Here is a 72,089-nt window from a genome sequence, read left to right as displayed (position 1 = left end):
AGTAAATCTTCTCTGCACCCTTTCAATCAATTGATATCCTTCCTGTCATTCAGCCGCCAAATGTGACCTCATCAATGCTTTAAACAACTTCAACATAACATCCCAACGCCGGTACTCAATAAGGCTAAGATATCAAAAGCTTTCTCAGCTTTTTCCTCTTCAACCCTCCCACCTGCATCCATGTGTGGCAGTGCTATGGTGGCACTACAACTCCCAGGAGGTAGTGAACTGGCCATGTGATATCAGTGCATGATGATGTCAGCGCAGGTCGAGCGTGTGATTCAGGCTTTTAAAAGGTTGTGCAGTTGATGAAGGGGAAACCTGTTTGATTCACTCTAAAAACACCTCGTGTGGTTATTTTGTCGTGTTCACTGCGATTCCAGTACCACACACATATGACCTCTTAACCCTTCCTCCATCCTATCCTCCCCTCCCCCCACCTTTTTTATTTATTTATTTTAACAATTTTTAATTTAGATGTACAGCACAGTAACAGGCCATTTTGGCCCACGAGTCCAAGCTGCCCAATTTACACCCCTGTTATGTCTCGAATAGGGAGAGGCAACCGAATCCCAGATAAAACTCACGTAGACAGGGGAGAATGTACAAACTCCTTACAGACAGCGTGGGAATTGAACCCCAGTCCTGATCACTGCTGCTGTAAAGGAGTTGCGCTAACCACTAAGCCAACCGCGCCACCCTTCAGGAGCTGGCCAACTTTATGATCCTACATTGACAAAGGGCTCAGGCCCGAAACATTGTTTACCCATCCCAAATGACTGGTATAATTCGCTAACATGGGTTTCTACTGTGAAGTAGATAAACTTATATTTAATGATATGGTGTCAACCTATGTGAACATACTCCACAACAATTTAAGTCTTTCCTCCTTCACACCATAACCCTTACTCTTTCTTACATCCATGTGCCTGTCTAAGAATTTTGAATGTCCCTCTTGGACCAGCCTCCACCATTACCCCTGACAATGCATTCCAGACACCCACCACTCTGTGTGCAAAAAAACGTGCACCTGGCATCTCCCCTGAACTTTCCTCCTCTCACCTTAAATGGATCTGTCTGATGTTGCCACAGGATAAAGGTAGTGGCCCCTCATTATCTTAAACTTCTCTCATCTTTCTCTATTCTGGATGGAAAAGTCTGACAAAATTTTTATAAATTACATTGCACAACTGTGACTAGAATGTTTCTTTGTTGAAATTGCTTTGTTCAAGAACGTTAAGCATTGGTCAGTAAAATTCAACTTCATGGTAAATCTACGCTGTGCTTGAAAACAAAGGTTAGGAAATGAGGCACAATATTCTCAGAGACGTAATTAGATTAAGAAACACAAAGGCAACTGACCACAGGATATTGGCAAACTGCTATTGGAAACTTCTTTAACCACTGAATGAACATAACGTATCTTTTTCAGAAGCTTCACTAAAGCAACAAACGAGGTAGAAAGCAATTTTCTAAGATGCTGTGGTTAGATACAGTATCGTGACTGCTCAAAGTTAACGTAAATGGTGTGAGATGACATGGAACCATTATATTTTGAGAATATATACAGTGCAAAATAATAATTTCTACTTTTGGTCTGCCTGTCTTCTTAAAAGAGGGTAACACCATGAAAATCTGTGCTAACCAACTATCCAGAGGGTTCATGGATAATTTGGACCGCTCACTGCTGCAGTCAGAGGTTTCCACTTGCTTCAAAAGGGCATCAGTCATTCTGATCCCTAATGAAGAACTGCTTTGGGAGGTTGTTCATGGCCACAATTAACTCAAACCTAATAAAAGCTCTGGATCTACCACAATTCGCCTACCATTGCAATTGCTCCACAGCAGATACAATCTCACGGGCTCTTCACACAACCCTGCACCACCCAGACAACAGCAACATGAACATCAGGCTGTTTATTACAGCTCGGCCTTCAACACAATCATCCCCTCAGTACTGGGCAGCAAGCTCCAAAACATAGGCCACTCCACCTCCCTCTGCAACCAGATCCTTGACTTCCTCATTGGGAGACCACAGTCAGGATGAATGAGAAACAATGCCTCCTCCTCACTGACCATCAGCATGGGTGCCCCTCAAGGATGTGTGCTTAGCCCACTGCTTCACTTACTCCATACCCATGACTGTGACCAGGCACAATTCCAATGTTATCTACAAAGTTGCCAATGATACCACGGTCTTCAGTGGAATCACAGACAGCAATGAGGAAGTATACTGGAGATAGATCAGCTGGATGTGAAGTTGTAGTGCACTACCAGTAACCACAGAGACTAGGCTGAGAGAATGATAGGCTTTAATGTACAGAAGAACCTTGCTGGTCCAGATCCAGGTATAGGAATGGAGGGAAGGGAGAGGTGGCTCGACCTTCATGGTCCAGGACCATGGGGGAGGAATCATAGGGTACGAGTCATCAGTGGGTGGGTCAGCTCCATATATACAGAAGCCAATCATAACTATATACAATAGAGGAAACATATCACCACAGAGGTGTTACACAAGAACCTTGCACTCAACATTATCAAAACCAAGGAACTGATTGTGGACTTTTGGAGGGGGAAATCAGGAGAACACAAACCAGTCCTCATCGAGGGATCAGCAACGGAAAGAATTAAAACTTCAAATTCCGGGGACACGGCCACACAGAGGATCTGAGCAGACATGTTTTGAAAGAGCTCTCCATAAAAAGTATAAAAAAGACAATTTGAATGCTCAAAAATCAGAATTTCATTGTCAAAAATAGATAAAACTAGTGCTGAACAACCAAGCCCACCAAAAACAAAGACCAAGAGCTCAGCCACGCACGTCGAATGAAAGTCCGATGAGGAGCGACTCAGGAGGGGCCTTGGGACTTGCTGAACCCAGCAGAGATGGGGGAGGGGGGGGCGCAAAATATAACCAACATCCTGAACAAGAAGGAAACTTTGTGAACTCTTTTTAAGACCATTGAATCAGCGAGAGAGACACATTGGAATTGATATCAGAAATTAATGAAATCGTGGAAGATTTAACGGAACAAATGACTCATATAGAGGCTGAGTTGAACCAAACAAAAGCTAGACTAAAGACTCTTGAAAAAAAGCAAAAACGGATAGAAAAGAATTGATGGACAAGATCGATCATATGGAAAATATCAGCAGACGCAACAATGTAAGAATCATTGGACTGAGGGAAAGACCTGATGAGTTTCTTTGAAATGTGGATCCCACAAATGCCAGGGTAAAAGAAGCTAAACTCAAAGCTGCAAATTGAAAGGGGTCACCAGACCTGTGGACCTAGAAGTACCGACGAACATCATCCGTGACCGGTCCTGGTAAGATTTTTATGTTACTGGGAGTGGGATGCGATCTTGGGAGCAGCAAAATGAATATTCAAAAAACAACAATGGCCCATTAGTGATGGACAATGAAAAAGTGATGCTCTTCCAGGCCTTTGGTCCTGGTTTGGTCAAACAAAGAAAGGAATTTGATGAGGTAAAGAGATAACTGTGATCCAAAACTTTAAAACATTCAATGATTTACCCAGCAATGCTAAGGGTCAATGTCCCAGAATAAAGAAGAGAAAGAATTTTTACAAAAGTCATGAAGAGATTTTAGCTGCCAGATAAGAATATTGAAAAGATCATTTTGGAACGGGACTAACTGAAGGATGCATGTCTTTTCTATTTTGTGGTACTGAGCCGTATTGTTTTTACTGCTAAAAGAAAAAAATATAATTGAAATATACACGGAGAGCTCTGGAAAGAAAGAAAGGTGGTGAGGAAAGAGGCAGGGTGTGGATCCAGATCTAAGGGGGAAAATGGTGCCGGGAGAGGAGCGGTTTTAAAAGATGGCAGATTCTGCAGGCTTTTTTTGCGGTATTCTGCACTCTATTGTTTACATCAGCATCAGAGCTAAGGATGTGCGTGTGCTCCTTAAAGGGAAAATCTGTATGTTTCTTAAAAGGAAAATGTTTCTTAAAATGAAAATGTTACAGTATTATTTTAAAAATTGGAAAGATTTTATTGGTATACAATCTTCTTTTTTCTTCTTTTCTTTGGCTTGGCTTCGCGGACGAAGATTTATGGAGGGGGTAAAAAAGTCCACGTCAGCTGCAGGCTCGTTTGTGGCTGACCAGTCCGATGCGGGACAGGCAGACACGATTGCAGCGGTTGCAAGGGAAAATTGGTTGGTTGGGGTTGGGTGTTGGGTTTTTCCTCCTTTGCCTTTTGTCAGTGAGGTGGGCTCTGCGGTCTTCTTCAAAGGAGGCTGCTGCCCGCCAAACTGTGAGGCGCCAAGATGCACGGTTTGAGGCGTTATCAGCCCACTGGCGGTGGTCAATGTGGCAGGCACCAAGAGATTTCTTTAGGCAGTCCTTGTACCTTTTCTTTGGTGCACCTCTGTCACGGTGGCCAGTGGAGAGCTCGCCATATAATACGATCTTGGGAAGGCGATGGTCCTCCATTCTGGAGACGTGACCCATCCAGCGCAGCTGGATCTTCAGCAGCGTGGACTCGATGCTGTCGACCTCTGCCATCTCGAGTACCTCGACGTTAGGGGTGTGAGCGCTCCAATGGATGTTGAGGATGGAGCGGAGACAACGCTGGTGGAAGCGTTCTAGGAGCCGTAGGTGGTGCCGGTAGAGGACCCATGATTCGGAGCCGAACAGGAGTGTGGGTATGACAACGGCTCTGTATACGCTTATCTTTGTGAGGTTTTTCAGTTGGTTGTTTTTCCAGACTCTTTTGTGTAGTCTTCCAAAGGCGCTATTTGCCTTGGCGAGTCTGTTGTCTATCTCATTGTCGATCCTTGCATCTGATGAAATGGTGCAGCCGAGATAGGTAAACTGGTTGACCGTTTTGAGTTTTGTGTGCCCGATGGAGATGTGGGGGGGCTGGTAGTCATGGTGGGGAGCTGGCTGATGGAGGACCTCAGTTTTCTTCAGGCTGACTTCCAGGCCAAACATTTTGGCAGTTTCCGCAAAGCAGGACGTCAAGCGCTGAAGAGCTGGCTCTGAATGGGCAACTAAAGCGGCATCATCCTCCTCAGCGACAAGATCTCCATCCTCAACCGATGGTCAGAACACTTCCAATCTCTTTTCAGTACCAACCGCTCAGTCCAAGATTCCGCCCTGCTCCAGCTCCCTCAACAGCCCCTAAGGCTAGAGCTGGATGAGGTTCCCACCCTGGATGAGACATATAAGGCAATCGAACAACTGAAAAGTGGCAAAGCAGCAGGTATGGATGGAATCCCCCCAGAAGTCTGGAAGGCTGGCGGCAAAACTCTGCATGCCAAACTGCATGAGTTTTTCAAGCTTTGTTGGGACCAAGGTAAACTGCCTCTTGGTATACAATATTTGTTTGAAAAATGGTATGGATAAAACACTAAAGTTTATTAGTCCTAATATTAATGGGTGAAGAGAAAAAGGGTTTTGGCATATCTAAAGAAATGATAATCTTTTTGCAGAAAACGCATCTTACCAAATTAGAACATGATAAATTAAAAAGAGGATGGATGGGACAAATAATATTGTCTTCTTTTGGTTCAAAGGCAAGAGGGGGTAGTGTTTCTAATTAATAAAAATGCACCAGCATTAATAGAAGATACATTGGTTGACCAGGCCGGAAGCACATTGTAAAATTTGTGGAGAAGCATGGACATTAATGAATATTTATGCCCCAAATTATAATGATGAGGACTTTATGAAGGATATCTTCTTAAAAACACCAGAGGGAATACTAAATACATTGGCTGGAAAAGATTTTAATTTTTTGCTTGGACCCAATACTAGATAAATGTGCAAGAACTGTAATGAGGGCAAAAGCAGCAAAACCACAATTTCCTCTATGAAGGATGTCCTTTGGCAGTCTTCTACCCTTTATGAGATGGACATGGCATTGTGGGAAGTCCAGTGCAGGAAAGGACCTCAGCATTTGGGACTTTGTCTCTCTAGGTGATGCTGAGGATGCAGCAAAGGCTGTACAGGTGAAAACTGTTGAGTTCTCTTTCCATCTTGGAGTAGGTGGTCCAAGTCTCGCTACCATGCAGGAGGGTGCTGATAATCCATGCATTGTACACAGCTGTCTTGGTCTTTGTAGTGAGTTTCTGATTCTCAAAGACCCACGAGGAGAGTCAAGTAAGGATTGATGCTGCTCTGCTGATACACCTATTGATTTCAGCATCGAGGGTGAGAGGGTGGTTGACCTCAAGTATGTGAACTCTTGGACCCTTCTAGATGTAGTTGGAAATGACTGGTGTTTCCACCACATCCCGGGCAAGGACATTTGTTTTCTTTAGGCTGATGGTAAGTCGGAAGCCCTTGCAGGCCTTAGAGAAGCGGTCGGTCTAAGAGAGTTTGCAGTTGCTGCTTGATGTGCAACATCATCGGCAAAGAACATATCACAGAGTAAGATCTCTCACACCTTTATACTTGCTGTCAGTCACATAGGATGGAGCAGCTGTTTATTAGTCCTGCTGTGCAAGGAGATGCCTTCTGTCGACATCCCAAATGCATGCTTCAGCGCCAGAAAGAAGAAGAACACGTCCTTGTTTGACTCCTCTACGAATAGTGAAGGGTTTTGACGAGCTGCCGTCATACTGAACAATAGCCCTCATGTCGTCATGACTTGACGTAGAGGGGGTCCTGTCAGAGTACATAAATGACATCACATACAACCCTGAGATGATTTTTCTGCAGGCAAGGCAGAATTGGTCGTGCAAAATAAAAACTACCCAGCTTAGACATGCAAACAAAGAACTGAAAACAGATAATGAATGGAAACAAACTGTGCAATACAGAGAAAATAAAAGGATCAATAAAATGCACAAGTAAGAGTCCTTAAATGAGTTCCTGATTGAGTTCTTTGAAGAGTTTGAGGAGATTTGTGTCATCAAAGACTCTTGAAAATTTCTACAGGTGCCCCTTGGAGAGCATTCTGGCCAGTTTCTTCACTGTCTGGTATGGGGATGCAATGCACAGGACAGGAAAAGACGACAGAGAATTGTAAATACGGCCAGTGCCAGCATGGGCATCAGTCTTCACTCCATTAAGGACATCTACGAATGGCAATGTCTCAAAATAGTATCCTCAATGACCCCCACCACCAAGGCCATGCCTTCTTCACTCTGCTACCATCAGGAAGGAGGTACAAGAGCCTGCAGATGAACACCCAGCAGCACATAAACAGCTTCTTCTTCTCTGCCATCAGATTTCTGAATGGACAATGAACCACAGACACTAATTCATGTTCTCTTCTTTTGCATGAATTAATTTAGTTTTAGAATGTAATTTATAGGGAATTTGCACCTGGAATGCTGCATCGAAACAATGAATTTCGTGACACACTTTCATGACAATAAACTTTGATTTCTGTTTCTGAAACATCAGTCGTCCGGTTGGAAGATGCCCAGCTGGAATGTGGGGTATTTTTCCTCCAATTTGCGGGTGGTCTCATCCTGGCATCGCATGAGACCATGGACATACGTGTCAACAGTTTTCACCTTCTCTCCATCCTCTCATCCATGTACAATTGACACATTTTATCTGGTGGCCTGTGCTCCTGTCCTTTCTCCCCAGCCATTTTAATCAGGGGCCTGCCTACTTTTTGCTCAGACTTGAAACATTGGTTAGAAATCTTTTCCTCCTCTGGACACTGTTGAGTTTCTCCAGCACACTCCCATCATGATACCAGCAGATGTTTTTGTGTTTCACTTCTTGAAGAGCGGAGTCACCTTTAATCTGTGTCCATTGCAATGTCCCAAGCAGCAACATTCTAATCCCTTGACAAACCAGTGAATGTGGCTTGGTCATAAAACAAAAATCTAATGATGAAACAGGAACCTTGCACGAGCTCAGTAAAAGTTGACTTCATTTTTTTAATGGCATGGGAGAATGTGGACAATTGTCATCCATTGCTCTTTTGTGATATTCATTCCCAAGCAACTTGTGGAGTTCTGCTGGGATCTGCTCCATGACCCCTGCTCATTGTCCTTTTTATAGTTAACGGATGAAGAAGTGGTGGGTTGGTTCAGTAAATTTGCAGATGATACAAAAGTTGGAGATGTGGAGGATAGTGTAGAAGGTTGTTGTCAGTTCCAACAGGATAAAGACATGTTGCAGAGTTGGGCAGTTCAGGTGCAATCCATGTTTTTTGTACAGTTCATACCTTCCTCAGAATAAACCCCAATGATCAACTTCTACTTCAGCTTTGGAGTTTAACTTTTGTCTGTCACAATGCTAACAACATGTTGCCATGAGCACTGCCTGGCACCCCCAACAATATGAGAAAGAGAAACAAAGGAGAGTTCCTTCACAGTCCCTGGATTTGCTTCCAGTGCTCTCGCAGTCTCTGCAGTCACACAGACTCCAGTTCACACCACAGTAACCCAGATCCAAACCTCTGATATGATCAGAAAGCCTTCAGCGTCTGAGGCCCTTTGGAAGTCGTTCTTGCCCTCAGCATCCTCCCGATACCTGGTTCCCATAAGCCAGTGTCCCGCAGCTCTCAGCCTGAGTGAGTCCATCAACCACAAGTCGCCAACCTCCCGCAGCCAGTGTGGGTGCTTCAGCCATCAAACCCATCACTGGCCCGCCGCTGCGGTCACCATCTTGTAGAGTTTTCTCCCAAGGGTAGGCATGGTTAGCATAGCAGTTAGTGCAACGTTGTTACAGTGCCAGCAATCAGGGCTAGGGTTTGAATTCCACGCTGTCTGTAAGGAGTTTGCACATTCTCTCTGTGTCTGCATGGGTTTTGCCCAGGGGGCCTGGTTTCCTACTACCATTCAAAAACATACTGGGGTGTAGGTTAGTTGGGCAGCACGGATTGTGGGCCAAAATGACCAGTTACCGGGCTGTCTGTAAGAAAGAAATGTTTCTCCTTCTCAATAGGGGGTATTCCCCTCATTTCATGTGATCTCCACCAGTCCTCTGTAACTTGGGAGTCTGCAATCCCTCGTGCTCCGCTGCCTAATACAGGAACCACCATATTAGGCACAGACCCGGTGGTTGCATGATTTAAAAAAACCACTGTCAGCTCCTGTAACCAGCTGTTTAATGCCTGTAGGGTGCAGTCAGAGTTAAGACCAGGCTGTGGGATGCTGTGGAAAAGCACCATGTCCTAGTGCTGCCATTTGTCCTTCAGCTCTCCTCCCCCTTTCTGTCCTCACTCCTATGTAGGTGCAGAAAGTGCAGCCTATCTCCTCTCTTCCTGTTGGGCTCTGCAAGGGATTGTCACACTGGACTGCCAGCAGAAAATAAAAACGATTCACCTGCTCTTCTTTCAAATCTAGTGTACCACACTCGGTGCTTACAATGCAGGATCCCATGAACCAGCCCAGAAAATTCAGATGGGCTGTTCAACTTCTTGCCATTTTTATTCACCATTCCACCCCCTGCTCCAACCTCACCCTTTCTCCATTCTTCTGTAACCTTGGAAGCATTTGGATGGACCGAAGGGCCAGTTTCTGTGCTGCAGTGTTCTGTGGTTCATTTGTCGACATCAGAAAAGTGAGGAATGTGTTTGTTTAACATAGCTAACAAATGGGTTGACCTCTGCATTCTATGATTGAAAGCCTCTAGACCTGCCCATTTTTAATAACTATCCAGCATTTATAATGAGTTTAAATGTCCTGGTGGCCATTACCAACTGCTATTTTAAAAATATTCTATTAAAATGTGAATCAAGAATGAATGGCAATGGGATATGAATACATCATTTTCAGATGAGGACTGGCACACCACTCTTAATGAATCTTCATTTTGTGCACGACCTTCTCTGTTACAATTTAAGGTGGTGCATAGAAAACACACGTCTGAAATTAAATTATCTCGTTTTTAATCTGATATTGATCCACTATGTGATAAATGTAAAATCTTTGAAGCTTCACTGATTCATATGTTTTGAAAATGCCCCATATTAAATACATTTTTGGAACAAATTTTCCAAACTTTCTCAATGATTCTTCAGATCAAATTAGAACAGTAACCCTTAATTGCTTGGTTTGGTTCAGGGTCAGCACCAAAGGACAAGTTTCTGTGTCAACCCCCGCTATACAGTTGTGTCCATCTTTGGCCATCAGACCTGCCCCACTCTTTCCTGCGTCAGTAACATCTATTGGAAAAGGGATAGGATGGCAATCAGATCATTTAGGGCTGAACTCTCCCCTGCAGTCCGGAAGGCAAAGCAGGCGTATACACAGAAGATCCACGGGCAGCTGTGCGACACTGGCAGACCAAACATCTTCTACGCACGGTTTGATTAGAAGAACAGGACAACACAAAAGAAAGCTCCGTGTCCCCCTGCATAGCTGCGGCCAAAGTGTGGAGAACCCTATCCTAGGTGAACCCACATAAGGTGGTGGGATCAGACAACATACCTGGTTGGGTACTGAAGGAATGAGTGAAACACGAAAATCACAGACACTGTGATTGTAGTAAAAACAACAGTGCTTGAGAACTCACCTGGTCTTTTCAGCATCCATAAAAAGCAAAGATACATTGCCAATGCTTTGGGCCTGAGCCCTTCTTCAAGGAATAAGCAGTGTTACAAGATCAAACCAGCAACCACAAAGAAGGCATATCACACAGGGGTAAAGATGAACAATTACTTTAACAAAAAAATCACCTTCAAACTTCAATTCAAAAATTCCCCCCTTTTATAACAATGCCCACTGGTGCCTTTGCAAATCTCTATTAGAGTGTAAAACTAATAAATTCCCCAGCCTAAATATAACATATGTAATTAAAGTCTAAGTTATATTTCCAACCAGCCCACAGAATAAACAGACACAAAACAAACACAAAACACATAAGACTCACAAAACTTCGATATCAACCTAAGCAAAGATCATAAACAAAATTCAGTTTATTTGGTAAACTGAAGCCAAATGATCTTTGAGAGAGAGAGAGAGAGAGAGAGAGAGAGAGAGAGAGAGAGAGAGAGAGAGAGAGAGAGAGTGAGAGAGAGAGAGAGAGAGAGAGAGAGAGAGAGAGAGAGCACAAAATTTGAAGATGTCTTCTTGTGTTTCTTGCAGAGAGAGGAACCATTGGCTTGGTCTGGATCTTTCTGGCTCCCTTCAGAATGTTCATCCCTTTTAAAATGACCAACATTCTAAACTGTCCTCCAGATCATGACTCATGCTCTGGGCCTCCTTCCACTCCACAGCACCACCCAGTGGTGGTTTATCATCCAAGTCCAGAAATGTTTAGATCATTTTCTGCACATGCTCAGTCCATCTCCCACTCTCTCAGCAGTCCACCTTCACCTTGGCTCTCTAAGCACATGAATTCTTCTAAACTCTGCCCAGAAGCAGCCAATCTCATAAGTACATTCACAAAATAAATGATTCATCAGTCAAGAAAGGCATATACTGTCCCAATCTTTCTTAAAGCAAGCTGACCGGGATTGCACACTCTCTTGTCACATCTAATAGGTGATGTAGCTTCAATTGTTACATAAACAGGGACCCTAGTACAGAGGGCAGCAGTGGAAGCTCACAATCCTTCTAGCATGTCTCTTGATGTCTGCTCTGAACTGGAACCAAAGTGAGGTCTTTCAATGTCTTCATCCTTTTCCTCTCAGAGAGTGACAGAGAAAGACCAAGTGGATACAGATCCTTCAGCCCAACTTGCCTCACCTGCTCAAAATATCCTGCCCTCACTGGTTCCACCTATCTGTGTTTGGCCCAAATCCCCCTCAACCCATCCTATCCATGGATCCGTCCAACATTGTCTGAAATATTCCAACACTGTTTGCCTCAACCATCTCCTCCAGCAGCCTATTCCATACATCCGCCACTCTCAGGTTTCTGTTAGAATTCTTCACCCTCATCTTAAACCTACATCATCCAGTTACTGATTGCCCTACTCTTGGCAAACGATTCCGTGTTAACTTGATCCATTCCTCTTATAATTTTGTCGACTTCGATGAGGTCATGCCCATGCCTGCTCAACCTCTCCCTGATCCCATAGAACCATCAAAATGTAGACCACAGGAAAACAGGACCTTCACCCCTTCTCATCTATGCTGAAATATTATTCTGCCCAGTCCCACTTTCCTGCACCCAGTTCATGGCCCTCCATACCTCTCCAATCCATGTGCCTGCCCAAATTTTTCCACATTCACCATACACACACACCCCTCACCTTATTTATCCTTTCCCTGTAACTCAGTTCCTGAAGTCCCAGCAACATCCTATTAATCCTCTCTGCACTCTTTCTGTCTTATTGATATATTTCCTGTAGTTAGGTGACCAAAACTGTACATAATATTCCAAATTTGGGCTCACTAATGTCTTGCAACTTTAACATATCATCCCAATTCCTATACTCAAAATTATAATTTATAAAGGCCAATGTTCCAAAAGCTCTCTTTGCAACCCACAATCTGTATCTGTACTCCCACATCCCTCTGTCCTATTGCACCCCTCAGTGCCTGACCATTCACCATGTATGTCCTTCCAAAATGCAACACCTCACTCATGTCTGCCTTAAATTTCATCTGCCATTTTGCAGCCCATTTCCTCAACTGATACAGAGCCAACTGCAAGCTTTAACTAATGATAAAAGATGGGCTTAAAGGAAGTAGTGGTCATTAAAAAAAGTTGGGTACCATTCACGTAGCGGTTAGCGAATGGAAACTACATTGCCAGCGGCCCGGGTTTGAATCAGCTTCTGTCTGGAAGGAGTTTGACCATTCTCCCTGTGTGCATGTGGGTTTCCTCTGGGTGCTCCAGTTTCCGCCCATGTTCCAAAGGCTGCAGAGGTGTATTTGAGTGGCATGGTCTTGTGGGCCAGAAAGGCCTGTTACCAGGCTTGGTCTCTAAAACATGATGGCTTGATAAAAATTAGACATAAATATGAGAATAAAATGATTCATATCAATTGAGATAATTCCCATAAATTATTATTTAGACTTGATATAAAAAAAATAACCATTTTAGAATGAATTAGTGTTAATGTCATGTTTGGAGCGTATTAAGTGATCAGATCATGCAAATTTGTGGTTTCCTTTCAAACAGTGTTTCCTGTTCCTGCTGTTTAATTCAGTCATTTTGTGTCAGAGGAATCCTGAGACAGTTTCCCCACAAAACATTATGATAAAAACAGCTGTTGTCTGCTTGCTGATTTTGTCTGGTAAGTCTGCCATTCTTATTCTGGGACTATTGTTTGCAAATTTTATTTGTTTAAGATAGATTTAGACATTTCGGCCCATGATTCCATGCCATCCCATTACACCCATTTACCCTATGATGCCCAGTACGGGTCAAACAGTGGGAGGAAACCGGAGCTCCTGGGGAAAACCCATGCAGAAATGAGGAGAAACGTACAAACTCCTTACAGACAGTGTCAGATTTGAATTCTGGTCCCGGTCACTGGCGCTGCAATAGTGTTGCATTAACTGCTATGCCAACTGTGTTGCACCCCATCTATTTCTTTAGACACACAGCATGGGAACAGCCATTTTGACTGTAGAATTATCTCATACAAAGTAGAGAAATGGTGCAGTAAAAATAGGGCAAAACAATATGAATACAAGAAAATATCACGGGGGCCAAAACTAATGCAGTTGCAGAAACAGTTGGTTTGCAGAGTGAAGAGCTTTGTAGGTATATAAGGGTTAGAGGAAAATATAATAATGTTCCAGTCCCATACGAAATGAAGTACAATGGGTAAAATAAACTTGTTTGTAGTGCGACCAAACCGACAAGAAATTTAATGTAACCTTAAACAAGCCTTTTAAAGGCAGAGCTATTTAAAAACATTAAAATAATATTTAAATGCTGTTTCAAAAATGTTGCTGGTGTTTGAGATCACTTGCCAGAAATCACATATTGGAAAACCTCTTTTGAACCATTATAAAATACTGGCTGTCCCTGGCTGGAACATTGTGTCCGACGCTGAGCTGTGAGCAACAGGACAATTGTGATTACTGGAGAAAGGTTCATTGGAGATGAGAGACTTCAGTCATGTTCAAATCTGACTGTACATATATATCCCAATGAAAGAGCATTTATCCAGAATTTTCTGCATCTACATACACACGCAATATACAGTACATAAAAATCACACAGGTACACAAAGATATCATTTAAAATAGATATATAAATAATATGGGATAATTTACTCGGTTACAGAATACTGTTCATCAATCTTACAGCAGGCTGTGGAAAGAAGCCATTTCCCAGCCTGGCAGTCCGTATTTTGATGCACCTGTAACTCCTTTTTGATGGGAATGGGTCAACGATTCTGTGTGCTGAATGGAAAGTGTCCTCTCTAATTCTCTGCAAGGCCGGCCAAGGTCCTACAGCATTTCTGTGCTTTTACTGCATTCACAGCATCTACAGATGTTCATGTTTCACCTAATAGAGGTCTCCAAGATTATGAGAGGTATAGATCGGGTGGATAGCCAGCATCTCCTTTTTCCTGGGGTGACAATAGTGAATAGCAGAGGACATCTGTTTATGATGGGGGGAGAAAACTTCAGGAGTAGGTTTTTTGCTCAAAGAGTGGTGGGTGCCAGGAATGCGTTGCCACGATTGAAGGTGGACCCTGGTACATTTAAATGGCTCTTAGACAACCACATGCATGTAATAAAAATGGAGGGTTACAGGTGTGAGGGAGGGAAGGTTTAGATTGTTGAATAGGTTTAAAAATGTAGGTCATCCCAACATCGAGGGCTGAATGGCCTGTACAGTGGTGTCATGTTAAATGTTCTGTACCAGGACAAAGGTATTAAAATGAAAAAGCTTTAGAAATTGAGTGTACGTAGTGTGAGAGATTATTTAGAAGTGCTTGGAAGGAATTGCTAGAGCAGCTTGCACACACACATTTTAAAACACAGAATTTTCGCAGGACTTTTGCAAGTGCTTTTTGCAGGAGGCAACAAATTATCGACAGCAGCTTGCCTGGGAGAGCATGTGATCTTTGCAGTCAGAGGAGAAGAGTTTTGCTCTCAGAGAGGGAGGGTGTGAAACAGAGAGGAGAGACACAGAAATCAGTTCCAGAGGGACAAGCTGGCAAACTTTGGAGGGCTGCCTAGCCAAAGGAGAAGATAGGCGGTCTGAAAGGTGACCTGAAAGAAAAAGGATCATCTGGAGAACCCTGAAGGGGGCAAATGTCATCAGCAAGACTGATTGAGAAGGAATCAGTTGCAAATGTCCCAGAAAAGGAATCTCTCTCTGAAAACCAGCAAGAACCCTCCTGAGTGGTAACCATTTGCCTGTTAAGCACCAAAGCCTGGTGAACTTTGTTAATGCTAACTTCTGTGCACAGTACAAGAATTGTCTGCAACCAGTGAGATTGGACTGTGATCCAAAGAACTTTTCTAATCTTAAATATACATTACACACACCTGCACTTAGGGGGGATTAAATGGGTTAGGTAGGTTAAGTAAATAGGTTAAGTAATAAGTAAAAGTTTAATTCTGTTTTCTTGTTCAATTATAATTAAAAACTACTTTCGTTTTAATAATCCTGTGTTATGGTGCATATCTATTGCTGTGGTTTTTGGGGTCCTTTGGACTTTGTAACAGTAGCAGCTTGAATTTTGAGGCAGCAAGTCTCCACCAGTGCCCGGACAATCGACCACATCTGAATTAACTTGCGTGCTGCAACAGGAGGCTCACAACCTCCTTCCTGGGACCACAAGCACTGGTCTCACCTATGTCAAAAACCCGATGATGAAATCACACCAAGATTGAACCAATAATGCCAGCAGATCTCATGATGGCTCAAAGCTTGAAGGACATCCTAATCTAACCATCGAGATGAACTCAGCAATCTCTGATTTTGCAATATGCTAGTGTTCTATTAATTAATCAATTAATTGGAACTTGTTTTTTGTGTCATAGATGTTTAAGCATAAGTTCGCTGCAGTTAATGGAGTCTGGTGAAAATGCCATTTGGACAATATCTACTCACCTGCCACTAGAATTCATTTTATAGACTGAGCCTTCTCCTGCTCCAATATTGTATGGTCTAATAGGGTGGGGTTTGCATCATTATTACAGCGCCATTGACCCAGGTTCAAATTCTATTAGGAGTTTGCATGTTCCCTCTGTGATCTGCGTAGATTTCCTCTGGGTGCTTCTGTTTTCTCCCATGTTCCAAAGGCATCTGGGGTTGGTAGGTTACTTGGTCAAATGGGTGTATTTGGCCAGTGCGGACTTGTGGGCAGGAAGGCGCTGTGACTCTGCTGTATCTCTAAATTAATAAAAAATACATTAATACAAGCTTCTGTCATTACATTAGAGTGTATTTTGCTGCTAACGAGATAAATTCCAAGGCATAATAAACTACTGTATGTCATTGGAGATTTCTTCTGCTTTCAACAGAAATAAAAATTGAGAGGAGTGTTACAAGCCCAGAGGACCCCAAAACCCAGCAGCAATAGATATTCACCAAGACAAACAGTTACTTAAGCAAAAGTTGCTTTTAATTATCTTTAAACATGAAAACAGGATCACACTTTAACTTATTACTATTAACTTAACTAACCTAACCTAACTTAACGCCCTTCTAATTCTTAGCGCATGTGTATGTATTGTGTGTGTAATTTCAGAAAAGTTTTTTGAATCACAGTCCAATCGCATTTCTCATTCCTTCAAGTTCACTGGTTGCAGGCAATTCTTATACTGTAAACTGAATTTAACATTTATAAAGTTCACAAGGCTTTGGTGCTTGATAGTTAAATGGTTACCATTCAGGAAGTTTCTTGTCAATTTTCAGAGAGATTTGTTGTTCGCTGGACACCCACAACTGATTCATTTTTAATCAGTCACTTCAGTGTCTTGCTGAAGAAACTTGCTCCCTTCAGGGTTCTCCAGATGATAACCTCTTTCTTTCAGATCACCACAGAGTTCTTTTTTGTTTCCCTTATTTCAAGTGAAACATTAGGCAGCCAGTCCTCTCCTCTTGCATGAACCACAAGTGCTTTGACTAAGCATTCACAATCCGTCTTCCAAATGGGTTAGGGTTAAGGTTAGGCCCCAATTTATCTCCCAAAAACATATCTACATACAATACAAACACAACAGAATCTGTCACAGGTGTATTTGTGGTTGAGTTGATGTTATTTGGTTTACAATATTCCTCAAACATTATTACAACCTTTTCCATATATATTAAATGTGTAATGGGCCGAATGACCGCATGGTTAAATGTTCTGAATCACCGCCCCAGTCATCCAACTCAAAATGGCATGGTTCTCCATCACTCCTGGAGAGAAGCCCATGGTTAATGACACGTGTTGCTCAGGAGACTTCCCCGCTTCCGGGTGGCACACCACCGGCCAGGAAGTGATGCCATGATGTGCTGACATCACTTCTGGAAGCCGGCACACACGTCACCAGAAGTGAGTGTTTCCCTGCGTACAGTGGGAGGAATTCAAACACTAAAGTCAGTTACTGTTCACCCTCGCACCATGTGGACATTGCTGGATTCCATAGCGTGGCTGTAGCAGATGCTGCAGAGGTGACCCCTACAGGAACCCACCTCGAATGCGACAGAATGCAGGATGCAACTACCACTACAGTCACAACGGCTGTGACCAATGAGATGGGCATGCATTTTCCTCCCTTCTGGACAAACCAGCCCAGGGACTGGCAGCAAATGGCCAAGTCAGAGTTCTATATCAGGGGCATTGTCTCAGAGGACACCATGTTCTAGCACATCGTCAGCACCCTGGACACCACCACCGCAACCAAAGTAAACCCCTTCGTGGAGAACCCTCCCATGGGGCATAAGTATGAACAATTTGCTGTTTCCTCCTTGATTCTCTGGAGTTAAGACAGCACGAGGTTGGTGGCATCCTAAATATGCAGGGCCTTGGCGATAGGAACCCCTCCGAGCTCATGGACGAAATGGTTGCACTAGCAGACAGACACGTGAACTGTTTTCTTTTCGAGGCCCTGTTGCTCTCCAAGCTGCTGGTACACGTTTCCTCGGCAGTTTCCAAAGTGGATTTCAGTGCCTGCACCTGGTAGCCAAGGAAGAAGATAGACTTTTCCATACCCCTCAACAAAACTCCATCCATGTGCAGCCCGTCTACGTCGCCATCTCAGCAATTCTGCCAGGCTCCCCAGCAGTAGCCGCAGCCTAACCATAGTGCAATGAGTGCCCAGACAACACCTGGCGGTGCACCCTCCTGTACTCCTAACCCACCGCCAAATCAAACACGGCAGCAGGAAATGGGCAGCCTGGCTGCTCATAGAGGCCTTGGCGGTTGGTGCTCATAAAGTCCTATTCTACCTCAGGGACCAGCAGACATAGAGGGACTTCCTAGTTGACACAGGCTCAGAGATAAACCTCGTCCCACCATCTTAATTCGAGAGCAAACACAACCCCAAGGGCCTCCCACTACAAGCAGTCAATGGCTCCTCCATCCTGACTTATGGTACCTGCCTGGTCACAATCCACGTCGCGGACATGGTTTTCCAGTTGAAGTGCACAATCACAGCCATAGAACAGGTTTTATTCAGAGTGGACTTACTCCAGACACGTGAACTTTTGATGGACATGACTGGATGCTGTTTGGTGGATGCTACCACTTACCATTCCCACCCCTCACCCTGTGGCAACGTCCTTGTCTACTTTTAGGAATCCACACTTTGGACCGAAATGAGTATGCCCACCTCTACTGGCCAAGTACCTGGCCCTACAAGCAACCAATTTCAACGATGCCAGACCACCACATGGCATGGAGCACCACATTGAGACTGCTGCTCCAGTGTACACACGGGCCCAGCGGCTCCAACAAGACAAACTCCAGCAAGCCAAGATTGAGTTTACTGTCACGGAGGAGTTGGGGATCATCCACCATTCAAACAGCCCCTGAGCCTCCCTATTCCACATGGTGCCGAAGATCTCTGGCTTGTGCGGTGATTACAGGTGACTAAACGATACCTCAGTCCCAGACAGGTACCCTATCCCACATGTCCAGGGCTTCACCATGAGGCTCCAAGGCTGCCGAATTTTCCAAGGTGGACCACATTAAGGGGTACCACCAGATCCTGGTGCATCCCAGCAACGTCTTGGAATCAGCCTTTTTGAGATCCTTCAGATGCTGTTCAGACCGAAGAGCATAGCCCTGATATTTCAGTAACTGATGGGCGTGGTCAGTAGGGACCGACTTCATCTTCATCTACCTGGACGACATCCTCTTCACCAGCCCCGATGCCAGCACCCACAGGATGCACCAGTCTCGCCTTTTCGACAGGGTGCAGCAGTTCAGACACGGTGAACCCAGCCAAGTGCCAGTTCAGCTGAGAGACAATTGATTTCCTAGGACATCTTATCGCCCGAGAGGGAGCCACATCACTGCCGGACAAAGTAGAGGCCCTCCAGAGCTTTCCCCAAGTCGAGCATTACCAAAGGCCTGCAGGAGTTTCTGCGATTGAACTTCTACCATCACTTCTGCCAGAAATGACCACTCTCATGCAGTCGCTGTTGGACCTCGGCAAGCTCAGCGACAAGACAGTCCAGTGGACTCCAGACCATGAAAGTGGTACTAGTGCGGGCCACATTCCTCGTCCATCCAGACTTGACCTCCTGCCCCTTGCCATACAGCAGACGCGTTGGACAGTGCAGTGGGCGCGGTGTTGGAGCAATGAGCCGACGAGCACTAGTGCACCCCCCCGGCCTTCTTCAGTTAATATTTCTGGACACCAGAGCTCAAATACAGTGCATTCAATCGCGAGCTGTTGGCCCTGTACATGTAAGAGGGAAGGGTCTTCATCGCCTATACAGACCACAAACCACTTACCTATGCACTCAGCAAGCTCTCAGACCCATGGTCAGTGAGACAACAGCATCTCCTCTCCTAAGTTTCAGAGTACACCATGGACATCTGCCACATCACAGGCAAGTCCAACGTGGTGGCCGACGCATTATCCAGACCCACAATTGCTCCCACCTTGGGGGTCTCGGCGTTGCTCAGCTGGCCAAGGACCAGACAGAGGACACAGATGTCCAGGCCCACCGGACAGCCATCATAAGCCTGAAGTTAGCAATTTCTGCCCCTCACCAAGGGGCCTGTATCTACTGTGCAACATAGCCACAGGTTTTCTCAGAACCATCCTACAATGGCAGGTTTTCCACCAGATCCAGGTCCTGTCCCACCCCTCCATAAGGTCCATAATCCGCCTGTTGTCCGACAAGTTTGTGTGGCATGGCCTCCACCACAACATGCACCTATGGGCTAATACCTGTTTGCAGAGCAAACACGCCAAGGTGCACAGACACACCAAGGCCCCACTCCAGACTTTCAAGCTGGCACAGTGCGAATTTCAGCATGTGGACATCGTCGGCCCACTCCCCATGAGGCAAGGTATTTGTTCACAATAATCGGTCGTTTTACTCTTTGGCCGGGAGCCATACCCCTACCCACGTGTGACACAGAGACATGCGCCAGAGCCTTTCTATCTGCTTGGGTCACACGTTTTGGAGTCCCACCCACTTCACCTCAGACCGAGATGTCCTGTTCACTTCCTCCCTCTGGGCTGACCTAACCAAGTTCTGCAGCAGCCAGTTGCACCACACCACGGCCTAGCACCCTCAGACAAATGGCTTGGTCGAGCTTTTCCACCACCACCTGAAGGTACTCTTAGACATGCGTACAGCACTGAAGGAAGATCTACCAGCCTCATCCACCACACAGCTCTCCACCCTACTTCATCCCTGCGGACTTGCAGTCCACCAACTACATCTTTGTGTGGAAAGAACAGCATGGAACCCCCCTAGAGTGTCCCTACAAAGGCGCATTCAAGGTGTTGCTGTGGATGGTGTTGTTTTTACACTGGACATTGGTGGGCGACAGGACAGGTTCACGATCAACCACCTCAAGGCAGCGCATCCAGACTCAGGCCAGCCTGTCCTGGACTTCCAGGTCAGAGCCAGAGGCAGTCCGCCAAAATACTGTACGGTACCTGCTCAGCGGGCAGCAGTGATTTTGGGGCAGAGGCGGGATTTTAGCCCAAAGACTGTACGGTAACTGGCTCAGAGGGGGGCAGCAATTCTGGAGGGGGGGAGGTGTGTAGTGGCTGAGTGACCACATAGTTAGATGGGCCAAATCGCCTCCCCCGTCATCTGACTCCAAACACTGCGGGTCCCCCTTTACACCCAAGGAGAAGCCTGCAGTTAATGACAACTGTTGCCCAGGGGACTTCCCCCGCTTCTGAGTGGCGCACCACTAGCCAAGGAGTTATGTCGCGACGCGCTGACATCACTTCTGGAAGCCGGCACACACATCATCGGAAGTGTGTGTTTCCCTGCGCGTAGTGGGAGGAATTAAAACACTAAAGTCAGTTACTGGTTCACCTTCGCACCATGTGGACATCGCTGGATTCTGTAGCGTAGCCGTAGCAGACACTGCACCTGACAAATATTTCCAACTACGTTGTGTAAGTCACATATCAGACAAGTCTTGAAGACCTGAGTCACCCTAAAGTATTTATGCCTACTTTACATTGTAGCTCAGAGTCTACAGAGCAACATGCATGACAACCAAGCCTAATCCCGTGAATGGTGTAGCTGCCCAGAGTGTGATGATCATTTCCAGAAGATGAGAGCAGCAGGTGACTGTCTTGCTCCCTGGAATCAGTTCGATACCTCAACAAAGTTTAATTGCAACAACACAGCAGCTGAAATAATTTCCCAATAACATACCCACAATTTCTATGTGAAACACAGTCAGGAACGTGAAAAGTTACTGAGTGAGTTATCTTTTATTCTTCTTTTGACTATTTTAATTATTTTCTCTAATAAAAGGAGATCAGTTACTTCAGGAAATGTACATTGTAAGAGATAATGGAACAATCTGAGAGCTGAGACAGTATCGGTCACTATAATTTTTCTTGGTTTCTCAGATCAATGAATTGGTTCACAGAATCATGGCTTCATAGAGTTGTTTTGGACAAAAGAGGAGAATCTTTGGCCCATTGGCTCTGTGCCAACTTCTTGCAGTGCAGATCCATCAGTCCTTTTTTAAAAAATTTATACATACAGCATGGTAATAGGCCATTTCAGCCCATGAGTCCGTGCTGCCAAATTTACACCCAATTACAGACCTGATGACCATCATTCACTCAGGAGAAACCAATAGTTGAGAACTTCACACATCCTTACTGTTCAGGTTATCCTGAACTGAGTTGCAGGGGGCTGTAGAACAGTCACCTTTATATAGGAGGCTGTTGGGGGAGGGGTGTGGAGGGGGGTGTCACAGGTACCACCAGCTCAATAGGTGTACTTGACCAAATAATTATCTGGTTTACCACAAACCCCCCCCCCCCCCCCGGTACATTTCAAATGGTGGGAGGAATCCAGAACCCCCGGGAAAACTCACATAGAGACGGCGAGAACGTACAAACGAACAGCGCGGGATTCAAACCCCATTCCCGATCGCTGGCGCTGGAATGGCATTGAACTAATCACTTACACCAACCATGCTGCCCTAAAACCCACAGTACATTATGTTTCAAATGGTGGGAGGAAACTGGAGTCCCCAGAAAGCCCCATTCCCCATTGCCCCCATTATCTTCTTAATATTCTCTTTGTGAAGCCTGATTGATTCTGCTTCCCCCATCCTTCCAGGCAATGATTCTAAATCCTAATGACAAGCTAAGCAATTAAGTTTTTTTCCTCACGTCTCCTTTGTACATTTTCCTCAAAGTTTAATTTTGTGCTTGCTGATTTTTTAATGATCATGTTAATGATCTGTTAATGATCATGAAACTACTCTTGAAAACCTCCATCAAATTCCTTCTCGGTGATTCAAGGAGAACATTTCCATTCATATGTTGTAGCTGAAGGACTTTCTCCTAGAATAGAGATCAAAAATATAATTCTCGTTTCATTTAAAAGAAGAATTGTGCTCTGCCCAAATATGACAGCAGGATAAAATCTGCACTAACAGGCGTGGATTTGCTGATTGGTGTTGAAAGAACATTGCTCACTGTTGACTCCTAAAGGTTCCCACAAAGATGCAGCAGACTCTGTGCCATGTTCCCCTCTTGCCCATTGAAACAGCATACACACTTCTTCTTCCTCTTTCTCGGTACTGTTCTTCTCACCTTTATACAGCGTACGCACTTCTTCTTGCCCTGATGTTCAACACTCAGCAACAGCAGCCCATCGAAGCTGGCAGATCAGCAAATGGAAACAGTACAGGCCCTTCAGCCCATGACATGGTGCTGCCCAGTGGAAACTTACTCCATAACTATCTAACCCTTCCCAACTTCATACCCTTCACGATGAAATGAATGAATCCCAGAAGCAAATCAAGGAATAGAAGTCAAAGAGAGGTTGATCTGAACGACACTTTGAAAAGAGGCAGAGATCAACTTCATGTTGAATTGTTGACACATTAAGGGTTACGGGCTGAGTGGGGTTGGGCAGGAGAAAGTGTTTGGCATGGACCGGAAGGGCCATGTTGGCCTGTTTCACGGCTGTAATTATTAAATGGTTTTACATATATATATGTATATATCCTCCATCAGCCAGCTCCCCACCATGACTACCAGCCCCACCACATCTCCATCAGGCACACAAAACTCAAAACGGTCAACCAGTTTACCTATCTCGGCTGCACCATTTCATCAGATGCAAGGATCGACAATGAGATAGACAACAGACTCGCCAAGGCAAATAGCGCCTTTGGAAGACTACACAAAAGAGTCTGGAAAAACAACCAACTGAAAAACCTCACAAAGATAAGCGTATACAGAGCCGTTGTCATACCCACACTCCTGTTCGGCTCCGAATCATGGGTCCTCTACCGGCATCACCTACGGCTCCTAGAACGCTTCCACCAACGTTGTCTCCGCTCCATCCTCAACATCCATTGGAGCGCTTTCATCCCTAACGTCGAAGTACTTGAGATGGCAGAGGTCGACAGCATTGAGTCCACGCTGCTGAAGATCCAGCTGAGCTGGGTGGGTCACGGACCATCGCCTTCCCAAGATCGTGTTATATGGCGAGCTCTCCACTGGCCACCGTGACAGAGGTGCACCAAAGAAAAGGTACAAGGACTGCCTAAAGAAATCTCTTGGTGCCTGCCACATTGACCACCGTCAGTGGGCTGATATCGCCTCAAACCGTGCATCTTGGCGCCTCACAGTTTGGCGGGCAGCAACCTCCTTTGAAGAAGACCGCAGAGCCCACCTCACTGACAAAAGGCAAAGGAGGAAAAACCCAACACCCAACCCCAACCAAACAATTTTCCCCTGCAGCCGCTGCAACCGTGTCTGCCTGTCCCGCATCGGACTTGTCAGCCACAAACGAGCCTGCAGCTGACGTGGACTTTTACCCCCTCCATAAATCTTCGTCCGCGAAGCCAAGCCAAAGAAGATATATATATATATATATATATATATATATATATATATGGATATGTGCTGTTCATTGGCCATGTACCTCGGTCAGAGGAAAAATATCTCAGAATAAGGAATGGTAAAGGGAAAGGACACTATTGGCAACTGCACTAATGGAACATTTGTTGGCTCCTGGACAGTACCCGTTGGAGGACAGAAGGATGTGGGGGGTGGGGGCATGGGACACCTCAAAGAGACATTTCAACTGCTGAAAGGTCTGGCAAAGCTATTTCTCATGGTACAGGTATTAAAAGGACATCAATTTAAAACAGAGATGAGGAGAAATTTCTTTAGTCAGAGTTTGTGGTATACCTGTTGGGGGTATTTAAGGCAGGGATCAACACGTATTGGAGTAGTCAGGGCATAAAGGGTTACAGGGAGAAGGCCAGGGAGTGGGGGTGAGTGGGTGGATGGATCAGCTCATGATTAGAATGGCAGAGCAGACTTGATTGGCCGACTTCTGCTCCTAGATCTTGTGAATTAGCTTGAACCACAAGCCAGAATTTCTTGAAACTACCTTTTGCTTCTTAAAATGAGGCCAGCCTATGGTTGCAGCAGTTGCAGGGTGGTCTAGTATTAGACTGGAGAGAGTGGACTCCACAAATTCAAGATGCTGCAATGGAAATAGGTCCTGGAGAATTGTCCAACATCCACAGGTGCACGAGCAAAGTTCTCCAGATACACACAAGCATTAAGGAAAAGGATTTAAGTTTCCTTTATTGTAATGGAATAAAACAGGTGTTTTATATAATAAAGCACAAAATTTGCTTTAGTCTGCCATAAGGCAGATAGATTTGCCATCAGTAGAAACAGACAACGGACCTCTTACTGTTAGAGAAAGAGAAGCACCCAGAATCACTGTGTGTCCATGGATTCGTCTCCAGCGCGCCCACAGCCTCAGCAGACTTCTGTCCAAACCATCAGCAGCCTGATCTCCAGATCTGAACCTCCAACACAATCAGGGTCCCTTCAGCACCCTTGGCCCCCTCCCACGTTCCAGTTCCGATACCTGATCCCCTTCAACAAGTCTCGAGCCAGTCTGCAACCTGCTGTGAGTCCTTTGCCCGTCGTGTTTAGCAATAACTTCTGGATGGGTTCTTGCCTCAAATTGCCAACAGCCTGCCACCAGTGTGTTCTTCAGCCGTAGAGCCCTTCACTGGTCCGCCGTCGTGGTCACCATCCCAAGGGTTGTCTCTTCTCAGATGGGGTGGGGGGAATGCTCTCCCCATTTTCTTGTGCCCTGCGCCAGTCCTCTGTTTCCCTGGAGTCTGCAAACCCTCGAGGCCACCACTGAACACTAGCACTGCCATCTTGGTCCCAGACCTCGCAGTCGAAGAATTTTAACATAAGCCACAGTTGGCTCCTTTATCAGGCTGTTTAAAGCCTGTACAGAGCCCTTGGCAGTTGGATGGGGCAGTAAAGCCCTGCAGAGGAGCGCTGTCCTTCTTCGCCTCACAGTGCCGATACAGCAGTGTCACCATTTAATTTCTCTGGTTGCCTTTACTCTTTGGGTCTGGATGTAGTAGGGGCAAAATGTTCCATTGTGACAGGCACATGGTAAAGATCTGTGACCAAACCTTCAAATATCTCATTTTCTCCAGCATGTTAGTGCATTGCACGATTCCAGCATCTGCAGACTTTCCTGTTCAACCCCATTTTCACCTACACCTCAATGCATTACAGGTCAAACTGAATTGGACATTCAAATGCAACATCAGGCCCTCACTTGTGACTGCAGGTCTCATTCCAGCCACATCACCACCTCCTATTTCTCAGTTCTCACTTCCACCTCCTCCTGCAATCAAAAGGGATCAGCTGATGATCAGCATACGCACTTCTTCTTCCTCTTTCTCGGTACCGTTCTTCTCACCTTTAAACAGTGTATGCACTTTTTCTTCTTCCTCTTTTTTGGTACCATTCTTCTCACCTTTAAACAGCGTACACACTTTTTCTTCTTCCTCTTTCTTGGTACCATTCTTCTCACCTTTAAATGCCAAAAGCAGAAGAAATACAGCAATTGGGGGCCACTCAGTTGATATTTCCCTCATACCAGCCATCAGCAGAAGGTTCCTTCTGTGCAGAGTTCAGAGATCATGTCAGAGGTGTCATCTGGGTGCTGGGGTCCCAGTGGCAATAAAGAATAGCCCTGTTCCCCAGAACCTAAGATGAGTAAGTGTGGTTGGTGAGCTCCAGATTGTCAGAGAGATATGCATGGTGTTTGGTGCACTGGGGATCCTGCCGATAAACATGGAGAGTCCAGCATTAATATTGTCCCATCTAACTCCTTGTATAAGAGCATGGCACTGACTATCCTACCCTCCCCTCAACCACTCCCAATGCACACTATTTTCAAAATTGTCTGCAGATGTTGGGGTCAAATGCAATACACAAACACACTGGAGAAACTCAGCATCCACAGAAACAAAGGGCAACCGATGTTTCAAGTCTTGCAAGGATCCAGGGCTAAAACATTAATTACCTTTGACTTCCTATGGATGCTGCAGGACCTGCTGGGTTTCTCCAGCACATTTGTGTACATTCTGTGTTTACTGGCTTCAAGAGCATGAGATCGGTAAGATACTGAGGAGAAGTGAAGCACATTAAGGAACCTAGTGGGTCAGGCAAAATCTGTGAAGGGGGAGGACGGTTAAAATCTTGGGTCAAGACACCGCATGTCCACCGGAGAGAATAGAGTTTGTTCCAGCAGAATTCCTTCTGTATTCCCAGGGAACATCAGCCCAGTCTTTTGTATATGCCCATCGAGTCTGATGACATAAAAATTGGTTGTATCGTGGATAGTGGAAGAAAGGACGCAGATGCTGTAGAGAGGCATGGCTGGGTTGGAGAATGATAGTGAGAAAGCTAGCTCGGGCTTTCCTCTTTGGAGCGACAAGAGATAAGAGGTGGCTTAATGGAGGTATATAAGATTACCAGTGGACAGCCAACAATTTTTTCCAGGGTGGCAATAGAAAATCCCAGAGGCCATCTGTTTAAGGTGGGTGGAGGTGAGTTTAAGGGAGATGTCGGAGGTATGTGTTTCACACAGAGAGTGGTGGATGCCTGGAATGCATTGGCAGGGGTGGTGGTGGAGGCTGGTACAATAGTGACATTCAAAAAACTCTTAGAGAGGCACATGGATGCAAAATAGAGGGAAGGTTTAGATTGTTGTGGAATTGGTTTCCATTGGTCAACGCTGTAAATTTTAACTTTTTTAAAATATATACAACACAACATAAACCAATTCCAGCTATTGAAACCCTTGATGCCCAATTTCACCCCATTAACCTTTTTATGAGCCCAAAGGACACCAAAACCCAGCAGCAATAGATATTCACCACAACAAATTGTTAATTAAACAAAAGTTGTTTTTAATTATCTTTAAATATGAAAACAGTATCAAACTTTAACTTATCACTATTAACTTAACTACCCAACTTAACCCCCTTCTAATTCTTAGCGCGTGTATGTGATGTGTGTGTATGTAAATTTAAGAAAAATTCTTTGGTTCACAGTTCAATCTCACCTCTCATTCTTCCAAGTTCTCTGGTTGCAGGCAATTCTTATACTGTGCACAGAATTTAACATGTATAAAGTTCACCAGGCTTTGGTGCTGGAAAGGTACATGTTTACCACTCAAGAAGGTTCTTGTAGGTTTGCAGAGAGAAATATGTGTTGTTCCAGGATTTCCACAACTGAGGTATCACCATTAGTCACCTCAATGTCTCGCTGATGAAACTTTCCCCATCAGGGTTCTCCAAATAATAACCTCTTTTTTTCAAGCTAGCACAGAGTTCCTTTCTGTTCCACTTATTCCAAGAGAAACATCAGACAGATAGCACTTCCATCCATCCACCACTCTGGAGCTTCTGTTTAAGTTTCAACAAGCTTCTCCTGGCTGACCCTGTTCAGTCTCTCTATCTCTCTCTCTCCCTCTCCCTATCTCTCTCTCTGAGATTCCAACTACCAGCCACATGCCCTTCTCTTTCTCTCACTTGCAAAACTCCCTTCTTCTCCAGCAAACAATAGGAGTCAGTCTTCTGCTCCCATCTGTTGTTTTAGGTAAACAAATCTCTCTCAATGACCTTTGAATGAAGACCTTTCAGAGAGGTCAAAAGTCTTGTAAAAAAAAAGTCCAACACAGATGACCTGACTCTTCCAAGACAATGGTCTATTCATTTCATGACCATTTCAATTAGCATGTACTTGTGAAATGTGCATAGCATTCTCCATAGTTTATGTAAAGTCACTGAATATGAATTCTTCAGTATTTCAAATAAGATCTGTTTTAAAGTGAGTGTATGTATGTAAACTACTCTAATTTTACCAATTTTTCTCCCATAAACATCTCCAAATATTCCATCACAACCTACAAGCCTCATATATATTTGAAGGGCGGGAGGAAATGGGCACACATGGAGGAAACCCATGCAGACAGGGGAAGAACGTACAAACTCCTTACAGACAGCGCGGAGTTTGAACTTGGGTGGTAGGTGCTGCACTAACCTCACACTAACTGCTATGCTAGGCAAATCTAAAACTGGAGGCATAAATGTAAGGTTAGAAGGGATAGATTTAAAGGGGACCAGAAGGACACCTGCACACAAAGGGTGGGGGATGACAACTGTGGAACGAGCTGCCAGAGGAAGTGGTAAAAGTGGAGACAAGTACAATGTTTAAACCACATTTAAACAGGTCCATGAGTCGGAAAGGTTTAGAAGGATATGGGACAAAATGCAGGCAAATGGGATTAACTTGAGTAGATATTTTGGTCAGTATGGACATATTTCACTAAAGGGCTTCTGACCAAGCTGTAAAACTCTGATACTGTAACTAGTGTAAATCTGCAGCTTCCTGTGTCAGACGTGACTAACGCTGAGCTCACCATATATAGGGTTAAGAAATAATGCAAAACTATTTTCTTTTTGAAGTGTATATTTTATTTATAAGGTTCCTTAACCTGCCCATTGCAAAAATGAAAACCAATGTAAAGAAAGAGGTTTTAGAGCAGTAGTTTCGAGATTTAGAGAGATTTAATTTAAAAAATTTAAACATAGAGCATGGTAACAGGTTATTTCACCCCATGAGTCCATGCTGCCCAATTTGCACCCAATTAACCTACAACCCCAGGTACTTTTTTGAACAGCAGGAGGAAACAGGAGCCCCCAGGAGAAACCATGGAGATGCGGGGAGAATGAGCTATCCTCACAGATAGCATGGGATTTGAACCCCTGTCCGATTGCTGGCACCGTAAAGACATTGCACTAACTGCTGTGCCAACTACACTACCCTTGAAAAGCCAATTCATGGATTTAAAATGAGGAATATGGAATTATAGAAAAGATTCCAATACAATTATATCAGAGGAAATTTAACAACACCACCTTGAATTAAAATGAAATATGAATGAATAGAACAATCTCGAAGACATCGAAAATTAATGTCAACCCAATAATCCAAAGCAAGCACAAGAAAATGACAAAGAACGTTTAAAAATAATATGCCAGAAATTAGATGTTGGGCCAAAATCCACGGACAAATAGATCTTATTCAAATAAATTGTCCATTTTTGACAGGAATAGACGTGACATGGAAAAAGAAATTTCTAAATTCTGTACTTTGGTTTATAGTTTCAGTATCATGCATCACTTTCATCTGTTCAATTACATGATAGGCATTTGGCTAGATATAAAATTCTAAGTAGACCTACTGGATTAGCATCTCATGAAAGCACGTTCTGTCTTACAAATCAGAAAGATTACATTTCCTGCAAAATTAAAGAATGAAACAGGGATTCAGGGAAATCGGAATGGTCTGAGCTATTATGTCGATGACTCTTTTGTGTTCCATTTGGGATTATGTTGCAATTCAGATGAATAATATTCCCCTCTGAACTGAGGATAAATTTATGCGTTCATTTTCTGACACTTCTCTGTGAAGATGGTGTTGTCCTTGGGCAGTGGGACACCCCAGACAGCCATCTCTGATATTACTTGCCACAGGAGAGTCCATTGGACATGTTGTACTGTGCATTGTTGCTTCTCCATGAACTTGCTTTATGTTGGTGGAAGTGTCTAAATTATTTCAAGGCCTGTTAAACATAATTTTATGTGGTCTCCCCTGTCGACTACTTACAATGAAGATTGAGAAATTAGCTTGATATAACTGAAGTCAGAGAATCTTCAGCCTGAATATAACTTAAGTAGTAATTATTTTTTTCACAGTTAATTGCATTTAAAAAAAATTGGCAAAGTAATTTCACTGATGCAGTGTATAATTCAACCATTTAAGCAAAGGATAAAAGTTGTTTGATTGTGCTGGAAGACAGAACCAAGGCAAGAGAGAAGTTTGATTATGCCCTGCACATAAATAAAAGCAACTTTCCTTCTTTTTTTTCAAAACTATCATTCACTCAATCTAGGCCATTGAAAGATAATTGGCTCCAAATGGTGGGGGAAGAAAGTGTTTCCTTGCATAAAGGGAATTGCTGCAAATTCAAGGCAACATCCTTGATTTAAGTGGCATTATCCCTGTAATTATTCCGAGAATCTCGATTTTGCGGGATTACAATTAACCTCTTCTTTTCCCAACGTATTGTCTTCTGCCCAGAACAAGAGATTCATTGCATAGGCTGTTTCGTCCTTGAACATGCCCGCAGTGAAAAAACACAATTTCCTGGGAATGTAATTTGAATAAGATGCAGAAAGATAATAGAGAGGTTTTGAACAGTTTAACCAATCTGCATTAAAGTATTAATTCTGCTAAAAATATTATATCGTACAGATTAATATTGGCAAAGCATGAGTCATAGAATTCAACATTTCAAATCCCTATAGTTTCCTAAACTTCTTTTGAATTTTTCGGTAGTCAGCTATTGTAACATTTTCAGAAAATGTCCACTTTTTTGCTATTTTTATTCTGTAGATGACCAGCACTATTCAAACTGCCAAAACAAATCAGGAGAGAGAAAATGTTCTTCCATGGGTTTATTGTGAAGAATTGAAGCTCGCTGACCCAATATTTAAAAACCAAAGCCATCCCTGCCTGGATGGTTGGAATACATATGATTCCAAACGCATCAGGCAATATACGGGTCTTCCTGGCGACCAACACACGAGCATTCAGACAGAAGAACATGAGAACCAATGCCTGTTCCACGTTCACATGCCGAGATCAATCAGAAACTGAACAAAGCTTCCAAGTTTATTCTGCTGTCAGATCAAGGCTCAGCAGAGCATCCTATTGTGATTTATACTTAGAACGCAAGAAACAGGAGTATTTTTGCTCCATTGTTTTCTCAATCTAAATCTGACCTGATTTTGTCCCAAAATTGGTGTCAGTCCCACTGTAACTTTATGCTTTTTTTTTGCCCTGGATTAATTGTTGAATTCCAAATGCATCCCTCCAACATTGCCACTCTTCAGATGCCAACAAACGCATAGATTAAAGGACAGAGGCTGCAGACTGTGCTATGGTTTTCAAGATCCTCTGACACTGCACTCCCCATAAAATCCAAGGCAAACCCCCATTCGCCTCCCCCCTGCCACCTGCTCACACCTCAAGCCCGCAACACTGGTTATCTTTGCTGCATAAAGGACACTGTTTGAACTGTTGAGTTGATCCAGTATTTTGTGTTCTTACTTCAAATTCGGTGTCTGCACACTTGCATGTTTTGCTCCTTTTAACACTTTTAATTGAGTATCAGAGTTGGGATGGTTACGGTGAAGCTCTATAAGACATGAGTGACGTCAAATTTGGAGTATTGTGTGCAGTTCTGGTGACCTACCGACAGGGAAGGTTGAAATAGTGCAGAGATTAAACAATTTAGGACTTTATTCCCTGGAGGGGAGATTTGATCGAGATATTATATATGAAATAAAGAGGGATACAAGTAGAATAAATGCCACTGAGATTAGGTGAGAATAGAAGCCGAAGCTTGGGTTAAGAGTGAAAGGTGAAATGTTTAAGGGGAACATTTCAGGAAATTCACCCAGAGAGAATGGTGACGGTGTGGAATGGGCATTTAAGGAATATTTGGAGAGGTATATGGATGGGAGGGGCATGGAGGGCTATGGTACAGGTGCAAGTCAAGGTGACTAGGCAGAATAATAGGCATGGATCCAACCATAGACATGGATTAGAAGAGCTGAATGGCCTTTTGCAATGCTGTAGAGCTCTTTGATTCTATGCACTAATGCATTATTTGATTTTAACATTTTCTGAGTATTTTATGAATGTCTTGAAAATCCATCCTATCCAGTTTTTTTCTAAATATTGCAGTCGTACCCTCCTCACTCACCTCCTCCAGCAGCCCATTCCATACGCCCTCCACCCTGTGTGTAAAAAGATTCTGTTAAATCTCTCCCCCCTCTCTTTAAACCTCTAGTTACTGATACCCCCAGCCCTAATCTGAGAAAAAGACTCTGTGCGTTCACCCAATCTATTCCTCATGATTTTGTACACCCCTCATTCTCCAGCATTCCAAGGAATAACCTCTAACCTCTCCCTATAGCACAGGCCCCCGAGTCCTGGCAACATCCTCATAAATTCTGCAACTTTTCCAGCTTGACAGTGTTTGGTGACTCCCATATTCGATAGCCAGGCGAACCGGCTCCATGTGTTGTGTGCCCACCATTGGAGGAGCCGCATAAAAGATGGCGCCACATGGCCTTCATTTCTGGTCGAAGCTCGGGGCCCGCATGCGCGAAGGTAGCACACTTAAGTCATGTGCAGGGGCCGGAGCTCCGAAAGCCTTAAAGGCGGCAGCACCTTGGTCAAAATAAGGCTCGCAAGGTCCAACGAGCCAACTGTGCTGCTGGCCTCGCTCATTCACTCGGTTAGCACACTCACTACAACAGCATCATTTCAGCAGTATGGTGACCCATACTCCAAACAGGGCCACCTTCCAGAGGGACAGTTCAAGGTGGCAGGTACACCATTGCACAAGCATCAAGTTTTCGCAGCACTTTCACTTCCAAACGAAGGGATGCTCCTCCCATTTTCCTGACTGCTATCACCTCGGCCTTAAAGCTAAAAGGTGGGGCTGTTTGCGTCATGACATGCATTTCAGAAGAATAACTAGGGGAGCCCTTCGTCATGTCAAAATCATGAAATAATAAATTGGCTGAAAAGATTTGACAACAGGGTTAGACTGGACTACCATCACAGATTCTGTTTTCAATCAAAACTGGGCAGGCAGGCAGATTCAGAGTCGACTTCGACTTGCTGCCTCTGCCACCTTTAGCCACTCACAGGCACCGCAAATTCCAGAAGATTAATGTCAGATTTTATAATTCTGCAGATTGGCCTCGTGCTCCGAAATCCAGTGTTGTGCAAGACAATAAAGGCTGAGTGTTCTATCTGGGAGAAACCTTTGCACACAAATTAATCAGCATTTAGAGCATAGAGCTGGTACATTTTCTGTTCCTTCCAAACCAGTCCAAAAAAAAATCATCAAATAATCAAAGCAGCTCTGTGAACGATGAAAAATGTAAATGGGATAACAGATATTAAGGATTATGTTGCTATAAAAATGGCATGTATCATTGGGAGTATTTAAGACAGAGAATGATATTTTCTTGATTAGCCAGGACATCAAATGATTTGGGGAGAAGGCTCTGTGGGGCTGTGTGGAAAAATGGATCAGTTTGTGATTTAATGGGGGGCAGACTCGATGGGCTGAATAGCCTATGTCTAAAATATTGGACACAAAGCCATGTATTCCATGATCTAAATCATTAATATACAACATAAAAAGAAGCAGCCCAACAATGGCCACTGTAGAACAAATGACAGCCAAGGAGAATATGTTCCCTATACTCCGGCTCCCTGCTTCCTGCCAATCAGCCAATGCTCTCCCCACTTTATACCACGAGCTTTTATCTTGTTAAGTAGCCTCATGTTTAGCACCTTATCAAAGGCCTTCTGAAAATCCAAATACACACATCCACTGCATCTCCCTTACCCAGCGGCTTCTCACTTTCTCAAAGAACTCCAATCAATTTGTCAAGCAAGATTTTCCCTTAAGGACACCTTTCTGGCTTTGGCCTATCCTGTCATGTGCCTCCATGACTTTAATCAACTCCAACATCTTCCCAACTACTGACATCAGACTAACCAGTCACTAACGTCCTTTCTGCTGCCCCCTTCCTTCCTGAATAGTGGGGACAACATTTGTCATTTTCTAGTCCTCCGGGACCATGCCAGAATTGAATTATTCCTCCACAATCTCCACCTCTACTTGCGGACCCGAGGGTGCAATCCATCTTTTCAAGGAGACTTACCAACCCTTCAACCATTCAGCTTCCTGAACACCTCCCTTGAAATAATAACTACACTCACTTCTCTTGCCTGATACCCTTCAAAACAGAATGTTTGTAATAGTTTATCATTTTTATTTCTCTTCTGCAATTTTTCAGAAACTTCCCAATTCTCCATCTTCCCAATAATTTTTTGCTTCCTTCTCTTGCTGCCATTGACAGCCACAGTTGTGATATTTTTCCATTGAATATTCTCCTTTTTTTGTCTCTATTTATCCTGCACCTTCCTCATTTCTCATAGAAACTTCATTCATTGATGCTCTGCCGTTTTCACTTCTAGTGTCCCCTTCCAATCTACTTAGGCCAATTCCTCTCTCATCCTGCTGTAATTCAACAGAAGCCCAAAATGGAATACTATCTAAATTAAACAATACATTTAAGAAACTCAATTGAGCTGCTTTACATAATTCTTAAAATGAGGAAGATGCAAATCCCTTAAGTCGTATTTCCAGATAGTTTTTCCAAAGAGGCCCTTGGCATTTTATCTTTCCATTAAAATTTCTTAACCACCATATTTAAATCTTTTTAAAAATTTGAAGGAATTGGAATGGAAATTGATTGAAAAAGATATTGAATTTGAGGGAAAAACATTCACTTTAACACAGTTTACTCTACCAATTAAAGTAATAGGTGAATTATTCCACTTTTAAAAGTCTGCATCCAGGTAAATAATTCAATTTATATAAATTTTTCAAATTATTATTAATTCTAATACCTCAATATTTGGCCATTTAAATTTTGTGACTATTTTACAATTTGTATAATCACTCACAGCTAAGGGCATAATCTCACTTTTTTCCCAGTTATCTTTATAACTAGAGACTTCCCCATATCCTTCCTATAATTGTGATGGGAGAGTCTGAGACCAGAAAGCAAAAATGTTCATTTAGGACAGAAACAAGGAGGAATTTCTTAACCCAGAAGATGGTGAATCTATAGAATTTATTGCCATGGATGGCTTTAGAGGCCAAGTTATTAGGTACATTTAAGTTGAAGGTAGATAGATTCTTGATTAGGAAGGGAATCAAGAGTTATGGGGAGAAGCCAGGTAAATGGGTTTGAAAAGAAGAGTAAATCGTCTATGATGGAATGATGGGGCAGGCTCAATGGGCAGAATGGCGTAATTCTGCTCCTCTCTCTGATGGTCTTAATGCATTTGTAACTATCTGCTTTTATCATAAATTTATGAAATGACGAATTCTCAATATCTTCATTGTCCTTTTCCAACTCCAACTCCACCTGCCCCCAAACCAGGCTTTAAAGCACAAGAACTTGAAACAAGTGGGTCAGTAACTGCAGAGAAAGGTGATTTAGCAGCATTACATTGTGCCATTTCCAATGAAGATCTCCATCTCGTACTCATTGAATGGGAAAAATTCAGTAACAGAACGGAAAGAACTAAACTGGTTGTGTACCAAGTGTCCACAAACAGCACAATCATGTATGATGAACGAATGAAATTGGAGGTCAATGGACAAGGTTCCTGATCACAATCAAAGGAGTTCTCCAATCAGACAAAGGCTGGTATTCCTGCATTTTTCACACGTTTCCAAAAGGAAAACTGGCTGGCAATGTGCACTTGGATGTAAAAGGTAAAGATAGAATTTTAAGTTTTTCGAATGATAGAAATGAACATGTTACTGAGGTTGAAAAGGAAAAATCACAGTGCAGGTAGTTGTTTAGAATATACAAAATACCAGAGAAGCATAGCAGGTCACTCAGCATCTATAGGATGCAAAAGGTAACCAATATTTCAGGCCTGGGACCTCATCAGACATAAGCAAAAAGGGGCAGGGCCCTAGGATTTAAAAGTGGGGAGAGGGGGCAGGAGAGGAGAGGAGAGGATGATGACCCCATCCTCATCTTGGACTCAGTAGTGGAAAGAGTCAAGAACTTCAAATTCCTGAGTGTCAACACCTCGGAGGATCTGTCCTGGAACTTACACATTGATGCAATCATTGTGAGGAGCTTGAGTAGATTCGGTGCATCTCCGAGGATTCGTGAAAATGTCTACAGGTGGACCATGGAGAGCATTCTAGCTGGTTGCATCATTGCCAACTCTCAGGACAAGAATAAACATCAGAGGGTCCTGGAGCCTAAAGACGAGCACTCAGCGACACAAGGACAGCTTCTTCCTCGCAGCCATCAGATTTCTGAATAATCAATGCCTTACTTTTCGTGCACTAGTATTGTTATTATTTTTTTATATTATTGTTGTAAGATGGTTATAATATGACTGTTTACACTGTGATGCTGCCACAAAAACTGAATTTTGTAACTTGTTCCTGACAATAAATTCTGATTCTGATTTGGCGGGAGGAATGGGCAGGGGCAGGAGTGCAGGGTCACAGGTGGAGGGTAGACTGTAAGAGATAGGAGGAGAAATGGGCTCGACCCATCGAGCCTGCCCTACCATTTCATCCCTTTTCCCACTCAGCCCCACTGCCTGACCTTTCAGGTTTCAGATTTTGGATTTTTTAATAATATTTTATTTATCATTTTAATATAATTAACAATCAACCATCATATCAAATATAAATCCCTCCCTCCACCCCCTCCACTCTATATAAATCCTATTCAACAGAGAAAGAACAAAGAAAAAGAAACACAAACACATCATCCCATTTTCTGTGTGTACAGTAAAACATATGGAGACACGATAATCCCACAGGGTTCAAATCTTTACTGAGGTCTACAGGCTGGCCTGTAGCAAGTGTCACCCTAGATTTGTACCAGCGAGGTACCTATATGCTCTAAATAAGGCTGACAGATTTTTAGAAAGGTGTTATATCCCTTCCTGAGATTGTATGTGATCTTTTCAAGTAGGATGCAGCTTTTCATCATCATTAGCTTTTCATCATTAGACCACCATTAGTAGATGGGAGTTAGACTTCCATGTTACTGCTATGCACTTCTTGGCCACACATAAGGCAATTTCTTTGAATTTAATTTGAAAATTAGTTTGTGGTAAAATTCCCCAGAACACAAAGCTGTGGGCCTACTGGGAAGGTGGCTCCTGTGATCTTGGTTAAGGAGTTCAGTGAAATATCTCTTACTGAATGTCGATTATAAAATCATAGCAAAAGTGTTAGCGAATCGACTTGCCAAGTATTTATCTAAATTAATACAGGTTTTATTAAGAATAGAAATGCTTCAGATAATATTCTTTGATTAATTACTTTGGTCAATGCATATCGACAGCAGTCCAACCATATTTGGTTGTGCTTGATGCCGAAAAGCTTTTGTCATGGTTGAATGGGATTTTTTATTTAAGGTATTGGAAAAGTTTAAATTTGGCCCTTTTTTTATTAGTTGGGTTAAAGCTTTATATACGAACCCGATTGCCAGGGTGGTGACAAATGTTCAAGTTTTATTACCGTTTAAATTGACACACTTGACCCGACAAGGATGTTCATTGTCACCAGCCCTGTTTGCATTGGCTATTGAACTGTTAGCTCAAACAATAAGACAGAATGAACAGATAAGAGGGATGAGAGTTATGGATGAAGAGTATAAGATTAATTTATTTGCAGATGATGTTTTGATATATTTGATAAATCCAGAACAATAATTGCCACATATGGAACATTATCTGGATACAAGGTTAAGTGGGATAAGAGTGAAATTTTGCCAGTCAGAATATAAAAGTATTATTAAATTGAAATGGTCTGATGAAATTAAATATTTAGGAATAATTGTCAATGTTGACTATCAATCTTTATATGTTAAATTATGCTCCTTTGTTAAAAAAGATTAAAGCACATTTAATTAAATGGAAAGATCTCCCGTTAACTTTAATTGGCTGAGTTAATTGTAATTAAGATGAATATTTTTCCTCGAATTCAATATTTATTTCAATCAATGCCCTGTTCTCTTTCAAAGGGATATTTTCAGGATTTAAATAAAGCTACGAGAGAATTTTTATGGAAAGGCAAATTACCACGGATAGCATTATATAAACTTACTTGGAAGTATGCATTTGGTTGGCTTCAATTACCCCATTTTCAAAATTATTATGAAGCAGCCCAGTTGAAATTTATAAGTAGATTGATGGATTTGGACCAACCCACGAATTAGGCTAAAGTTGAGATGGCTTGTATTTCTGAAGTTGAGGTACATCAATTTATATTTCGATGGAATGTAAATTTGTTGTGGGAATATAATATGCCAATATTAAAACATCTTTAAGGTATTGACTAAAAAATAAGATTTTAGGATCAAAAGGTAAATTGTCAATTTTAACCCCATTATATAATAATCAGCTTTTTTCTTTTTAAATGTTTAATAATAATTTAAAGAGTTGCAACTCTAAGGGTATAAAGATGTTACAGGATTGTTTTGTAGAAAGACAGTTTCCTTCTTTTAATCAATTGAAAGAATGTTTTGATATTGCCGAAAATTATTTGTTTATTATCAACTTTGAGCTTTGGTGAAAGATATGTATGGTAGAGAGATGATTTTACCTGTATTGATGGAATTTGAGTCTTTGATTTCTTCTATACCAAAAAAAGGTTATATTTCTGTTATGTACTAAGTATTACAAAATAATATGGAGGAATGGGAGAAGTCTAAGCTTAAATGGGAAGATGATTTAGCTTTTATTTTTCCTGAAGACTACTGGGCAGATGTGTGTCATGATAGTGTTACTAAATTGACGAATGTGTGGTATGGAATGGTTAATTATAACTTTTTACATCAGTTGTATTTAACCCCAGAGAAATTGAAAAAATATGGTTTTAGTAATTCGGATTCTTGTTTTAGATGTGATGTATGTACTGGTACTTTTTTACATGTTGTTTGGTCTTATGTTCATGTACAACCTTTTTGGCAAGAAATTAGGTTAACTTTGGAAAAATTATATGACATTAAGTTACCACTAGATCCATCTATTTTTTTAATGGGTTATATGATTCCTTTAAAGGGATTAGGGTTGGATAAATTTCATATTGCATTTGTACGCTTAGCATTGTCTGTAGCTTGAAAATGTGTAGCAAGTACATAGAAAGATAACATAGTGATTAATATAATGCGGTGGCAGAATGAATTGAAAGCTTGTATTGTTATGGAAAAAATTGCATATAATCTACATGATAATTATTCTTTTTTTGTTAATAAGTGGTTTCCATATGCATTTAGATGTATTTTGATTTATTATATATTCAGTTTCTGTTTATATATTTTTGTCTCTCCTTAAGAGAGCTGGCTGATGGGGTGGGAGGGTGGGTCGGGACTAAACATTTTTTCTGTTTTTTATTGTTTTTTTAATATATATACATATAAAATTGTCTTTATGGAATGTATGCTGTATTATTACAAATGATCTTTCAAATAAATAAAGTTTTTATAAAAGTTGTTCACTGAAAGATTACAGATATGATTTTGGGAGATAAATTGTGGCAAATTTTTTAGTGTAGGTCACATACAAACACTTCAAAATAGATCTCATTTAAAATACTAGAGCTCTGCTCATGCTAGACAGTCCGGCTCCAGGAGCCTTGGCAAAAGCTTCGGGAAGTGCCCATGGACTTCACTAATGGATTGTTGTTTTGAAAAGCAACAGATTAAAGAGATCAAAGGCTGTCTGGGAGTGTTGCTTGCTGTTCTAAGGGTATCATGTGGTTTTGCAAGCAGAGAGAGTCAAACAGGCTTTTCTCTGAGAGAGAGAAAGAATTCAGTTCTACAGTTCAGAGCAGACGCTGGGACTGGAACAAGACAAGCTGGCAAGCTTGTGGAAAAACCCAGATTGAAGACAGGTTGTGAGTGCTTAGTTCAGCCTGGTCAAACCCCTTATCATCCATGTAAGAGGGGAGGACTGGCTGCATGATGATTCACCTGAAATAAGGGAAACAAACAGGAACTCTGTGGTGACTTAAAAGAAAGAGGTTATCATCTGGAGAACCATGATGGGGAAGGTTTCTTCACAAGACACTGACATGGATGATCAAAAGGAATCAGTTTTGTGGGTGTCCAACTATAGGTAAAATACATAATAAATCATCTCATATACATACTAGTACAACAAAAATCCACATAAGAAACAAGTTATTGAATTCATCTATAATAACCATTTTGAAATGGATAATTGCAAAATTAATCCAAATAAAAATTGATAAAAAAATTTTTTTTAAACCTAAAAACTAAATCTAATCTACCCCCTCTCTCTCATCAAGGTAACCTTTGTAAAAGAAAAGGGAAAATTATGACCACCAGACATTGGACAGAGAATCTCTGGAACATTCAAAATTCTTAATTTTTCCAATCATGATAATAATCTAGGAACGGGTCCCACATCATTATAAATTGAAGCTTTTTATCTTTAACATTGCATCTAATTTTCTCCAAGCTTAAATACGGCATTACATTACATAACCACTGTGTATGGGAAGGTGAAGAGTCATCTTTCCATTTTAATAAAATTTCTCGTCTCTCTATCAGCATGGTAAAGGCTAAAACTTTCTCTTGAGTGGCAGACAGAGGTATACCTGGCTCATATGAAAAATCAATCAAAGCAATTAATAGACATGGTTCTATTTTAATCTTAAAATTCGTTGATAAAGTTTGAAAAATATCTTTTCAAAATCTCTAAATATTCGGGCACTCCCAAAACAAATGGATCAATGAATCTTCAAAAAGTTTGGACTTCTCACATAATGATCAACATCTGCATAAAAATGAGATCATTTAAGTTTGGACATATGTGTTCTATGCACCACCTTAAAATGTAATAAACTGTGCCTTGCACAAAGTAAAAATCATTAAACTAACTGAGGGTAGAGTACCAATCTTCATCTGAAAATGTTATTTTGAGATCACGTTCCCAATCATTCTTAATCGCAGCTATTGAGACTGATCTTAAATCCAATAAATCATTCTAAGTATCTGATATTAATCCACTGTGGGGGAAAAACCTTTTAGATTTGCCAAAAATCAGAACAAAATGTCTAACTTATAAAAATCTAAAAAAAACATCTGTTCATTTAAATTTGGATCATAATTGTTCAAAAGAGGCAAAATTAACTTGAATAAAAAGATCCTTATAACTTTGAAAAACTCCTTACAGACAGCATGGGATTCGAACCCCATCCCGATCGCTGACGGCGTAACAGTGTTGTGCTAATCACTACGTCAACCATTCCCGTGGCATTTTATTTTTTTCTCTCCAGATTTCATCATCTTGTGTCTCCAACTTCAGCCAAATTAGAGTTCAGCCTGCATCAAGAAACTGCTGGTGAAACACAATGGGTCAAGTCGTCTCTATAGAGGAAAAGGGATGATCTACATTTTGCATCAGGGCATTCATTTCTCCTCCCCCCTCCCATCCTCTTCTTATTTTTCAGACTGTGTTTTTTAAATCAATTGGTGAATGACCTCTTCCCAAACTGTTATGATTTCCATCAGTAAATGATAACTAATTTTTTTTGTGTACTTTAGTCATTCAGAGCAGTTAGTGGCCCTGAGAAACTTTAAAGACTAAGTTCAATCAGGGGACATACTTGTAAAGTTGTAATTGAATGATACTGAATATTTTTAAAGTTCCACTGAGGAACTTTGACTCCTTTCTTCCAGCTCTCTATTCACTTTCCTCCCTTCTATCAGAGAGCTACCCTCTCCTCCAATCACTTCTCAGCTTTTTTTATCTTTTACCCTCCCACCTGCACCTTCGTAAGACCTCCTCATCCCTTCCCCGTCCTCCCTCCTCCTCCCCCCATCTCCCATCCACCATTTATATGCTTATACCTTGATGAATGGCTTGGGCAGGAAACATTGGTTCTCCTTTATTTCGAATGGATGTCACATGACCTGCTGATATTCTCCAGCCAGCGACGGCTGGGTATGGGCCCACCACTCCAGCGCCATCCATTTTCAGGGCTAGTTGATTCAGCAGGTGAGTTGTTACCCACTCCTTAGCAGATTCCAACTTCCATGGTCACTATCCGGTTTATGTACTGCACCTTTAAAAACGAAGTGCCTTTGGGAAAAAATGTGAGTTTGTGATGCAGCGATTCAAGTTTAGTGCCACCTTTTCCATTAATCTGTATAAGCAGCAGGATCAAGGAACCAGGAAAACTGATTGAAGTTTGTAAAATTACTAGAGGCACAGAGATGGTAGACAGAATCTCAGTCCTTGTGTAAATATTAGAGGGCATGTACTTAAGGTAGGTGCAGAGAAGCCCAGTCTAATCCTCTCATGATGTTGTACGCCTCACCCTCCTGTGCTCAATGAATAAATCTCAAGCCAGTTCTCAGGAAACAAGTGACTATGAAATGGATCCCATACAGGGGATCACATGCAGGCAGCAGGGATTCTGTTTAATTTGGGCATCATGTTCTTCAGCTGTACATATTTCAGCTGTGTCTTTCTCTGGAAGCTTTTGAACAATGCTTATACCTTACATATCTAAAATACAAGTAAAGAAATGTAACATTGCCCCTTAGGTTAAATTAAGTTTTGCTACTTTACTGCTACAATCAAAGATTAAGGGTTCTAAAAGAGGTAACTGTGAGATTGTAGAGACTTTGGTAATGATCTTCCACAAATCCACAAATCACATGGTTCCAGGAGACTGGAGGATCATGAATGTCACACCTCTATATGAGAAAGGAGTGAGGCAGCAGAAAGGAAACTATAGGCCTATTAGTCTGGCGTCAGTGGTTGGGAAACTGCTGGAAGTCGATTGTCAAGGATGAAGTTACGGAATACCTCGAGGTGCAAGAAAAGATAGACCCAAGTCAGCATGGATTCCTTAAAGAAAAATTATGCCTGACAAACCTATCACAATTTTTTTAAGAGATCACAGGTTGGATAGATGGGATATTCAGTGGATGTTGTGTAATTGGACTTTCAAAAGGCCTTCGATAAAGTGCCACACATGAGGCTGCTCAACAAGATAAGAGCCCATGGAATTACAGGAAGGATACAGCATGGGTAGAGCATTGGTTGATCAGCACAAAACAGAGAGTAGGAATAAAGGAATCCTATTCTGGATGGTTACCAGTGGTGTTCTGCGGGAGTCGACGTTGGGATCGTTTTTTTTTAACTTTGTATAAAAATTATTTGGATTATGGCTTTGTATCCAAATTTACAGATAATATAAAAATACGTGGTAGGGAAGGTGGTGCTGAGAATACCAAAATGGCTGCAGAGAGCCTTGGATAGATTTGCGGAGAATGGGCAAAGAGAAATACAACGTGGGAAAGTGTCCAGTCATATACTTTGGTAGAAGAGGTGAATGGCCAGATATTATTTAGATGGGGGGGAAATTCAAAATCTCAGAATATTTTGCCATTTCTAATTTAATAAAACTAATTTCACCTTTGAGATATTAAAATTGTGTACTAGCATCAGATCTAACAGACATTGTTTAATCATTTTGAAGTATGAACTGAAGAATCTGTAACTTGAAGTTTAGCTTCAGAATATTTAGCCTTTGTTTCTTCCATACCTTGAATAAGCTGGGCTTCTTCTCCACGATATAAAATTTCCACTCCCTCTAATTCTTCATAAATTTCTGCTTCTTCATCTCTTCCTTCTTCCCCTTCACTAGATGATGAAATAATCTAGCCTTTTTGTGAGCCAATTGCTTTACCCCGGCCTGACTAGCAATGCTACCAGACCCAGGTTTAGCTGGTTCAATCGCTCTCTGAAGCAACATCGACTCAGTATATGACCAGAACCGAACTCAATATTCCATGTGGGGTCCAACTGAGGTCTTGTATAGCTGTCACGTTGCCTCGTGGTTCTTGATCTCGATCTCACGGTTAATGAAGGCCAACCCACCATGCACCTTCTTAACAGCACTATAACGTGTAGAGCTGCTTTGAGTGGACATGAACCCCTACATCTCTTAGTTTGTCTGCACTACTCTGATTATCATTGTATTCTTCCTTTAAATTTGACCTGCTGAACTGAACCACTTTGCACTTTTCTGGGTTAAACTCCATCTGCCATGTCTCTGCTCAGCTCTACAGGCTGTTAATGTCCCTTCTGTAACCTCTGGCAACCCTCCAGTCTATCCACAATACTACCAACCTTCGTGTGATCAGAATACCTACTAACTCACCCTCTTCCAAAAATCACAAAGTGGAGGGACCCAGAACGGATCCCTGCAAACACCACTGGTCACCACCCTGCACGTAGAATATGAATCATCTACAACATCCTTCTGCATTCTATGGACCGATTCACACTTTCTTGGTTTAAACTCCATCTGCCTCTTCTCAGCCCAGCTCTGCAGGCTGTCACTGTCCCTTTGTAAACTCTGAAAACCCTCCAGATTATTCACAACACTACTCACTTTCATGATATCAGCAAACTTAACTCACCCTTCCACTTCCTCAACCTGGTCATTTATTTTAAAAAATCACAAAGAGGACAGAACCCTGTAAACACCACTGGTCACTGACCTGCATCATCAACAACTACCCTCGGCCTTCTCTGGGCAAGCCAATTCTGAATCCACAGAGCAAGGCCTCCCTAATGTCAATTATTGAGGAAGCTGAGTGACTTTGGTGAAACCCAAACCTAGTTTCTGTAAGCATGAACATTTTTTTTCATGGTGTACACAAAACTGCACAATTCAGTTCCTGAGAGATTTGATCCACATCTGCAAGTTGATTTTCAGCCATTTATATTAATTAAAAGGTGTTGAAATTGGTGCAAGTTATAACTCAGCATTTTTTATAATTTGTTTCATAAGAACTGATGAGAAAATGTTAATGATCATCCACAATGATCATCTGTTGAGCTAGTAAGTAAATAAAAAAAGAACGCCAGAAAAAAGAAACATCGAATCAGAAAAGGATGTAGCCACAACACACGGTTCATATATCCAGCACCACATGGTTCCCTGCCCCCACTGCCACATGGTTCACCACCCCCACTGCCACATGGTTCACCACCCCCACTGCCACATGGTTCACCACCCCTACCACCACATGGTTCAACCCCCCACCCACCACCATACAGTTCACGTTCCCTCCACCACATGGTTCACGTTCCCTCTGCCAGAAGGGGGAATAAATGAGAGTTTATATTGTATCTTCCCCCTCTGTAAAAAAAACATTATTTAATATATTCATTACTGTATAAAGGTCTAAAATTCAGAACCTGTTTAAATGATTGCTGAAGTGCAACCAAGGGCATATCATAGAACTATAGAATACAGCATCACACCAACAGTCCCTTCAGCCCATCAAGTCTGTGCCAAATTTCATTTTGCTTTGTCCCACTGACCTGAACCCAGCCCACAGCCCTCCACACCCCTCCCATCCATGTACCTGTCCAAATTTTTCTTAAATGTCAAAATTGAGCCTGTATTTATCACTTCAGCTGGCAGCTCATTCCACACGCCAACTGTGTGAAGAAATTTCCCTGAATGTTCTCTTCAAACATCTTACCTTTCCCTATAGTTCTTGTCTCACCTACTGTCAGTGGAAAAAAGCCTGCTTGAATTTACTCTGTCTATACTCATTATCATTTTGTAAAACTCCATCAAATCTCCCTCATTCTCCTTCTTTATGGGGAATAATGTCCTGACCTGTTTAATCTTTCCCTGTGACTCAGTTTATGAAGTTCCAGCAATATCCTTGTAAATCTTCTCAAAGATCCTTCTGGCCATTGATGGAGTAACACCTTTCTGAAGTTGCTCCAAATTTCTGTACTGTTTCCAAGTTTTTCAAGTCCTTATTCTTAAACTTCACCGCTTAGTGAACTTTCTGGATAAACAACAGTAATTGTTTTTAACATGGATACAAGAAATGCTAAAGGAGCATTATGTCTTTGGATATGATTATGGAACTGCTTCGACAACACAGAAAAGAATCTACTGATGAATTTAAACAATTTTGAAAGGAATTCAAAAAGGTGGTTAAGCAAATGATGCTAATTTGGACTCTTTTCAAGAAATCTTAGAAGATTATGACAAACATATTAAAGAAAATGAAGCAATTTTGACTGTTTTGGATGGAAGAAAGGAGATATATACAAGTTCTGTAAAAAGCTTTCAAAGACTAATGAAGAAATAAAGACCATTAATCTAGAAAACAGAACAAGAAGAAATAACTTATGAATTCCGGGTTTGAAAGAGGGTGGTCAATCCATTCAATTCTGAGCAAATGTTTTGCTAGAATTGTTTCGCCCTGGAGTTTTGCCAACTCTTCCTATGATAGATCATGCACACAGATCGCTGGTTTTTAAACCAGCTCCTGATCAGAGTCCTCGATCTGTTATTGTACGTTTTCATGAATTTCAAACTAAGGAGCTTTTAATAAGTGAATTGCGTCACAGAGGAATGATCGACAAAAAGGACAGAAGATTCACATTGTTGAAGATTACTCACCTGAGGTTATGAGGGAGGGTGTTTAATATAAGAAGTTCATGCTTGAATTCTACAATCAAGAGGTGAAGCCTACATTGTTTTTCCAAATTGCATTAAAATACAAATCTAAGAAATCGTTTTGTTCTCACGACGCAGCCGAAATGTTTCTGGATGAAGAATTGCCAGCTATTATGTCTCCATCTGAGTAATTTTTTCTAACTTTCTGTAGATGATTCACTTCTTACATTTGTTACTGTTTAAAAGATAAGGTCTTAAAAAATTAATGCCTTGTTTTTATACATTTTGATTTCAGCTTTTTTCAGTAATAATTTTTACACTTTATCATTGTTTTAACCATTTAAATCAATATTTTAATATTTGTGTATTTTTAGTTTAAGGGTTTTCCTTTGTTATCAATGGTTTAAAATGCACTCTCAGTTTTGTGAAAATATAATGAATATCTTGGTCTTTGATCTTGGCATTAATTGCAATAGATATATTTTGTTTTTTTTCATTATAATAATGGAGTTTTGCCAGCAGGAATTTTGGGGGATGGGAAATATAGTTAATACTGTGCTGTCTGGCTGTGGGGGGAGGGTGCAATCGAGGTCATTTTTTTTGGAAGCTGCTTTGACTATGCAGAAACATATCTGTTTTTGGTTTTCAATTCCTGTCTAATCCAACTGAAATTAGCTTTTTTACTTGCTAGTTTTTAAAAAAAAACTTTTTAAAGTAATTAAAATGAGTCAAACTTTTAACTTAATTAGATTTAATGTTAATAGGTTAAATCACTCTGTAAACCGAAATAAGATTTTTGTTTACATTGAAAAATTTAAGGTCCCAATTATATATCTGAAAGAAATTCAAATGTGAGATGCCTTTTTAGATGGTGGGATGGGCTGCAATATCACTCTTCATTTCAGGCTAAATCCAGAAGGGTATCAATTTTTATGGTTCATATAATTCCCTTTATTTTGAAAAAAAAATACCGTGGAAGAGACTTCTAGTCTTATTGTTTGGGACACTTTTAAGGCTTTTCTTTCTTTTTCAATCTTAACATTTTATAATGTATACCCAGCATAAGGCGAATAGAAATAACACTATTAAAATGGGATGTCCAAGTCTACATAGTGTAAGTATCAGATAGAAATTCAAAGAGTGAAAATGTGACATATTAGAAATAATTCTCCTAACAAAAAAATAAATAATTATAATATTATATATTTTAAAAATGACTAATCTACTAAAAAGTACATTAAATTTAAAAAATACAAAAAAAGGACTGTGGCCTATCCAGAGGATCTGTTGAATAGTTTAAAACGTAGCTCCGGTCCACAACTACAGCAAATAAAAACAGCAAGAATTATATTACATCTGGCAAGGAAGAGCTAATTCATAGAACAACACCAGTTATATACCATTAAAGTCATCAATAAATGGTTTCCATGCATCTTCAAATTTAGTCATTGTATCCAAATTATGACTTTGATTTTTTTCTAGATTTAAGAAAGACACCATGAGAAAGTCATGGGAATAATGTAGGAGAATCTGAGTCTTTCCATTTCAGTAAAATGGCTCTTCCAGCTAATAGTGTAGAAAAAGGTGTAATTTGATCTGCAGAAGTAGGTCAACAACCTACATCTGCTATTCCAAAAAGAGTAGTTAATGGATTAGGATGTAATTAAATAACCAGCATTATGGATAGAGTTTTAAAAATATATTTCCAAAATTTTTTTAACATGACACATGACCAAAACATATGAGGAAATGAAGCCACATCAGTATTACATCTATCACAAGTCAAGCTTGTATTAGAAAAGATGCGAGGTAGTTTATCTTTAGACATATAAACTCTATGAACTATTTTCAACTGTATTAAAGAATGATGTGCACAGAGTGAAGAAGTATTAACTAGTCTAATCATTCTTCCCCATGTTTCAGGAGATAATGTTAGTTGAGGTTCCAATTCCTATGTTTGTTGAATTTTATCCATGGAGACTGATCTCAAATTTAATATAAGAGAACAAATAGGACCAATTAAACCATTCTGAAAGGGATTTAACCATAACAAAGTGTCAAGTAAACCTGGATGTTGTAATGTTAGATAATTAGACATGACCGTATTCAGGAAATGTCTGATCTGTAGATATCTAACAAAATGCATGTATCAAAATTATATTTGGTAGAAAGTTGTTCGAAACTCATCAAACCAACATCAGTGAATAAATCCACAAAAGCAATAATTCCTTTAATCTTCCAAATAAGGAAGTTTTGGTCAAGAGTAGTTGATGTAAAAAAAAGTTAAGATATACAATATTAGCAAAGGCAAAAATTTTAGTCCAAAAAAAATCTTCCAAATTGAAACCAAAAACATAATGAATATTTAATAATTGGATTAGAAATATACTTGCTGACCTTAGATAATCTAAAAGGTAATGTTGGTCCTAATAATGAAGCAAATGAATAATTCTGGACAGATTTCAATTCCAAATCTACCCAGATTTTATCACATTTTATCAAAGTAATAAATCTAAAAAATAATAATGTGAATAGTAATTGCCCAGTAGTAAAATCTCAAATTCACTAAGGCTTTCATTAGGAGACAAATTATTTCTTGCACTGCAAGCATTAGGAAAAAGGTTAATCAAGAGAAAACCGATTTTGCTACCAACTGAAACAATTAGATTAAAGGTATGGTCTGGCTCCAGACCCTACTTTATAAACAGCATGTTGAAATTAAAACTAAACATGACCTTATTTTAATGTGTCCAATTGAAAGCCAAATTTTAAAAGAAAAAGTCAATTTTACATCTATGGAAACAAAACAGGTAAACTATTGGCTAATCAATTAAATGTTTTAGATCCATAGAACTATAGAATAGTACAGTACAGAAAACAGGCCATTCAGCCCCTCTAGACTGTGTCAACTATCATCTCCCTAGTCCCACTAAACTACGCTCATTCTAAAACCCTCCAGATCTCTCCCATCCCTATATCTATCCAATTTATTCTTGAAACACATGATCAAGCTTGCATTCACCATATCAGATGGCAATTCATTCCATACTCCTACAACTCTGAGTGAAACTTCCCCCTAATGTTCCCTCTAAACCTTTCCCCCTTCAGCTATGACCTCTAGTATTTATCTTCCCCAATCTAAGTGGAAAAAGAGTATTCACATCCACTCTGTCTATACCTCTCATAATCATGTAAACTTACATCAAATCTCTCTTGATTTTTATTCACTCCAAGGAATAAAATCCTAACCTATTTAACCTTTCCCTGAAGACCCAGGAACATTCTAGTAAATCTTCTCTGCACCCTTTCAATCTTACTGGTATCCTTCCTGTAGTTAGGTGACCAGAATTGCACACAATATTCCAAATTTGGCCTCACCAATGTCTTAAATAACTTCAACATAACATCCCAACTTCTATACTCAATACTTTGATTGAAAAAGGCTAAGATGCCAAACGTTTTCTTTCCAGCCCTGTCCACCTGTGACACCGCCTTCAAGGAATAATGTATCTGCATTCTCAGATCTCTCTGCTCCTCCACATTCCTCAGTGCCCTGTCATTAACTGTATATCTCCTTCCTTGGTTTGCTTTTCCAAAATGCATTGTTTAATGCATTGTTTACATTAAACTCCATCTGCCATTTTTTGGACTATTCTCCCAGTTGGTCCAGATCCCTCTGCAAGCTGTGAAAATTTTCCTCGCTGTCCACAACCCCTCCTATCTTTGTGCCCTCAGAAAACTTGCTGATCCAATTCACCACATTATCTTTATCAGCCAAATGTCAAAACAAAGAAATATGCAAAGCTAAATGATTCCTTTTGAAGAATTTTATTGTGAACTATACAGTTCTGATTCTCCTAAGGATAATATTATAATGAGTATTTTTTTAGATAAGTTGAATATTCCTATATTATCTTCTGCTAATGTAAAGTAATTGGATCACCCTATTTGCCATAAAGAAATGGTCAAGACTGTACGTTCACTACACTCTGGGATGTCATCGGGTCCTGATAGATTTCTTGGAAAATTTTATAAGGCCTTTTCCTCATATCTTGCACCTTATTTATGTTCTGTTCTTTCTGATTCTTTTAAATTTGGCCAAGTTGCCACAGTTTTTTCATGAGGCTTCTATCCTACTAATTCTTAAAAATAATAAAAATCCAGTCAAATCCTCCTCAAACAGGCCAATTACTTTACTGAATGTTGACACTAAAATTCAATCTGAAGTTTTGGATAATAGACTTGAAAATATTTTACTATTTATTATATCTGAAGATCAGACTGGATTTATTAAATATCAGTTCTCCCATTTCACTATATGCTGCTTATTAAATAAACACACTCTCCGAAGGAGATTTTGGAATGTGCGATATCTCTGAGTCTGGAGAAAGCTTTTGATTGGGTAGAATTTAATTATTTATTCAAGACTTAGGAAAATTTTAATTTTGGGCTGGCTTTATTCAATGGATTAATCCCTTTCTGTCTGTGTTTTTACTAATTTTCAGAATTCTAAACCATTTATATTTTAGCAGGGAACAAGACAAAAAATGCCCTTTAAGTCCATTGCTTTTTGACTTGGTTTTAGGACCCTTAGCTATCGCATTTCCTTCACCTACTCGGTTGCCTGACATTGTGTCTTACTTACGTTTGGAGAAATTTTAGATAGAACATTAAAGATGTCAAAGTTGAATTGGACAAGATGTGGGCCCCATTCCTGGATGACGATCACATTTTGAAGACTTAGTTGTGTGAATGCTCTAAAGATTCCCTGCCTGATGTCCGAGTGTCGCAATTTAATTCATACCTACTCACTATAGGCAGGTTAACTCTGTTTAGTAGGAGGAATAGGATTAGTGGGGGGGGGGGTCTTTTTTATTTCTAGAGAAAACCAGACTCTAGTAGACAATGAATAATGATCACATTATAGAATAGGATGAAGATTTATCATCCCTGCCTGGGATTCTTAATTCTCAACATCAAAATCTCAGGTTTTGAGCAAAATATGTTGCCTGATGGTTTATTGTGTGTATTATCATTTATATATGTTAAGTATATATTATGAATTGAATTGAATTATTTAATCAGTTAGAAATAAAGGGATTTTTCTATTAATATTGATGAAAATATTTTAAAGAGAAAGCTATTGCTTTTCGAAAATCTAATGGTACTATTGACATTTTAATGAAGGGTTTCATTTTATATTGATGATTAATTACTTTTTATTTCTAATCTTGAGTCTTCATTGCCTTCAGCACCCTCTTTAATTTCTCATTTTGGTCATTTTTCAGGTTATAAATTAAATCTACATAAAAGTGAACTATTTCCTTTGAATAATCTGGGACCAATAAATGCTAACCTTCTTTTTAAAATTGTAAGAAATTTATTTACCTATTTGGGTGTAACAATAACTAAAAATTATAAAAACTTATTCAAAGAATATTTTCTCACCTTAATCAAACACATGAAAGAGAGGTAATGGATTATTGTTTTGGAAAGCAATAGATGAATGAACTCGGATGATTAGGTCTGGAGCCGCAGTCTGTCTGAATGTAGTTGGGTGTCTTAAGAGGCTAATGTGGTTTTCTATGAGTGAGAGAGGGAGAGAGAGAGAGAAAATTCATTTCTACAGTTCAGCAGCAGCTAGAATTGGAACACGACAAGCTGGCACGCTTGTGGAAAAAAACATTTTGAAGACAGATTGTGAGTTCTTAGTTCAGCCTTGTCAAAGCCCTTGTGATCCATACAAGAGGAGCTGGCTGGCTATATCATGTTTAATTTGAAATAAGGGAAACAAAAAAGTGTTCGGTGGTGACCTGTGGTTATCATCTGCAAAACCCTGATGGGGCAAGTTTCTTGGACAAGATACTGAAGTGGCTGATCAGAAGGAATCAGTTTGTGTCCAAAACCAACAAATATCTCTCTGAAAACTGAGCAGTAACCATTTACCTTTCAAGCATCAAAGCCTGGTGAACTTAATAAATGTGAAATTCTGTGCACAGTATAAGAATTGCCTGCAACCAGTGAACTTGGAGGAGTGAGAAGTGAGATTGGACTGTGAATCAAAGAATTTTCTGAACTTATATACACATTACAAACACGTGTGCTTAGAATTAGAAGGGGGTTAAGTTGGGTTAGTTAATTTAATAGTAATAAGTTAAAGTTTGATCCTGTTTTCATGTTTAAAGATAATTAAAAGCATCTTTAGTTTAAGTAACCGTTAGTCTTGGTGAATAGCTATTGCTGCTGGGTTTTGGGGTCCTCTGGACTCATAACATTTGGGATTTAATATTTATGAATTTCACCAGGCTTTGGTGCTTGAAAGGTAAATGGTTACCACTCAGGAAGTTTCTTGTTGATTTTCAGAGAGATTTGTTGTTGTTAGACACTCAAAACTGATTCCTTCAGATCAGCCACTTCAGTGTCTTGCCGAAGAAACTTGCCCCATCAGGGTTTTCCAGAAGATAACCTCTTTCTTTCAGGTCACCACAGAGTTCCTTTTGTTTCTCTTATTTCAAGTGAAACATTATACAGCCAGCCATCTCCTCTTGTATGGACCACAAAGGCTTTTACCAGGCTGAACTAAGAAATCACAACCCATCTTCTAAATGGGGTTCTTCCACAAGCTTATCCTATTCCAGTCCCAGATGCTGCTGAACTGTAGAACTGAATTCTCCCTCTCTCTTTTTCTCACTCTCTCACTGAGAGAAAACCACATGACCCTCTTAGAACTGCCAACTGCACTCAGATAGACTATAGCTCCAGACCTAATCTTCTGAGTCCATTCATCTGTTGCTTTCCAAAACAATAATCCATTACTCCACAGCATGTCCAATTAACACCTACTAGTGAAGTCCTTATAGGCATTCTTCAAAGTTTGTGCAAAGGCACTCAGAGCCAGGCTTGAGCAGAGCTCTGGCATTTTAAATGAGGTCTGTTTTGAAGTGTTTGTATGAGACCTACACTAAAAAAAAACTGCCACAATCTATCTCCTTTAAAACATATCTATACATAATATAAAATATAATCTGTCACATTTCTTGGTTAGATCTGTCGGTGAATAAGTTAGTCTTTCGATTAAAAGAAGTCACCAAGGTCCTTTTTCTCCAATGCATTTTTTAAATATAGTTATTTCCTCATTGATAACTTCTACATCAGTTCAGCTGTGATTTGTGGCTGCATTAAAAATGTGATATAACAACCAGTTGCCAAAGTGACAGCTCTCATTTGTAGCACATTCAATGTGATGAATGCATTACATGCAAGTTTTTTGTCAACATAAATAAATGAATATGCACCATGTCATTTAGTTTTACTTTGGGAATATTTTCCTTTGCAAATCCCACAGTATTAGAACCACATATTGTTTGAAACTAATTTGCCTTTGATTTTCAGAAGATAAGCAAATATAATTACCAGCTATGGCAATCTGAAATTGGTCCATTTGATGTGTATTTCTAATGTTCAAATAAATACTTTATATCTTCCCAGATGGAGAAAAACCCTCTAATTGGGCTGTATATATTGTCACCGGCATATTTTTGGTGGTAATTGCCATTGGAATGCTGTTACTTTTGCTTCACTTTTCTCATGTAAGTAATATGAATTCACTAATTTTCACCTATACTTGAAGACAAACGGTGCAGAAAATCAGAAATATAATAAATATTTCCTAATTGCTACACAGATCTTTGACTTTTTTTTTGCCCTCCCAGATTTACAATTGTTTATTTGCCAATCAATTTAAGGCTGGTTTTTCATTTCATTTCAAGATCCAGTTTGGTGTTGATCAGAATGATTACAACCAAAGTGTACAACTTACCTTCTTTCAGATTTTAGTTCCCATGAAATAAAGGACCTTCTTGTTTTTTTTTCCAACCTTGACCTCTTCCAAAGTTAGCTTCTATCCCCGTTAGTTATTAAGCCTCCAAATTGATTGCGGACTTTGATACAGGAATCTTTCTTCACCAAAGTGAATGTTAAGGAATCGAGGCCCAATGACACATTCCGGGAGCATTTCTCATTATTTCTTGCTATACCCTTCATTGTTTGTTTCTTCAGTCTTTTTCATGCTAAAAAATTACTTCCAATTAAAAAAAATATTCCCGGGATATGAGAACTTCAAAAACTTAGACATCATTAGGTTGGTGATGTGGTTGGTGTAGTGGTTAGAGCAACGCTGTTACAGTACTAGTGATTGGGACCGGGGTTAGAATTCCATGCTGTCTGTAAGGAGTGTCTATGTGGGCTTTCTTCAGGGGTTGCAGTTTTCCCCCTACTGTTTGAAACTTACTGGGGTTGTGGGCTAATTGGATGTAATTGGGCAGCATGGGCTCATGGGCTGAAAGGGCCTGTTACTGTGCTGTATGTCTAAATTTGAATTTAAATTTAAAAAAATTAAATTATTTCAGTGAAATATTGGACAGATAAACAAATAGGATGGGTTTAGAGGGATCTGGATCAAATGCAGGCAGGTGGGACGAATGAGGCTGAAGCAGTTTGGTTAGTGTGGGCAGGTTTCCATGCAGTGTGATTCCATGACTATTCCATTGCCCATCACTGGCCAGCCTAGTGATGGTGGTGGAGAGAGACATGGAAGTCTGCAGGTCTGCAATTGCAGTAAAAACACAAAAAAGCTGGAGGAACTCAGCAGGTCACACAACACCCGTAGAAGGTAAAGATATATAACTGACTTCTCAGGCCTGAGAGGTGACTCAACCGTGGATAACAAGGGAAATTAGAGACAGCATTGGCTCCAAAGAGAGAGCATATTAATTGGCCAAAAAATGTACCGCAACCGAAGACTGGGAGCAGTTCAAGATGCAGCAAAGGAGGACAAATGGATTAATCAAGAGAGCAAAAATAAATTACGAAAGTAAGCTTGCGGCGAATATAAAAACCGACTGCAAAAGCTTTTATAAATATGTCAAGAGGAAAAGACTGGTGAAATCCAGAGTAGGTTCTTTGCAGTCGGAATCAGGGGAATATATAAGGAAATGGCAGACCAATTAAATTCTTACTTTAGTTATGTTTTTACAAGAGAGGATACAAATAACCGCCCAAGGATGTTGGGAAACATAGAGACTAATGCAAGGGAGGAACTGAAAGAAATCAGTATCTCTAAGGACATGGTCTTGGGGAAATTGATGGGATTGAAGGCAGATAAATCCCAAGGACCTGATAATCTACATCCTAGGGTAATTAAGGAAGTGGCCATTCAGATAGCAGAAGCTTTAAGAATTATTTTCCAGAACTCAATAGACTCAGGATCAGTACCCATGGATTGGAAGGTAGCTAATGTTACCCCACTATTTAAAAAGGGGGGTAGAGAAAAAGCGGGGAATTATCGGCCGGTGAGCCTTACATCAGTAGTGGGCAAAATGATGGAATCTATTATTAAGGATGTAATAGCGGAGCATATGACTAGCAGAGAAGGAATCGGACAGAGTCAACATGGATTTACAAAAGGTAAATCGTGCTTGACAAATCTATTGGAATTCTTTGAGATGGTGACAGGTAAAATAGATGGGGGAGAGCCAGTGGATGTGGTGTACCTGGACTTCCAAAAGGCCTTCGATAAGGTCCTGCATAAACGACTGGCTTCCAAAATCAAGGCTCATGGAATTGGGGGCAAAGTATTGATGTGGATTGAGAACTGGCTGGCAGGTAGAAGACAGAGAGTTGGGATAAATGGCTCGTTTTCTGAGTGGCAGGTGGTGACCAGTGGGGTACCACAGGGATCTGTACTGGGACCCCAGCTGTTCACAATTTACATTAATGATCTGGATGAGGGAATTGGATGTAATATCTCCAAATTTGCAGATGACACTAAGCTAGGAGGGGTTGTGTGCACGGAAGAGGGGGTCAGGAAGCTCCAGTGTGATTTGGATAAATTGAGGGACTGGGCAGATACATGGAAAATGCACTACAATGTGGATAAATGTGAGGTTATCCACTTTGGTAATACAAACCGGAGGGCAGATTTCTATTTGAATGGAAATAGATTAAGAGATGGGGAAGTGCAGAGAGACTTAGGGGTACTTGTACATCAGTCTCTGAAGGCGAGCATGCAGGTACAGCAGGCGGTTAAAAAAGCAAATGGTATGTTGGCCTTCATATCAAGAGGGTTTGAGTATAGGAACAAGGATACCTTACTGCAGCTGTACAGGGCCTTGGTGAGACCACACCTGGAGTATTGTGTGCAGTTTTAGTCACCTTATCTAAGGAAGGATGTTCTTGCAATGGAGGGAGTGCAGAGGTGATTCACCAGGCTGATACCTGGAATGGCAGGAATGACTTATGAGGAAAGATTGCGCAAATTGGGATTGAACTCCCTGGAGTTTAGAAGATTGAGAGGGCTTCTCATAGAGACATATAAAATTCTGGCAGGACTGGACAGAATGGATGCAGATGGGATGTTTCCAATGATGGGAAAATCCAGAAGCCGGGGCCATGGTTTGAGGATAATAGGCAAACCATTTAGGACCGAGATGAAGAGGAATTTCTTTACCCAGAGGGTGGTGAATCTGTGGAATTCATTGCCACAGAGGGCAGTAGAGGCAGGTTCATTAAATCTATTTAAGAGGGAATTAGATCTATTTCTTCAGTATAAGGGTATTAAAGGTTAAGGAGAGAAGGCGGGGATGGGGTACTGAACTTTAAGATCAGCCATGATCTCGTTGAATGGCAGAGCAGGCTCAAAGTGTTGAATGACCTACTCCTGCTCCTATCTTCTATGTTTCTATGTTTAAGCAAAAAGCAGACAGGGGCCTGAATAAAAAGGCTGGCTATGGAGGGAAGAAAGGGCAGAGGGAGGAGAACCGACCAACAGACTAAAGGTGAGAAATAGACATGAATGGGAGGAGAGGAGAGAAAGAATCCAGGCTCTGGTGGCTCTGTGGAAAGGAGACTGAGGGGAAGAAAAAGAAAGAGATAGTGGAAAGGAGACATATAGTTAGAGGAAGGGGTGGGGAGGGTCAATGTTGGAGGATGCTCAAAAGGAATATGAGGTGTTGTTCTCCTATTTGTGAGTCGCCTTAGCATGGCAGTACATGGCAGGCATGTTGACATGGAATCAGGTGGAGAATTAAAATGGTTGGCCACTGGGAGATCCCTGCTATTACTCTGGACAGAGAGGAGGTGTTCAGTGAAGCCATCTCCCAGTCTGCATCCAGTGTCCTGATGCTGCATCAGGAGTATACTGGATTCAGTGGTGTGTTTAAATCGCTGTAGTCCTTTGGTGTGGATGCACACACAATGCTGGGAGGGAGGGAGTCCCAGGGTTTGACCTAGCAGCAGTGGAGGAATGGCAACATGTAACATTCCAGCACAGTTCAGGCCCTTCAGCCCATGATGGTTTACCAACCTATGTAAACCTACTCCACAACAATCTAACCCTTCCTTACCTCACACCCATTACCCTCTATTTCTCTTACATCTGGGTGCCTGTCTAAGAGCCATTTGAATGTCCTTATTGAATCAGCTTCCACCATTACACCTGGCAATGGATTCCAGACACCCACCACTCTCTAAGTAAAAATCTTACCTCTGACATCTCCCCTAAACTATCTTCCACAAACCTTAAACAGATGCCCTCTGATATTTCCTATTGTCAAATCCAGGGGAACAGGTGCTGGCTGTCCACCCTATCTATGCCTCTCATAATCTTACCTCCCTCTCATAGTCATCTCTTTTCCTTCATTGCTAAAAAAAGAAGAGTTCTAGCTCTTTTAACCTTGATTTTGACAAGTCCTCCAAACCAGGCATCTTAGTAAATTTCAAAGCACCTACATCCTTCTGGTAATAAGATGACCAGAACTGAATATAATAGTCCAAGTGTGGTCCAACCAGAGTTTTGTGGAGCTACAACATTACCTCACAGCTCTTGAAGTTGATGCCCTGACTAATGAAGGTCAGCACACTGAACCACCCTATCAAAATCCCTTTAGGGATCTGTGGACCTGGACCTGAAGGTCTCTCTGTTCCTCCACACTGCTAAGAACCCTGCCATTAAGCATATACTCCACCTTCAAGTTCGACCTTCTAAAGCTCCAATAGTTGCAATTCAAGATGATGTACGGCAATTTTAAATTCTGTGCACTATGAAGGGTGCAGGGAAGGGTGAGTTGGGTTGGAGGCCAGGGTCAGGGACCATGAGGGGAAAATTCCAGCTGATGAAAGAATTTCCCAACTTCCTTAAACCTAGCTGGATTCAGCAAGGGCAGGGAAATTCTGTCAACATGAGCCTGAAAGAGATTAAATCATAAAGCTTCCTTGAAAGATTTCAGCATCTGGCCTGCCTCCTGAATACCAGTCAATCACCTCTCTGTGATATCGCCTGTGTATGAGCTGCATTGTGTACTGTGTACGGTTTAATCCTTCACATGATCCACTCTTAACTGTTTACTTGGATCTATTATTCCACCCATGATTGAAATAATTATTTCTATCAACCTTCTTCCATCTATTCCTATCTTTTCAACATATGTTTGTATCTCCTTCTCTTCTACTTCAGTATTTCTGTTGATTCAATGCCTGGTTTTGAAAGGTACACTCAGACTGATTTATAAGCATACTGTTTCAGATAAAATACATACTATTGTGTTAATGAGATCCTACATTTTTAAACCAAGAGTATAGTGAGGACATCGAAAGTGAAAGTTTCAATTCTGGCGTTCTCAGTTTGCAGCTTTGATATAGGATACTCCTTGTTTTACATAACTCTCCTCAAGCTCAATCTTTGCCTCTGGGCATAAAATCTACAAAGAAATGAAGCAGAACCTCTGTGCTTGCATTAACACGATCATCTGAAAAGTAGATGATGAAAGAATCTAAGATGGTTGACATCCAAATGTAATATACTGAATGGAAATGTCTATTGAGATTATATTTTGGTTTCCAGTTTTGTAGCACCAAAATATTGCATGGCAAATATCTGTAAATGGTATCAATTGTATTTTCAAACATATAAATCACATTTTTCAGAAATGGGAACAAGAGTAGGGCATTTGGCCTGTCTTGATGATTCAAGAATTCAATAAAGTCTTAGCTGATCTGATCATGGACTCAGCTCTGTCTACCTGCCTTTTACCCCATAACCCCTAATTCTCATTTGCAAACATTTATCCATCTGTGTTTTAGATATTTTAACGAGACACCCCCTACTGCTTTCTTGAACAGAGAATTCCATGGATTCACCACTCACTAAGAGAAGCACCTCCTCCTCATCTCTGCCCAAAAGCTACTCCCCCAAATCTTTGTTTATTTTAAAAAAAAATCTCCTTCTGTGTGTTTAGTTTCTCCTTGAAATAATCTTTATTATCAGCATGTAATAGGACTGCACTCAGAGGCAAGTGAGGAGTACAAACTCACTTTTAATAGTTTACAATTGATGACACAATAGCCCTCAGATGAATCTGAGGTAAGGCGGGAAAACCAGGGTTTATATTGGTGTAGGTGAGGGTGGAGCCAGTGGGGGAGCCAGCCATCTGAACAAGTCACAGATAGTGAATTCCTGTCCACTCCATTTACCCCTTACTTCAGAATTGAGCATGTGGGGAAAACAGAGACAATTCATTCAAAAAAGCTAATACTATACAAATATTTACAAGTCCATCAGGGGTCTGGTAATTCTGGTCGAGCACTGCAATACCGGAGGACTTTGGCTTCCTGGACCCCCTGTGGTACAGGGTTAGTGCATCTCGAGGGCTCCAGCTCAGGTCGTGGGCTGGATTGGACCACTTCCTGAGCGGTGTCCTCTGTGACCCTCAGTGGGGTACTCGATAGTTCTTGGCACACTTGAGGCATCAGACCCTCAGTTCTGGTGGCTGCCAGGTCTCTGATCGAGACGGCGTCTTCTCTGCCGTCAGGGTATGCCATATAGGTATATGTTGGGTTGGCGTGCAGCAGGTGCACCCTCTCGATTGGGGGTCTGTCTTGCTCCTCCTCACGTGCTTTCTCAGTAGGACTGGCCCCGGTGTCATTAGCCAAGCCGGGAAAGTTGTTCCAGATGTGGATTTCCTCTGGAATGTAAACATAAGCTCATGAGAATTTGCATTGGTCACTGTGCAGAGGAGCGACCTTATGGAGTGAAGCACTGACTTTTTGCCAGTGCGAGTCTGGAAAGCCTTTGATCCGGAGGGCCAATTTCATGACCTTCCATACAGTCGTGTTCTCTTTTTCAACTTGTCCATTCCCCTGGGGGTTGTAGCTAGTCGTCCTGCTTGAGGCAATGCCCCTTACGAGCAGGTACTGTTATAGCTCTCCGCTAATAATTGATGAGCCCCGGTCGCTATGGATATAGCTGGGATACTCAAACAGGGTGAAAATAGAATGCAAGGCCCTGATGACTGTGGTGGTGGTCATGTCTGGGCAGGGGATGGTGAATGGAAAGTGTGAATACTCATCGATGACGTTGAGAAAGTACAAATTTCCATTGGTGGAAGGGAGGGGATCCTTGAAATCGTCACTAGTCATTCAAAGGGGCGGAATGGCTTTATCACGTGCACTTTGTTGGGACAGTAGAAGTGCAGTTTGCACTCCGCGCAGTCCTGGCAGAACCTAATCATTTCCCTAATGTCCTTAGCAGAGAAGGGCAGGTTGCATGCCTTGACAAAATGAGCCATATGGGTGATGCCTGGGTGGCAAAGCTCATCATGCAGTGACTGCAACTGGCCAGTGTGTGCAGAGGCACAGCTTCCTCTTAACAGGGCATCTAGAGGCTCATTAAGAGTACCTGGTCTGTATGCTATGTCATAACTGTTGGTGGAGTATTCGATCCTCTACCTAGTGATCTTATTCTTTATTTTTCCCCTTTTTGCATTATTAAACATGAATGCAACTGATCTCTGTTTGGTGAGCAGTGTAAATTTTCTGCCACCCAGATAATGCCTTCAGTGCTTGATGGCCTTCACATTGGCTTGAATCTCTTTCTCCACAGATAGGTTCTGAAGTTCATGACCTTGTAGGGTACAGGAGAAAAAGACAACCAGCCTGCCCACCTGGTTAAGGGCAGCAGCCAGAGCTACATCAGAGGCATTGCTTTCCACCTGGAACGGTATGTTCTCGTCCACCTCGTGCATGGAGCTCTGAAAGTAGTCAAAAGCCACCTGGGGTTTGGCCGACAATAGGAAATAGGTGGATTTTAAGAGGGGGTGGACCTTATCCATGTAGTGAGGGACCCAGTGGGCATAGTAGGAGAAGAAGTCCAGGGAGCTCCTTAGGGTTTTCATGGTCCTCAGGATCGGGATCAGGGTCAATGACGCCATTCTCCACCACACAGCCCAGAATTGCTAAATATTTCATCCGGAACAAGTACTTACTGGAGTTGTACGTGAGGTTCAGGATCTTGGTCAGTGGAGAAACATCTGAAGGTTGGCATCATGGTCTTCCAGATAGTGTCTACAAATGGTGACATTGTTGAGATAAGGGAAGGTGGCCTTCAACCTGTATTCATCGATCATTTTGTCTATATGTCTCTGAAAGACCAAGACTCCATTGATGATATCATAAGGGACTCATCCGTCTTCCTCAAATGCAGTGTAGGGGTGGTCCTTGGAACGGATCGGTAACAGCTTTCAGGTCAATAGACCCGATACTACATAATTTTGTTTATCATGTCCGAAATTCGAGGGAGGGTGGTATGGTCCAGGAATGTGAAACAATTAATTGTTTGGGTGTAGTCAATCACTAGCCTCTTTCACGACTACCACCTGGGCTCTCCATGGGCTGTTGCTGGGCTCAATTATGTTTTTTTGAGCAGCCGCTGTGTCTCAGCTCCAATAAATTCCTGATCCCTGCATTGTATCACCTGCTCTTTGTAGCTATTGGTTTGCAATCAAGACTCAGGTTCAGAAACAGTGGGGGATCAGTAGTTAGGGTGGAGAGACTACATTTGGCCTTTGGATTTTGGAACCCACCGTTCCACACCGTTATTGGAGGGAGTGGGCCAGAATACTCCATGATCACGCTTTTAAGGTGACACAGGAAGTCCAGGCCCAGCAAAACAGGAGTACACAAATCTTTCAGTACATACAAACAGAATTTACAAAATTCCACCCCCCCCCCCATCTTTTATAGTTAGATGTACTATGCAATACCTCTAGATCATCGCAGAGTGTGAGATCAATGCTAGGTAAATACGATTAAGTTGTACCGCAGAGCTGTCACAGAGTTTATAAAGCTCTCAGTAGAGCCAGTGAAGCAATCAGTGAAATATCCATTTACCCTCACCTCCATCATCAAGTTATTCAATTCGTGAGGTATTGCCTGATCCAGAACAACTGATGCCAGTGCTCCAGAACCCCATCGCTCCCCATGCTGATGTTAACTCTCTCCTCTTGGCCCATGGGCAGACACAATGGTATCGACCATGAAGCACAGCAAGATGGAAGCCGTGGCTTTCCATGATGCTTTCCTTCCAGTGGCGGGTCCCACCACAAGGCACAGGAAGACGCTGGTGGTGAACAACATGGAGAGGCAGAGGCTAGTCCTTCGGGACTCTGGCACAGGTCAAGCGATGATTCAGGGGTTGCACACGCGGTTACCTTCTTTGGGTTCTCTTTAGCCTGGCAAACCTACATCCAGTGCCCTCGCTTACCACATCCTGTACACATGGAGTCCTTCGCAGGGCATCAGGTGCAGAGTCCTTATCACAGAAGTATTATCCTCAGTCGTGTCTGGCAGCAGCAATCGGTGAAGGTGCTGCGGGAGTCACTGGTGCCCCAATGACCTGGTCCTCTGAAAAGGCACTGCTTTTGACCATGAGGTCATCAGCTCTTAGTTGGGCCTGCTCGAGCACTTTTGCCAGCTCCAGGGTGCTGGCCAAGTCTTTCTTCCCAAACTCTAGCAGTCGCTGCCTCGTGTACCTCAGCCTCACTCCTGTCACAAGGGTATCCCAAATTTGTTCCTCCTCTCTCACCCAGGCCGTGGCAACTTTGTAGTGCCATTTTCTGGTCAGGGCTCGCAGTTCAAGAACATGCTCATCCAGTAACTCACTCGGACGCTGCCAACATTAAGAGAGTCGGTGCCTTGCCAGCGCATCATTCTGGGGCTTCATAGCTGGCCTTCAAGCCTGTTATGGCTGACTCATAGGTAGCACAGTCTCTGATGACAGCATACCCTTTGGGGCCAACTCAAGAGACAAGTGCCGATCTCTGGAGACCATTGGAGTTGAAGACGTCTTATGTGACCATCAGGTAGGACTGGAAGCACTCCAGCCAGTCGCCGAATTCCTGAGGGGACAGAGGGTCAATTTGGAGCATGCTTGGCTATAACAGGGCTTCCATCCCATTTCAAAGTTAAGCTATTAAAATTGTAACATTACTGATTGCACTCAGAGCCAAGTGATGAGTACAAATTCGCTTTCAATAGCTTACAGTCAATGGCTGGTAGACACAATATTCGTCAGGTGAATGTGAGGTAAGGCGGGAAAACCAGGGTTTATATTGGGGTGGAGCCAAGGGAGGAGCCAGGGGAGGAGCCAGCCATCTGAACAACACATGGACACTGAATTCCCATTCACTACTCCTTGTGGTTCTGAGTTCACATTCTTTCCCTTAGACCCTTGGAACATTATAAAAAGGCCCTTTGACCTATCTACTTTTCTGAACTATCATTCTGCCCAGTCTTACTGACCTTTACCCAGATTATAGCCCTCCATACACCTCTTATCCAGGTGCCTGACCACATTTTTCCTAAATGTTAAAATTAAACTCACATTCACCTCATCAGCTGGCAGCTCGTTCCACACCCCCACCTCTCTCTGCAAAGGTTCCCCCCAAATGCTCCCTTTAAATATTTCATCTTTCACCCTTTAAAAGAGTGGCGGCACTGCCGAAGCCACTGTAACAGAAGTGCTATTGCTGGTGCGGTCCCGCGGAGAGCAGTGAGTGGAGGCACAGTGCTCCCATGGGGTCCAACTGTCACTAGCTCTGTAAAGGCTGTAAAGGAGCCAACAGTAGTTTTATTTAAAATCCTGCGACCACGGGGTCTGTGCCCAAGATGGTGGCACCTATGATCGGCAGCAGCCACGAGGGGGTTGCAGACTCTAGGGGAAGCGGAGGACTGGCACAGGGCACCAGGAACTGAGGGAGTCCATGCCATGTCTGAGAAGGAGAAGCAGAGGGGACGAGCCACGGGGATGGTGACCACGGCGGCAGAGCAATGAAGGGGCTCTGCTGCTGAAGGACCCACACAGGCGATGGGTTGTGGTGACTTGGTGTGAGGAACCCATGGAGTCTGTGTGCTGCTGGCAACTGCTATCAAGGGTCTCCCACCAGGCTGCTAACTGCTGGAGACTGGCTTGAAAATGGCTGTATGGGAACCAGGTATCAAAACTGGGATGCAACAGGTTGCTGAGGACACTGAAGGGTTCCTAATCATGTCAGAGGTTCGGATCTGGAACTCGAGATTGAGATGGTTTGGACTGGGCTCTCTGTGGCTGTAAAGGCTGTGGAGGCACTGGAGGTGAATCCACGGACACTTGGTGACTCAGGGGTGGGGGACAACTCTCGTTTCCTTCCCTCTCTCAGACTGTAGGAGGCACTTCTGCCGATGGCAAATCTGCAGTGGACAGATGACACCATGGTGGGAGGGCTGATCACAGGGGATGAAGAAACGGCTTATAGGGGTAAGGTTCAACACCTAGCCTTGTGGGGTCCTGAGAACAATTCATCACTCAATACCCAGAAGATAAAAGAGATCATTATGAATTTTAGAAGGGTGAGGAGCCACATCAATGGAGCGGTGGTGGAGCAGTTACGGAGCTTCAAATTCCTAGGGCTCCATATCACTGATGATCTCACTTGGTCTTTGAAATCATCAAAATTGATCAAAAAGGCCCAACAACGTCTTTTTTTTTTGCGATGAATGAGGACATTTCACCTCAGTCCCAGGGTGCTGATAGATTTCTATAAATGCACTATTGAGAACGTGCTGACTTACAATATTTAAGTGTGGTACAGGAACTGGTGTGTACAAAATAGGAAGGCACTCCAGCGGGGAGTGAAAACTTGCCCAATGCATTGTTGCAATGCAATTGTCTCCCATCAAATCTATCCCTCCGGGACAGGGCGAGGAATATCATTTAAACCCTAACCATTTACTCTCCTACCTTCGGGCAGATGCTATTGGAGCCTTCACTCGAGAACAACCCGACTTAAAAAGAGCTTTTCTCATGAAGCATGATAATGTTAAATGCCATTTCACTGCGTTGAGTCGGGCTGCCCTTATATTTCAGAACCAGTCATCTTTTTTTTAACAATTTATTTTAGAATATTGTACTGGTTTATTTTGTGGGGTTTTTTTGTTGCATGTGTTTATTGTATTCTATTTTATATTCTGGTTGATGTCAGAAAATCAGAATGTCAGAAAAAAGCATCAGCATGTTTTATTGGTTGGTAAACCAGAATAATGACAAATCAGTGGATCACACAAAGCAATTTCATGTAATATGACACTGTTATTACAATGACAGTAAATTGAATCTTGATCTCGAATCTTAATTCACGACCTCTAGTTCTTGCCTTACCCACCCTCAATTAAAAAAAAGTATTTATTCAATCTTTACCCCTCATACATTTACATTCTCCGATGCTCCAGAAAACTAACCTGAACATCACAGCACAGTACAGAACCCTTACCCCTCCAATGTTGTGCTGACCTCTGTAAACCTATTCACTAATCTAAACCTCCCCTTCCTCACACACAGCACCCTCTATTTTTCTTGCATCCATGTGCCTGAGTCTTTTAAATGTCCCTGTTTTACCAGCCTCCATCACCACCCCCAGCAATGTATTGGAGGCACCCACCACTCTCTGTGTGAATAACTTACCCCTGTCATCTCCTCTAAACTTTCGTCACCTCAACTTATACAGATGTCCTTTCCTATTTGCTATACTCGCTCCAAGAAAAAGGTGCTGACCGTCCACCCTATCTAAGCCTCTCATAATCTTACTCTATGTACCTTCATTGTCTCCTCTCATCCTTGGTTGCTTCAAAGAGAAAACCTTACCTCATAAGGCACTTTCTCCAATCTGGGCCACATCCTGGTAACTCTCCTCTGCACCCTCTCCATAGCTTCCACATCTTCCTTCATTGAGGTGACCAGAACTGAACACAAGTATGGTCTAACCAGAGTTTTAGAGAGCAATATTAACTCATAGCTCTTAAACACAATCCCCAACTAACGAAGCCCAGCATACCATAAGTCTGCTTAACCACCCCCTTTTGGTTCACAAAATGTATGGTCGGGACGTGGTTCCTTGGTCACAGCACTCTCATTACTTGGGATGGCCGGACAGATATGGTGCATTCCTACACTGCATGGTCATGCTTCAGAAGAGTGCAGACTTCTCCGATAATCCAGCCTCCACAGTTGTATATGGCTACAAATTCCATATCAACCTGCAGGGACACCTTGAGCGGCCGATGGATTTGGACCCCAAGGTCCTTCTGCTTTCCTACACTGTTCTGAATCCTGCCATTAATAATGTGCTCCACCTTCAAGGTCGACCTTTCAAAATGCATCACCACATTTATCCATCTGCCACTTCTACGCCCAACCCTGCATCTTGTCTGTATCCTGTGTAACCTACGATAACCTTCTAGTCTTTCCCCTTAACATCTTCTCAAGTCCTTTCTTTGAGGAAAGAATCATTGTTGTGTTTATTCGTGACCACTTCATAACCTCTCAATTCTGTGAATCTTTTTGTTACAGCAGAGGAAGTCCACAATCCATTTACCGAACCAGATAAACATAATTCTGCAGGAAACATCTAGCACTGGAGATCGGAATCAAGAAAGACAACAAAACAGGTCATCAATGTCCAACTCCGTTTCTGAAGATGTAAATAGTAATTACTTGAGCATTTCATTTAGAACACCAATTGAAGATTTCAGTAGATAAATATGCAAGAATATGTTTGCATTAAAACCATCACCTGATGTAATTTCTAATTATGCTTTCAAAATGGTTTGTGTTCTGCAATCTTATCTGTATCTGGACAGAAAATCTGTCTGTTGTGAAATGTTCCAGTGCCCACCAGGTAATTTCCTGAATTACTCACTGATCTAAATGTTCTACTGACAGGAATTATAGGCAATAAATTAATCTGTACTGATTAACAAAGTTAATAAAAAGTATTAAAGAATAATCCTGATTAGTGTTAAGATTTTTGTAATCCTAGGAATCTAGGATGTTGACAGAACTGAGCTAAAGGCAAAGGTTAAAGTTTAGGACTTTATTCCCTGGAACATCAGAAAATGAGAGGAGATTTGATAGAGGTGTACAAAATTAGGAGGTGTAGGCTTTTTCCACTGAGATTAGGTGAGATGAGAACTAGAGAACATTGGTTAGGGTGAAATGCGAATTTTTTAAAGGAACATGGATGGGGAACAAGTCGCCAGCTGAAGTGATGAATGCAGTGGTGATTTTCACATTTAGGAAAAAATTGGAATAGATACCTGAGTGGGCTGTGATATGGAGGGCTGTGACCTGGGTACAGGTCAATGGGACTAGATAGAATAATTGACATGGACTAGAGGGGCTGAAGGGCCTGTTTCTGTGCTGCAGTGTTGTATGGTTTTATGATTCTAAATTAGTGGTTCTCAACCTTTTTCTTTCCATTCACATCCAACCTTAAGTAATCCCTATGCTATTGGTGCTCTGTGACTAGTAAGGGATTGATTAAGGTGGTATGTGGGTGAGAAGGGAAGGTTGAGAATCACTGCTCTAGACCCACTTGTTACTAAAATATTTTGATTGAGAAAAATTGTCATTGGCCCATTTCCTTAGGGGTTATGAAATTATCCACAAAATGATTCAATGAGGTACGATTAAAGCAGTGGATTTCAAACTTTTTCTTTCCACCCACATACCACCTTAAACAATCCCTTACTAATCACAGAGCACTTATGGAATAGGGATTGCTTATGGTGGCATGTGAGTGGAAAGAAAAAGTTGGAAAACAACTGATCTAAATGAACAAGTGATTCATTGCAACTATTATAAGGTACTTTTTTGATTTATGGTGATTTTTCATCTTTCGACCAGGTTGTGCAGCATCCATTGGAAGTGAAAGGCAACCAATATTTTGGACTGACCCTTTTTGTCAAGGTGTGAGTAAAAGGCAGGCAGACACCCAAATGAAAGGGTGGGGGAGGGAGGAGGGAGGAGGAGAGGCAGCAAGGGGCAGGCCAACAGAAGCTGAGATGTGATGGGGAAATGGGTAGCTCCCTGATAGGAGAGGGAAGGGAAGGGGTAGGGAGCTGGGGAAAAGGCGATAGATTGATAACGAAAGGGAGAGATTCATGGGAGGTTTCCTCCAGGTGTATATTCAGTTCATATTTCAATTAGTATGATTTCCAAAGATTAGTTCGATGAATTCTAGATTTTTGTGCGCTTGGATGACAATAGTTGATGTGCTGTAGTAATTGCTATTTAGTTCCTAAAAAACGATGAGCATTATCTTCAGCAATTATTCTGTGCATAATTAAACACACAACTTCAATCTATAAAAGTCTTGGTGTACTTTGTTTTGCATTATTCACAACTTTAGTTATGGGAGATTTCAACTTTTTGAACATTAACTGGGACACCCACACAGTAAGAGGGCTGGAGTTTGTCAAGTCTGTTCAGACTTCAATATGTAGAAGAACTGACTCGAGAGGGGGCCATATTGGATCTCCTATTAGGGAATGAGATAGGTCAGGTGACAGGTTTGTGTTGGGGAACACTTTGGATCTAGAGATCACAATACTATTAGTTTTAGGCTCGTAATGGAAAAGAATAGAGGTGGGCCAAAGGTAGAGATTCTTGATTTGAAGAAAGCAAATTTCGAAGGGATGCAAAAAGATTTGGAGGTTGTGGATGAGGATAAGATATTTTCAGGGAAGGATATAGCAGATAAATAGAAGATATTCAAAGGAGAAGTTCTGAGAGGGTAGAGTCAGTCTGTCCCAGTGAGGATAAAAGGAAAGGTTAGGAACTGTAGGAAGCCTTGGTTTTCAAAAGCTATTGGGAACTTGGTTTGGAAGAAGAGGGTACAACAGGGATAAACAGCAGGGAATGGATGAACTGGTTGAGGAATATAAGGAGTGTTTTTAAAAAAATTCAAGAAGGAAATGAGAATGGCTGCTTTGGTATGAAAAGTAAAAATAAGTCCAAAGGGTTTCTACAGGTACATTAAAACTAAAAGAATAGTAAAAGATAAAATTGGACCCCTTGAAGATGGGGACTGGGGGCAGGGGTAAGCTCCATGAGAAGCCAGAGGAGATGGGAGAAATTTTAAATGATTTTTTTCTTTAGTATTCATTAAGGAAAATAAGATTGAGCCAGATGAAGTGAAGAAATAAGGTAGGGAGCTCATGGATAATGTAAGGATTAATGAGGAGGTAGTGTTGACTATATTGAAAAAGATCAAAGTGGATAAATCTCCAGGTCCTGACAAAATATTCCCTAAGAATCTGAGGGAGGTTAGTGAACAAATAGTGACAGAAATATTTAAAATGTCACTGGCCATGGGGGAGGTGCCAGAGGACTGGAGGGTGGCTCATGTTGTTCCATCATTTAAAAAGGATCCAAAAGTAGATCTGGTAATTATAGGCCTGTAAGTCTGATGTTAGTGGTGGGTAAATTAATGGAAAGTGTTCTTAGGAATGGTATATACAACTATTTGGAAATACAGAGATTGATTCTGAATAGTCAGCATGTGGTAGATCATGTCTAACAAATCTTGTAGCTTTTTTGAGGAGGTTACTAAAAAGGTTGATGAGGGGAAGGTGATACTGTCTATTTGGACTTTAAAGCTTTTGGTAAGGTTCCCCATAAGAGGTGGAAGGTGGAAACATTAGGTATTAATGATAACATAACATAACATAACAATTACAGCACGGAAACAGGCCATTAGGCCCTTCTAGTCTGCACCGAACCAAACACCCCTTTCTAGTCCCACCTCCCTGCACAATGCCCATAACCCTCCATCTTCTTCTCATCCATATACCTGTCCAACCTTTTCTTAAATAATACAATTGACTCCGCCGCCACTATTTCTCCCGGAAACTCATTCCACATGGCTACCACTCTCTGAGTAAAGAAGTTCCCCCTCATGTTACCTCTAAACCTCTGCCCCTTAATTCTTAACTCATGTCCTCTTGTTTTAATCTTTCCTCCTCTTAACGGAAATAGTCTATCCACATCCACTCTGTCTATCCCTTTCATAATCTTAAATACTTCTATCAAATCCCCTCTCAACCTTCTACGCTCCAAAGAATAAAGACCTAATCAGTCCAATCTCTCCCTATACTCTAGATGCTTAAACCCAGGTAACATTCTGGTAAACCTTCTCTGCACTCTCTCCACTCTGTTTATATCCTTCCTATAATTAGGCGACCAGAACTGCATACAGAACTCCAAATTAGGCCGCACCAACGTCTTATACTATCTCAACATCACCTCCCAACTCCTATATTCCATGCAATGATTGATAAAGGCCAGCATACTAAAAGCCTTCTTCACCACCCTATTCACGTGAGTTTCTACCTTCAGGGAACGATGTACCACTACTCCTAAATCTTTCTGCTCTTCTGTATTCATCAATGCTCTCCCATTTACCACGTATGTCCTATTCTGACTCTTCTTACCAAAATGAAGCACCTCAGCATTAAATCAGCATTAAATTCCATCTGCCATTTTTCAGCCCACCTTTCTAAGCAGCCCAAATCCCTCTGCAATCCTTGAAAACCTTCTTCATTATCCACTATTCCACCTATCTTAGTATCGTCTGCATATTTACTAATCCAATTCACCACCCCATCATCTAGATCATTAATGTATATAACGAACAACAATGGGCCCAATACAGATCCTTGAGGCACACCATTGGTCACCGACCTCCAACCTGACAGACAATTATCCACTACCACTCTCTGGCCTCTCCCTTTCAGCCAATGTTCAATCCATTTGACTATCTCAAAATTTATACCTAAAGACTGCACCTTCCTAACTAACCTTCCATGTGGTACCTTATCGAAGGCCTTACTGAAGTCCATATAGACAACATCCACTGCGCTACCCTCATCCACATTCC

General features: G+C 41.7%; 1 long non-coding RNA gene across 1 annotated transcript; it reads left to right on the top strand.

Annotated features, from left to right (window-relative positions):
- Positions 1–13,025: 13,025 nt before the first annotated feature.
- On the top strand, positions 13,026–69,158 carry LOC138738968 (uncharacterized). The gene is made up of 5 exons (XR_011341910.1): positions 13,026–13,126; positions 21,462–21,701; positions 35,927–36,264; positions 54,496–54,596; positions 67,721–69,158. It is a non-coding gene; the product is annotated as an uncharacterized lncRNA (long non-coding RNA).
- The last annotated feature ends 2,931 nt before the right edge of the window (positions 69,159–72,089 follow it).

Source organism: Narcine bancroftii, chromosome 7 (genome assembly GCF_036971445.1).
Source record: "Narcine bancroftii isolate sNarBan1 chromosome 7, sNarBan1.hap1, whole genome shotgun sequence".
NCBI classification, from domain to species: Eukaryota; Metazoa; Chordata; class Chondrichthyes; order Torpediniformes; family Narcinidae; genus Narcine; species Narcine bancroftii.
Note: the sequence above shows the minus strand (reverse complement) of the source record. Positions and strands in the feature narration are given on the sequence as shown.